Genomic DNA, 64,060 nt, shown 5'->3' on the forward strand with positions numbered 1-64,060 from the left:
GGAGGTGAGACATTTCTGTTCTTAAAATAGCAGTTTCTATTGAAGCTGTTGAATGAGATGGATTTATCCAGGGAGGGGATGTGTGTGTGTGTGTGGGGACACTGCCTCCTTTGAAGATATCTCCCTTAACTGTGACAAAGAATAAAGAAGTTGGCACTGGAAGGATTTCTCCTCTAATCTGAATTTTATGCACCATCTTGACCAGTCTTGCTTAGGCAAAAGTCACTCCGGACTTGAAGCAAATGAGTCTTCCTTCTGCAAGCACTTGGTTAATATCCAGGTCTGGGTGACAGCAGACAGGAACGGTCCCTTAGAGCCTCTCTGGTAATAGGAAAGGCCCCACTACTCTCATCAGTGGGGCTGGAGGTCACAACAGCACTTAGAGGAGCAGCAAGCAGTTTTCTACCCACCTATGAGGAAATACATGCTCTTCTACAGATGGATGTCAGCAGTGATATCTTGCTACTCCCTGCCCAGATCGCTCTTCCTCTCCAGCTGATGTTGTGGACTAGGCCAATGATGTTATTCTCCTAGGATTTCTGGCAGAGTAGGCAGCTCAAACAGAAGATGAACCAAACAGAAGATAGAGCGGAGCGCAAGAGAATGGAAGGTTTTTCTCTGGGAACTGTCTAGAGCAGGCTGCTGGCCCATGCAGGTGTCTGCATCTAAGGTAGTTCTCCAGAGCCCCCTTCAAATCAGCAGAGAGAAATCATCTGTTTACTAGAGATGTCAGAAGTTAGATGAGATGAAGCTCACTTCTTTAGGCTCTCTGTCATTGGCCATGAGTGTGGACTCACTGTAGTAAGTGTCAAGTATAGATCTACATAAAATGACTGAAATACAGGTAATTTTAACCATGTGGACTGGAAACTTAGAATCATGCAGTTTTTGTGAATAAAGAAAGCAACTAGGAATATGGGGAAACGGGTCTCTGCATAGTCCTGGTAAAAAAAAAAAAAAGGATCAATCTGATAGGAATGAAAGAACTGAGTTCAGAGAAGATCATGGAGGTTTGACATCAAATCAGGGGCCGAACTATTTCTAGGGCAAAATATTCATGAACACAAGGTGGCCAGGTGTAGAAGACAGCTATTATATTTATGTTATATGATGATAGTATAATGAAATTGAGAAGCAAAGGAAATACATTATCTTCCATGAGATTTATTAAGTATTTGTGCTTCTTCACTGAGGACTCTTCCCCAGTTCTCATTTTTTGCCACAACAGATCTCTCTCATCTTCCACCAGGGTGTTACTTTATTGTGCACCAGAGGAGGGAGACACATGCTCACAAACCTTCCAAGAAACACATCTACAGGAAATAAAACACACACAAGCAAGTCTTTCTGTCCCACTCTCTGTGTGGAGAGTAAGCCCTTACTCTCTTTCACACCTGTTAAATAGTTTAGCTCGGGATTATACTAGTGCTAACTATTGAAAATGTAGTGGGCTACGTAGTGATCATCACATGGTCTTCACCAGGTGCTGCAATGCATGAGTATTGTCTGAGGAAATCATAGCCCACTGTCATCACAAATGATGATCACTGCTGTTCTAAGGAGTCCATCTTTTTAATTGCTTTGCTGGCAGATGGATTCTGCACAGGGTCTCCTTTTCTCACTGCAGGCTGCCTTTTTTTTCCTCACACTTTCTAATCAGATAATTCAGTACGTTTTACAGAGACATCACACTGCATAGACATGTACGCCACTAAAAAGATCTCATGGTTTTCTTTCTGCAGCGTTGGAGTTGCTCCATACTGGTGACTTAACCCTTCATAACCTAAAACAACTCAATAGAAAAGGAAACATTTTACACAGATAAGGGTTGCCATTTTAGCTTGGAGATAATGGAGCAACTTCCACTTTCTCTCCTTCCTCCTTGCCACGTGAAAGAAATAAAAGGTTGACAGTCAGACTCTCTATTTAGATAAAGGATTCAAGCTTCAGGCTGTCTCCTGAAATATTTTTTAAGTAAGAGCACTTACAAACTTTTTGCAAAATTATTTGCTTTATTCATCAGGGAAAAGATAAGATGATACGACATTTTGGCCTCATATGGGGCTCTTTCAAAGTGTATGGAGAACTCAAAGGCTTTTAAAAGAATCCATGTCCTAAAAACTTAATAGACTATTTAGGTGGCATGCATAGTTCAGCCTTTTAGTGCCTGAATTGGTCTCTGCTTGTACATCTGGTGGCTCAGGAGTTCCTGACTTATTTAAATCACTTTCAGGTACTTGTCTCTGGGGGATAGGGATCCCATATGGATTTGTGTTTTTGTTGCTTCAGAGTATCTCATTCCTTGAAGAGCTTCTGTTTGTCCTTCTTTTCCTTGTTTGTAACAGAAGGTTGTTCTGAATGCGCAGCTGTTCTTTGTGCATCTCACTTTTCACAGTGAGACTTTTCACCTTCTCAGGCCCCAGGCTGTTGACAAGTGGATGGCTAAATTTCTTCTGAGGTTTTGAAGGAACTCTTCTTCATATGGCTGTTCTTTCTGCGTACAGGACTCACCAAGCCACATAAAGAAGGCTCTGCTTCAGGAGCAGAGACCTCAGATTTGAGGGCAAAAGAACAATTAGACAGCCTCTGTGCTTGTATTTTTTTATTAGTCCTTCAAACCAACTTTTGTGTTGTCATACTATTTCCCTACGGAATGAGATTTCTGCTCTAATGTAGAGGTATCTCTTCCTACAGTCAATGTCATCAGTGAAATTCAGTATTTGCTAAACAAATATCAGCACATGCTGATATTGCAAAAAGGGCACAGTACTTGTGGTTTCATTCAGCATCACCGTAACCAATTTCCCTATCCTGTCAGTTAATATTTGCAAGCGCAGCTGGAACCTGGAGGCCAATGGGCTGTAGGTGACGAATTTGTTTTGATCCAAGGAAGGAAGGGGTCCTTTAAAATAAAAGGCATTTGATAATAAAGCATCAGTGTTGAAATCTAAGTAACATGATCCGATTGCCAAGGCTTCCTCGCTGCAGAAGGAGGTTAATTAAACAGCAATCCCTTCTCCTGAGCAGTCTCTGCTTTGAGAGGATGAGTAACAACATGAGCAGGAGTCTACAGAACATAATGCCATTAGGTTTATTACTCCCCTTTTACAGCTTGCAGTAAAGAGGACTGTTGCAATTAATGCATGAAGTGGATACAATGCTACAGTCAAGGTCAGGGTGAGGCATAAAATGCAGAGCCTGGTTCTGTCCAAGTCACATGCTGGCAGGAGAAAGCACCATAGTTTGTCAGGAAAGGAAAATGGGATCAGCTCTTCCTCTCAGTGCAAAGAAATCTCTCCCTCACATGTGTCTGACAGCATCCTACCAAAACTCTCCAGGAATGATACACAGGAGCAGAGAGGAAGTTAATGAAAGTGTCAGTAGCCTGGGAAGAGAGAGACTGTTCAACTGATTAGCCAGAAACTGGAGACACTCCTCTGCAGATTGCTAGCTAGGGCAGGTTATATGTGCTGTTGTGAGGGGCGGGGGGGCGGGGAGGGAAGGCTCCAGTTCCAAATTTCATGCTCTTGCACCAGTGTAAATCCCAGTCACTGACAGTTCCCTGTTGTGTCGCGGAGAGATGTAGAATGTTTTCCTCTTCTCAAGAATTAAACTGGTGCTTGACTAAAAACAAAGCCCCCTAAGCCCAAAAGGCAGTAACAATATATATTCCTTTCTTTTCATTCCTTTTTTCTTGGTTATACACCCAATTTAAAAGCAAACAGCCACACATGCCAATCGCATTACAATTCCTTACGTTTTCTTGTATTCTATTTCCCAGTCAATCAGCTCTCATCTGTTTTGCTTTTACCCTCTCAACTCTTCAGGGCATGGAATATCACTTTTCAGATTTTTCACAGTGTGAAAAATAGATCTTTGATTATTACTGTAGTATAAATGCATATTTGTGATCACAATGATTGCAATTGCAGAAAATGGAACTCATAAAGATTATTTCTCAAAGCTCCTGTTAAAGGCCATGAGATGATTGTTAGCTGATGATAGAAACACATTTATTTCGGGACAAGCTAGTTCATCGTGAAGGCTTAATATCTTCCACTGGAGAAGCTAGGTTTGTTGGAAACAAGACACCATTGCCAGATGGAGCATAGGTCTGTGCATTTATGTTCTGATGCAAAATGCATGTGAAAAGCCTCAAGAGTTCTGGGTCCCCCAGGATGAGGCAAGAAAGTTAGTAAGATCTAGTTTGCAAGAGGGCTGACTGATGCATTCAAATAGCAAGTTTCTTCAGGCATGTTTTTTTCCATGAGAAAGGGCCACACTTTGCCAACCAGAGAACAGGGCAATGAGCAGTCACTGAGCAGCATGGACTATTTGTGAAGGTAGACCTTACATTGAGCAAAGCTGGGGAAATAGAAAAGCATGCTGGCCTAACTGTAAAAGAAACATTATATACTCACAGCACTGACTATATGTGCATGTGTTTACCCCCTCCCAACCATATACACGTTCCCCATGGGGAAAAGCATTTTCAGTATGTTCTAATTTGAGGGGGTGAGATGGGGCGAGAGAACGGTAGAAGAGCTTCCTTCTGCCCTTTGAGAAACTCTCATTTGTCTTCTGGCTTGTGTACATGTGCTTGGAATGCACCCCCAGTACTGTGGTGTTGCAAATCTGTTGCAAGTCAAGCATCAGCAATTCTCTCCCTCGGTAGAACTGCTTCAGAGCAGTGCTGTGCTTGAATACAGTATGAGGGGATTGATTACCTGTGGTTTCTGGGTTGTGACATGAGAGATATCACTTACAGAGCCCTCTGTTGATACTGCTTTCTTGGCTTCCCTTTGATGATGACCCGTGTAGCCATACAAATAAGTGATAAAGTGAAAAATGAGCTCTGGTAAGACCACAGCTCTGATGGCCAGATGTGTTCCAAGTGGTAAGGCCCATCAGAAAGGAAGTGAAAAGTGTGGAAGGAAGGAAACAAGAACATTCATGTGTTTCTGTCCCAGCCTCTGCAACTTTGCACATTTGTTTTTCATACTTTCCCCTCTATGGTTTATAGTGCTGACATTTGCTGAAGAAGGGACAAGTATCTAACACCTTCTAAAGTTATCACTGTAATTTGTACTACAATATGGGGAGCTTGACCAAGATTTGGGGTCACAGGTACTGTACAAAAGTGTAGCGACTAGTAACACATAGCCCAAAGAGCTTGCGGTCTCAGTAAGGAAGATACATAGGAAGTGCCAATGAAAGCTTAGAGACAGTGCTGAGGATAAAGCTTATCTGTCTCTGCTTCTCTGTGTCATCTCTACATTACACTGCTTCTACCATGTCTTTCTGATGACCCCCAGCCCTGCTGATCTTGGCCACCAAATTGTTGAGTTGTAGGAACAGAAGGTGTCTTAGACCAGCTTCTTAGCTACCTGGAGGTTCAAAGAGCTTCAGGGCACCTGCAGGAATAAATGAAGGAATAGACTTCAGTCTGTTCTAGAGAATGGTAGGTATGTTGCAGATTTATACATATAGTAGTATATATTATTTAATGTTTTGGTCAGGCGTGTCTTTATTCATGCTGTACATGAATATGCCTGCAATCTGTGCAATAATAAATTGCAGATTAATTTATTCTTGGTATGCAAAGTAAGTTCCACAGTTTGCAGATGGAATGTACGCTGAGGATGCCCTGTTAATACACTGGCAATTTTCATGAGGAATAAAAAATATGAGTCAGTCTGAACCTCCTGCTCCCATACCAGACACATCACCTTCACTTGCCTCCTTGCTGTGTAATTAGGTATATTCCTGATCTTCCCTGAAGAAGAGTGGAACAGATGATCTTCACGAGGCTCCAGCCTGGTGGCACAGACAAATTCAGACACAGATCTGCCATGCCCCTTTACTTCTTCACTCCCACAGCAGCAGATACTCCATCTCCTTTCTAAATGGACACATGCTTCCCAACCCTGTCTGCTAGTAACCAAAGGTTGTTATCCTCTATTCATAAGTGCTAGGGGACATCTTGGGTTATGGAAAGTCTGTCAGAGGTGGGCAACTCTGACCACAGGAAAACTCATTACAAAAAACCGCAAAGCCTACAAGTGATCAGACAGGAATTAAGTCCTTTGGTTCCTGAGAAGCAGGCAGACCCACGCAGGACACACAGACCCATATGCTGGCAGTTACCTGTGGTGCAAGGTGAGAGAGGTTGGGAGAAATGCACAGACTATGAAAGCAGCCATTGTGCTCTGCAGCTTGTGTCTGGGAAGCCCAGCTGGAAGGTCTGAGCTGTGGCAGAAGTGCAGAAGTGAAACTGCAGCTGTGACCAGACTGGACATTTCCTGGTTCAATCCACTAGTTCCTCTTGTTCCTGTGGAGCAGAGGGTCCTCCACAAGATGCACACACACATGTGGTGTAGTGCAGTGGGTAGAGCTTACAAACGGTGTGAAGAATGGCCCAGTTGTGCTTTCTGCCCTCACAACTGCTGAGCTCCATACATGTACATGAGGACCGTGCCTCTGCTTCCCCCTTCGTTTCTTTTTTTTTCATTTTTAATCTCCTCAAGCAGTGACCAGCACATCACTCCTGTGTGTGTCACATGTAAGTCTGTATATGTCACAAGTACAACTTGTAGCCCAGCATAGTGCCAACCCAAGTGCTTTCCAAATGATACCCTAGCAGAGATGAAGCTGGGAGAGTCCAGGCAGGCTGAACCCAGTGGCTCCAGCGGGGGGAGGAGGGACATGTGAGTGCAAGCCAGCCTTCACAGCGGTGATGAGTCACCCAGGTATGCACAGTAACTACCGTGGTGGCCCTTCCAACACCCGCAACATCCTTTGCACTGTCTCTTGGTTTCCTGTTCCCAGCACAAACACTGTTTGCATTTAGCAAGTTAAACCTGTTGCTTCCCTGTATTTTCCCCCTGCCTTGGATCTTTTAGTATTCTGCTGTGCCTTTGCAGTCTATAAGTGTCTGAGATCCTACACTTGGAGAGATTACAGCGTGAACTCACTCCTAACGGATCTGAGAATGATACTCAGCTGCTAGTGCTCACACCATTCAATGAGAGGCAGCACTGGATTGATCAGTGCCTCAAATTTCACAGGTCTTTGGTTCTGGTATTTTTCTTGTGCTGTTCTCTGGTCAGAAGTGCTAAACATTAGTTTCTTGACCCAGATTGCAACCCAGCATTTACATGAAGGAAGAAGACACTCCCACAGCAAGTTGCACAGATGTGCAACTTCCTCACACAACTAATGATACTAACATCAATTGGATTCCTCCCCTCAGTAAACGGACACAAGAAGTTGTTGTTTGCAAGAACAAGGAATTAATTATTATTGACCAAGCATTCATTATGGCAACTATCGAGAACAAGTGAGTTTAATTTTTGTAAAGAGGTCTGTTTAGTGGGGAAGGTGAATGTCATATTTTGCACTTGGGTGAGATGGATTAGTCAGGTCCTTGGTTTACTTGGGCTGTAGCTGGGGCACAAGAAGAGTGCAACATGCAGTCTTGCTTGGTGGTTAGAACAGCTGTAGCAGAGCCACAGGGAATCCACTCCCTGATCTGCAGTCAAAAAGGGATGGACATCAGTGTTCTCACTGGGCTTAGTGATAAAAGGGAGTCTTATGAATATATCTCAAATCCAGGGCTAGAGCAAATTACAGTAAATTTAGAGGTGGATGAAAGTCTTATTTTTAAATACAGATACTGTGAATTTATAATTTTTCATTTTTCTGATACTTCTCATATCTCAGAGGCTGGTGCATTGACCCAGGCAAGTCAGCACACAGCCAAGTCAAACATCAGTGATCTAGAGATGTCTTAGACTCAACGAGCATACTGTGCGTGATGTGCAATCCAAGACATATGCCTTCTGGTTTTTTTAATTTTATTTTTACGTTTATACATAATGACGGTGACAGAAGACAGAAGCTTGCGTTTGTGTTTGTACAGTTGTTAGCATGTCCATACAGAAAGTATCCCTCAGTAGCTGCAATGTAGGAGATGCCTTTGCTCTAAATCTTTCTTAAAATAGTGATTTCTATGCAATGTATGCAGCGAGCAGTGTTCAGCTGTGTGCAGAGATTCACTTTGTCACAGACACAAACATGCAAGCACAGAAGAACTACATCTTCTACATCTTCTACACAGATGCTAACACTCGTGCCTGGTGACCCAGGGCTTCCAGTTTCTGCTAACACCCCTCAATAGAAGCCCGAACAAAATGTTCTTCTGTAAGTTGATTGCACAGCAGATAGCTTTTCTTGTTGCAAATCCCCACAGTTCAGCAGATGGGAGAAAAGGGGTGGGAAAATCAGACTCCATGCCCTGGGAGCCAGACTATCTTAGTGATTTACAAATGACCTCAGTGATCTGCAATCATTCTGAGCACTTGATATTGCTCAAGTCCCTCTGTCTCCCTGCGTTCCTGTGTGATATGGTCTAGGTAATCCTGCTCCCACAGGGGGACTGGACTAGATGATCTTTCGAGGTCCCTTCCAATCCCTAACATTCTGTGATTCTGTGATTCTCTCTCAGCATAGTAAAGCTAAGGAAATCCAGGAGACTAAATTCAGTGCTGCAGATTAGTTAACGGGAAGGAAACTGGATATGCATGAATTAAACAAGACCATTTGCCTTCTCTGATCTGCAAATGTTTTTCTCTCAGAAATGCAACTTCTTTTTTTGCAGGTGACACCCACACATCTCCTTCACTTACTGGCGATGATAATAAAGGAGATAAACAACTGGAGCTCATGCAGTTAGACTTAATCTTTGTATGTCATCGTCACCAAGAAAAGCCACAGCAATAGGAAAACAGAGCTGTTTTCTGCTGCTTGTTTCTAACTGACATTTCTTCACCAAGTTGCTCCTGTAACCTATGGACTCTTTGAACTTCATTTTGTGCCTGCTGTCTTTCACAGTGTGTGGGTACTGCCATGCACTGCTGAGCTGCAGTACACATATCCTCCGCCTATACCCCAGAACTCATTTTGCCTCTCTGCCTCAGTGGTTTGAAATCAGATTGCAGATCTGTTTTTTACAACAGAAACTTCTTAATAAAAGTAAAAAAAAAAAAAAAAGAGTAACAAGAAAGGAATACTTTGATTTTAAAACCTTATACTGCAGGTTAAATGTAGGATTTGTAAGTAAGTACTCCTTTAGTTCAGAAATGAAAAAAGGCAGAAATAAGGGTATTTTAAAAATCTTTTTTGGTTAAGTGTATATGCATGGTTATTTTGACTTAAATCTCAGGAAATAACCACAGAACCTTCATCCTTCCAAGGGCTGCTTTTATTGGAGGAAATTCGCTGGAGCTGCAGTCCAAGCTAATGCATTTCTCTAGCTGCTGGAGACAAGCCCTGGAGTCGCTTAACTCCACTTTTCCTTCAGTCAGCCATTGATCCATCCTGCCTTTCCAGCCTGCTGTGGTTTTCTTGGCCACTGCCCTTTGAATATAATTTGCTGCTTTCATGTCAAGAGCTTCCTGGGACTCAACAGTGCGCCCAAGTCCGTGCACAGGACCTAACCTGGCTTTCACCATCAATGCAGCTAGTTTCTCATTGATGCATAGCAGCCTACGCAGTAAAAAGTACTTCTCGAGGTAAGAAGGACTAGGGTGTTTTTAATAGTTATTTCTAGTATATGGCCAGGGAGAGGCCGAAGTCTGCTTTGAGTAGTGCATCCTGCAGCTGGTTTGTTCATTTCCATTCCCTGAGGGACTGTTCCAGAGCTTCACTGAAGTGGTTTCAGAGTGGTTTCTCCTTTAACTCCTTTTGCTTCTCCCATCCTTAGTGGTGGATTGCTCCATCACTGGGCTGGACTTGAAAGTAGTGTCAACTTTGTGGGTCTGCAGCAGGGAGAGAGGTTATTCCTTTGCTGTCCAATTCTGTACCTTCATAGTCTTGTACATTTTTGTTGTTAAAATAAAACGTTGCCATTACTCCAGCATTCTGCTAAGGAGAGAGCGAGCTACATGGGATAATGCTCCCAAAGGCAACATTCCGCCCTGGACTTCAGCCTCTGTCCCTGTGCACCAGGAGCTGATGAGCTGTGCAAACAGAGAAACAATTTCCTTTCTCCAGCCAGTTTTGATTTGGCTGGGGAAGGCTGAGAAGCCCAGGAAGAAATGCAAGCAGCCTGCTTCATCATTTTCATGAGAAAAAAAAATCAGCTCTCATCTTGACCACTGGTGTTTGAAGATTAAAGTAGCCCAAGGGCTGTCACAGGCAGCTAGCGTAGCAGGAAAATTAGTTCATTCTGACTCACAACAGAGTGATCTAATTTAACGGGGCACTGACAAGGCTGTCGGGCATTAACTTAGCTATTATCTAAGTTAGCCTGATGGATGGTCGTGTCCTGCTACAGCCCTCCAGATGAGGGGCTTGAGATGTCACTCGGACTCTGTACCTGCAGTGTCGCCAGCTGAGCGCCTGCTCTGACAGTACCTGGAGCCTCTTCCTGCAGCCCTGCGCTTGCTGCAAGGGAGCGGGCCAGCATCTCTAGCAGTGTATGCTCAGGTTAGAAGGCACAGTCCGTGCAGGCAGGGAAAAAAATGCAATTGTAATTAAGGAGCCACTCCGGTCACACGAGGGGGCAGAAGAGAGGCTGGAGAGGAAAGCCTCCTCCTGGTATTTCCTGCCTTTGGTTTCTTAATTTTGCAACCTGATCGCTTTTCTTTTAAGGTACTTTAGTATGTAATTTCTTAAGCTTCTTTATTTTAGAGCAAAAGGATTTTGTAAGCAGGCTATTTGATCCTCCTACCAGATTGAAACCACTATGTTAATTTCCACAGAACAAATTGCTTATTTGCATCTTTGTTTTTGCTGGTTAGGGAGTAATCTTTCCTGACTGAAAAACTAGAGTTGTTCCAGCCCATGAGAACACTTCAACCTGATCCAGAATAGTTCCCTTGAAGGAATAATAAGCCAGTGAGGAAAAGGAATGATGTAGCCACATAATGATATAATGGCTAGGAAAACTGTGACATTTGAAAATTCCTGGTCATTTCAATGGTCAGATGAATGAGACAGAGCCGGATCCCCAAAACTGAAGTCCTCCTGGTAAGTTTATGCGTCCTGAAAATAAAGTTACATTTCTTTTTTATTAACAAAAAAAAAGGAGAAAAAGTAAGAACCAGTGCCTTGATCCTGGAGATCCAGTAAAAAAACAAAACAAAAAACCCACCATGAATTTGAGACCATTCAACTTTTTGTCTCTTTGCAAATGAGTTTGTTTGAAATTGGCAGCCTCCTAATACTTTGTCAGCCAAATTGGCCACATCAGACTATCTGCATGCCCTTGAGGCTGGAATAGTAACATACTGTAATGTGATGCTCTAACAAAAGCACCTAATTGTCAAGAACAATCCATTTGCATCAAGATAAGCAGCTAGTAATGTTTCCCTCTAACAGCCACTTACAGACACTGACTTGGGCTACAAATTACTGCGTAGTGCCATAGTGCCGTAGTGCTGTTTTCATCCTTTCCCACTGTTTATCGGACCTTAACAAAGCTGCTGTTGTACTCATTACCCTAACCTGTTTTCTGGTTAGTGTGAGTGACTAACAAAATTATGACTTGGTCTGTGATTCATCTTGAATAAAGTATTTTCCAGTCACACAGCAAAAGCCTTGCTGAAAGCGGAAAGATTTGATCTTTAGCACTGAAGCCTTTGCTTGTGTGCTCCTAAAACTCAAGCTTTTTGTACCATGTTATTTATTAGTATCAAACATACTGTCAGTACCCAAAGTTGCTTCTGCTGTCAGGACATGTCTACAGGCATGATGAACTTGGCAATAACCAAAAGCCTGCTATGCAGAGGAAATGAAACGTACAGAAATTAAATGCACTATGGGAAGCACGTGGTGTGTAGGATTCCCACGTGGTTGTTTGGCACGACTGAAAATCTGAAGATGATGGGAAAAATCAAAGCGATGAAAGACCCCAAATCCTTCAAACAGAAAACGAGTACCTATCCAATCAGTACATGGCTCCAATCTCCTATGGCAACTCCTTACCCCAAACTGAAGAGGAAGAGGAATGTGGCATACAGGATAGTCTTTGTGAAGCAAACAGCTAGTCAGGGGTACATGTGGAAGGCTGCACAATGGTGTCAGAGATCAAAAAATTGGATGGATTCCTGAACTTCTGAGTCTGGCATAGAAACGAAAGTAAAAGACATGGTATGCAAAGAAGGAAGATGTGATATTGTTTGACAGACATGCAGGGTTCATGTTTATAGCTGCAGAAGAAAGAAAAGGCATTTTGAAAAATTTGATACAGGAGGAGGATATTGGAATTTGGGGGATTCAAGCTAGAAGGAACTTCTGAGACTTTTGGCTTTAGTAAACCTGAGAACCCCAATGGCTAAGGTTCAAGGTACTGCAAAGATAACATAGTCTGCCTCCTCAGCATTCGTCTCCTAGGGGCTTGATTTCTGGAAGCATAGAAGAGCCAGGCTGTTGTTTTGTGCTGTGCTGGAGACGTGCAGAACAGGAATCAGCATGCAGGGGGCTGGAGCTGCACAACCCTTGGTTGACCCCTTGCAACATATGTTGATTGCTGTTAGAGATGATGACTGCAGATGAGATGTTCATTTGACACTGAGATCCAAAAGTGGGAGAAAGGAGGATGAAAAATTAAGTCACTGTTCAGCAGGATTATATTTGCATTTGAATTAAGACCTGCGTGCAAGGCAGAAAACCCTATTGATCTCTTGCTGCCCTCCATGAGGGCCAGTTTCCAAGTTTAGAGCAGCAACAGAGGGAGGTTCCTCTTTACATCATCCCGTAAACAGCATATAGACCCCAAAGGCAGGGCCAGGGAGGGCCAGGGCTGTCCTGGCATGTTATGCATTGCCTGAGACCAGATGGAATAAATTAGTGTTGGTCTGTTTGTCATATATGCTAATCCACATGTGCAGAGCCAGACTCCAGGCTTAACTGGCTTGCTTCTCTGCAAACACTTTCTTTTAGTCCCTTACAGTGGTGGACAAAAGGTATTTACTGGTATCTCATCTCCAACAGTCTGTAAGTCGTGTCCCTACAGTGTTTTAATATAACTGTGATGTCCATTTTAACACAGTGGTGGGGCCTCTCTTGTCCTGGTTCTCCTAATTTTTTTCATTATATGTTTAGGATGTTTCCCCGTATCTCCCTGTCTTTTTGGTCAGTCAAATGAATTAATACTTATTCCAGATGTTCCAGGACTTACTTTCCAGTATCATGTCCTGGGAGCTATCAGTATGTTTTAAATATGGAAATTACAAAAGCGTTAAGGGAAGGAAAGCAAATTATACCAACATTTGCTTTAGAAAGTAATACTTTCCTTTGACTAGCCTCAAGCCCAATGCATTTAGTCAGGATTTAATTTACTGTATCTATTTAATAATTTTAAAAGGAGATTGCAAAAATTATAATAAAACTCTAAGGGATATAGATATAATTAAATAGATACATCTATATCTAAAAATATACATGCAGTTTAAACAAAGAACGTTTACCCTGTTTTATGCTTTTGACACACATTTGCCATCTCACCTTACATTTGCACTAGAAGATGGGATTTTTCACAGCGCATTGTAATCGGAGCACTTGTTAATGTTGTGTTATACAATGACAACACTGGTAGATGGCAAGGAGCATGGGGAGACAGTGCCGTACCCTGACGGAGGACTGTGCCCAGCCTGCTGCTCTCTACCAGGAGTGGTTGGATGCCCCTGGCACAGGGTCATCCACTTCTCCCCTCCAAGTGAGGACGGAGGTGGCAAGGCATTAGCATCCTCCCAGTCAGTGCCAGCAAGGAGGGCCAAGCTGGGACCATGCAGGGTCGGTCATGGGTCTGGCCTCGCTCCCTCCCCTCTGCCCCCTGCACGTGCTCCTTGCTGCCTCAGCTGTAGTACAAAGGCGCAGTAATGGGATTTTCAGGAAAAGAGAGTAAAAAATGGATGTGGAAAAATGTCAGCCTTGGGGGATTTGTGCATGTGGTGAGGTGAAAGGAGAAAAAATAAATAAAAATACTTTGTTTTGAAGTTCTTCAACCGAATCATAAGCTTTTGGGCTTGTTGTACTGACCCAGAGCAAAGCTCTCAGGGCTTGCTGGGTCCAAGGCTGCGGTCTCATGCCAAATATACTGCACTGCCTCATGCCAGTGGGCGCTCGGGCCTCGGTTGCCATTGCCATTGTGTGCTCTTCACCCGGCCCTGGCAGAGCTGTGCCTGGCTGGGGGGACAGCAGGCACCTCCCAACTGCCCAGAGGTGGCACAGTACCCTCCAGGAACATGGTTCAGGGCGATACAACTCAGAATGAATGGTTTGGGGCTCAGTCAGCAAACTCAAATAAAACTTCCAATTTGGAAGTGCCAGAGTTGTATTCTTGGGTTAAGATGATAAAGAAGATTGTTGCCACACTTCCACATCGCTACTTTTGCCATGTCCCCTCAAAGAGAGAAAGAATCTTCTTATCCCAGTTTGGAGGAAAGTAAATGTTGTACAATCCCAATTTTATTTCAAGGTGGGAATATGGATTTGTTTTTCATGTAATTGTTTATTCAGTAGTCCTTATAAAATAAACCTCATTTCTTCAGTATGAAAAGGGATTTTATGCCAAGACAACCCCAATTACAGTTTAGGATGTCTTGTTAATGTAAACATGCTTAATTGAAGGAATGAAGCAAGTTTTGCTGAAGACTTTGCCCTACTCCAGCATGGAGCATTCCTGAAGAACATCTTTAGATTGAAAGGTAACCCCCAGTCAACACAAAGTTCCTCAAAGTGCCCAGAGCAGTCTCTGCAGGTGGCTGAGCACTTGCAGGTCCTATTTACAATGGTGGGAATGAAGGACCCTCTCACACCCCAAAAATTGGGTGCTTATGGGAAAAAAAAATCAAGTGATCTTCAGTTACTCATAACTGGACCCAGATTTTTGAAAGAGCTCTGGTACAACCTAGGTGCCAGAAGATGTGCATGAATTTTCAGGAGGACTCAGCAGAGTGTGTTTTGGATAGAAACAAAAATTCAAAAATGAAAGTAAAGCTCTCCTCAAAATCTGACCTCTGTGTCTTCTAATGCTTCCCATATGACTTTCTGTTCCCTCACTGTAGGAGGCAAACAAAACAGAAATGAGGTTCTTCATGATGACAACAGATCTTTCTTCCTCTCCCACTTGTCTTGATTTTGTCTTCAGGTTGGTTACTTTTTCACTTGGGGTAATTCATGAGTTGGTCATGAGTTCAAATGGCCTTATGACACTAGTTACAAAGTGTCAAACCTAAGGAGTCGCATGTTGAAGGTTTAGTCCTTTTCTGTCATCAGCTTGATTTATTCTGGCAGCCCATTTGTGCCGTAGCCTAACAGCTTGGATGCCTTCAGGCTGACTTTTCGCTCTTTCTTTCAAGCCTGTGTTTCGGACTTCAAACTGTGCCCTGGTCTTATAGGGAAGAAAAGATTATTTTTTTTACATTTTGCCATATTTAACAGCAACAAGGGTTTCTGAGGATTAGACATAGAGGAAAGGAAATGAAGGGTTAAATCTAAGGCAGCAGTTATTGGGAAAGGTCAGAAGTTCTGGTTCTCCCAACAGCTAAGCAAAATCACAAGTGTTAGGAGGAGACCAGCTCTAAGGTCTGATGCCATCTTTCTGTCTTACCCACTGACAACCCTCAACACAAGTTGTATCTCATTTTCAGCCATCATGGAGAACAATCCTTTTTCACTTTTCCCCCCCTTTTTATGTTTGTTTGATTGTTTGTTTTTCTTTTAGTATAATACCAAAGTTTAGCCAATACTTGCTATGGTGTAGGTATCCATGATCAATAACAACAAACATGATGAGAAAATGAGAGGCTGTCTTCCATGTCCAAGAGCAAGTGACTGCCTAGAGGCACACAAGGCTACTGGTGGGTCAGCTGGTGGGTATCACGGCTGCCAGGACCGATATGCAGTGTAGTCTCGTGTTGGTGCATAGGATGGGTAACCCTTGTTCTTCTGGTATGGTGGATGCCGGGGAGTCATGTTCATGTAGTCACTCTGATGGTACGTGTTCTTTTTGGATTTTTGCTGTGGGAGAAGGGGGAAGAGAAGTGTGAAAACATTTCTGCAATTAGTCTGTCCTGCCTGGGGTGAAAATTCAAAAAGGGAGAAGAAAGGGAACAGGGATCCTTTGAGCAGAGGGGTTTTGACTGTTTATAAGACCTGAGAAAAGTTAATAATGGATTTAATTAATTTTCCCCTTCTTTGAGTTATTGAATTGTCTCACCCAACTCGCATATTAACTGCTGACAATTCTGGCCCTAGGTCCTGGTTCAGGGAATCAGGCATATTTATAAGACAGCCTCAGGTTTAAATACATTTACAGAAGAATTAGGACACATGTTCTCATAAAATAATCTATGGAATTTGCCCAACCTGAATGTACGTCTCCAGCTTATCTGCTGAGAGATTTATAGTGTTAGTTCTCCAGGTAAAGGAATGCTGCAAACCAAGGATACAAACTGGTGCCTCTCACCATCTATTCTCAGCTGTGGAATGACTCAGCAGAAGCAACACAGTCTGAACAGTGAAGGCTGTTCTCGTTTATTAGGAGGAAAAAAGAAATTGGCTTAACTCAAACAGAGCAAGAGCAGGAAAAATCAGCCCAGGCTACGCATGTCATGGTTTGGCCTAGTGTTTACAGCAGGAACACACAATGTATTTGTTGTTCTGAGCCTTCCTTCAAGGGGCAAAGAAATCAGAGCTAATGTTAATCTTTTATCTATCTCACTATCTGGGCCTCAAAAATTTCATTTCCACTGTTAAATTCCTGCCTTATAATGCCCCTGTGAGACAAGGGAGGCATCATCTCTTCCAGAAATAAGAGTAGCAGAAGACAGGTGAAATAATTTGCCTATAATTGCAGAGGAAGTTTGTGGCTACAGCAGCATTTGAACCTCTGACTGCTGCAGGCTGTGCACAAGGTTGGTGTTTTTCTGTAGCTTAAGGCTTTATTGATCAGGGGCTAGGTAAAGTGCTTCCATGCTTTTTCCTTAATACTCATCATGCCTTCTTTTGCAATCTCCTTTTTACTGAAATTTTCTTCCTATGTACAGAAATACTTGCATATGCTGCAATATACTTGTGATGCTGTGGAATTGGAGGAGGTTTGCATTAGCAAATCTGATGGCTGAATTGTGCTGTACACGCAGAGTGGGGCAGTTACTAGGAAACATCTTAATCTTTTTTATATTAGTGTTTTATATATGCAAGGTGTTGAATGTAAGTAACATACTGCTTAAGCCATACAATGCAGTGAATGCATGTAAATCATTAGATACAAAAGCTTTACCTGTATGTGTTCATCTCCATAATGCAGGATTTTTAATTCATCTAAGAGGTAATTTTGCGTGAGAGAAAGACATTTTGCTAGCATGAGTGAATGCTGGACTGTTCCAGAATCAAAGACTGCTACTTTTGGAGAGGAAAGCAGCCTTCCTTCAGGGAAGGCAGAACTGTATGAAAATAGACAAATCTTTAGCTGCTTTCAGGAACTCAAGTGAAACAGGCTTGCCATGGCTGTCAAGTATCGTATTTTAGGACTTTTTTTCTATAATTCACAATGTCTTCTAGGCAGCTGTGTTTACAGTCACCAACACTCTAAATACATCCACACTCAGAGTACATATTGCCAGGAGAATACCACCAGCAGCAATAACAGCAGGTAAAAACTGATGCAGCAAACAGCATGCATCGCAATGCAGCCTTGTCGCTCTTGCTGAGGGCAGACATGTTAGTAGCAAACTGTGTAGCTATTAGGTACCAAATGAATACAGTAGAGAGAAAATGGTTCAGATTGTAAATGATGGATTTGAAGCTACACTATCTCATCAGGGCACAGCCCCTGTAGCACAGTGCTGTAACACCAGCAGCTGTTTGCTGTAATCCTCTCAGCTCTCCTAGGAGTCAGCCTCTACAACAAGGCACAAAGAAGGACCACTTAACCTGCCTTTGTGTTTTCCTATGGCAATGCCCCATTTGATTGTTTTCTGTTAGAAACTGCCATATATTGAGCAAGTGTATTTTTATGAAACAAGAGATCTCAAGCTTCAGCTAGCAGTGAGAGTGACTTTCTGTATATACACAACATTTAACTGTCAGGGACTCTGGGCCCTTTATACAGGCTATCTCATAATGTGTTGAAAATTGCTATTTAACAACAAAGATACAGGGAAAAGGCAGAGTGCAAGGAAGAGAGCTCTCTACAGTCATTTCTCAAGTCTTTCCCACGTGGGGTAAGTAGTGTAAATCAGCTCTGGGAGATCACAATCCAAAGACTTGTCTAGCAAGATGTCCTGCTGCTGCCTCTGCGTGATGCCTCACTCTCTCTTTACTCCAGCAGTCAGAACTGGATGTGACCTGGGCCAGCCAACTCTCCAGAGAGATTAGAAAGCAAAAATATTGAGCCATAAGACTGTCTCGGCTTTTTTAGGGTTAATATACAGAGGCAGATGAGGGACTACTGAGATCCTAGTTCTCCTGTTTCCTTGCAGTCAAGCTGCCAGAAATAGTGGGTACTTGAGGGAATTGCTGGATAGGCACAAGACATCAGTGCAGATGGTCTTGGTCCAGCTGAGGGTTCCGTAAAGATTGTTTTACCATAGGTGAGCTCCTTCTGTCAGTATAGTCTCACAGGGCTTTGCCAGGAATGCTTGTAGTGCTATATGTCCCTGACAGGGACAATTGGCAGAGCTAGGAACAGTGTCCTAGTACTGCTGGTGTGCAGGGTACTGCCAACACTATGGCATTACTATTTGCTTTAGGACTCTACTGCAGAGGCCTGACTGCACACCTGGAGAGCATCTGGTGTTTCAACTCTTTCGGGGCATGGCATGCGTGTGCATATATAGCTGGGGTGAAGAAGCACTGTGATCCTGAAATGAGTATCAGTGAGTTTGTGGTAAACATGGCAAATATAGCCTGAGAAATGAACTAGGGACAAAGAGCATATAGAGCAAAGGAAAACAGTAATTTCTTACCCAGTAGTTAATAAAAACTGCGGTTATTAGCATACTGTAGAAAGCAAGAACTCCAGTCACTGCCACCATAATCCACAAAGGAATTGCAGACTGAGGCTCTTGTGTTTGGATGGGTGTCTCTAAGGAAGAGAACAAAGAAAACTTTTAAGTACATGAAAGCAAACACCTCAGTCTCTGCTTATTTACTCCTTGTTCTAATGCGCCATTTGTATTAACCATCATTTTAAGATGTCTTCTTCAGGATATCAGGAGCAGGAATGTAGTTTTACCAGGCAACCCAACTTTTTTTTTTTTTAAAGGAAACAAACTGCCTCAAGCCATCATGTAGGGAGTGTGTATAGGGAGGATACTGGCCTACAGAGATTTCTCAGCTTACCTTTCACGTGAATGACGGTCCCATTGCTCTTCTCATTGTAGACATATGGGGGTGGATACATGGCCTCGATTTTGCAGAAGTAGATGTCAGTTTGGCTGGCGCTCATATTCCAAAGATTGAAGATGACTTTGTCTTTGTCGTGAATCCCCTGGCAGTTGAATTCTTTACTTGAATTACCGCTAATTTTGGTCGTGTTCCACGAAATAAAGCAAACTTCAACTGCACTGTCTGTTCCTTTGTGCAGCGAAGCTCGAAATTCCTTCCCTGTTCCATTGTATGTGTAGTTGCAGACTAGAGTTGCAGTTTTGTTAGCTACAATGAGCAAAGGACGCTGAGCTACTAAAATCTTGTTTTCTGGAAGGGAGGAGAGAAAGTGAGAAAAACACTTGTTTATAAAACACAGTATGAGACTTCAGAACCACACATCCTCCCATGCAACTCTTCTCCATATCTCTTCTGCCCTGCTGACACTACCTACACGGGAGCATGTAACCAAGCTGCAGAAGCAGTTTCTCACAGGAGCTCTTGTTGCAGCAACCCTCCTCTATATAAATAATTACATAGTCACTAGGGGAGACTGTGAGGTTAAGAGGTTTTTTCTTCAGAGTCAGAACACTAGTACAGAAAGTGGCCCATGTGATTAAGATTTAACATCAGGGCTCAGAAGGCTACTCTGTGTGGGTCTGCGTGTGTGTAAGGCCACCTTAGTCTATCCTTTCCTTAGCAAGTAGATTCCCAGGGGACATTATGGAGTGAAAATACTGTGAAATAGATGCTTAGTTTAGCAGTCAGATAAGAGAATATTATTTATACATTTTCTTCTTAATCCAAAGACAGACTTGAAGAGTTTGCAGATGGAATTTGCTGAACCATTTCAAGGGTTTGGACCTTGGACAATGAGCACTAAAAGCATGAACTGCTATCATTTTAATGTAAAATAAGTACTTTCTCTCACTAGCAGCTGCAGTAGATTCTTAATCTCTCAAAGGACTCAGGAGCTGACTAATTTGACACTGCACTGGCTCTTAGCACTTGAATGGCCTGCAAAATACATGTCATGTGAAGGTATAATTCAATTTGAATTGACCGGACTGATACATAAACAGGAAATGTTTTCTGACATGTAGACCTCTGTGCTACCATCTGCCAAACAATGAAACACTGCAAGGACTATGCAGAAAGACTACTTCTTCCAAGAAAAATCATCCTGTACAAATGAGGCACTACTTTTCAAATAATGACCTGTAAGTAAGAGGAAGGGAGTTTTGGCTTTTAAGATAGGAACTCGCCAGAACTAAGGACAGCCCTTTGTGTGTGTATATGACTGTGTAAGTCTTCATGCAAGCTCAACTTGTATGAGGTCTTAGTAGCCTTTTATAGATCCCTGAGAACTGCTATGGTTGTGAAAATGACAGTTGTATCTCTTGTCATCAAAATCTGCTGTGAAACCTGTATTCTTTCTACTTAACCTATGTGACGAGACTTAAAAAAGGCTAGTAAGGGAAATAGAGTGGGAAGGAGGCCAGACCCAGAATGCCCAGAAAACAAGTATTCACCGTGTTTAACAATATTTAGGACCAAATGGCTACATTTAGTGTGTTCACACCTGCACAAGAAGATGGAGTACCCCAACCTCTTGAGTAGGATACTCATTTGGGATGAACATGATCCAAGGAGTAAAGTAAACACATGCATGAGATAGCCAGGACTAGTGGTAGGGTATGGGCAGTAAAAACAACCCACGGCTAGCAGGTTCTCCAGTTACCAGCCCAACCCATGAAACTGCTGAAGTTGCTAATTTTCTCACTGAAAGTCTTGTTTACCAGCCCTTTCTTCTCATGAGAGTGGGAAGACGTGAGACAGGGAATACTCAACTGCCTCATCTTTAGCAAAGAAAGATTGTAGTCCATCCTCCTTGTGCCTCTTTGTTCAACATAGTTAGCATGGGGGGTAGAGCAGAGCTCGTCACAGCTCTGAAATCCTGTGTTTGCAGGGAACACAAACACTGTGAAACTTTTTGTTTAGATGAAGGCTGAGTGTTACCAGGATTTCCAGCAGAAAGAGACACGGATCTTGGAATCCTGGAGCTGAGCGGCAGACTAATAACAGACAAGGCAGGTTTCTACTCGAGGTGCTGCCTGTGGTGAATTTTCATCGAAATGAAGACATTTCAGCAAAACATTTCAGTTTCATCAAATCAGCATTTTCCGACAAAAGCTCTCGCATAGGCTTATAAGGCATTCTAGTAAGGGGTGAGGTTTGGATTCCACCCCTTTAGACAAGGTATTTGATCGTATTTTTGTTGGCCAGAAAACTAATCTTTGGCCTAAGGGGCAACGTGCAAGACTGCGGTAGAATTGTTCTACGTTTAGCACAGCAGAATTCTACACATCTTTCCTGAGACAGAGTTATTCTGATTTGCACTGCAGTAGTGTCCACCACTACAGCCCTGATTGTCACAGGGACTGAATACACCTTCAGAAGAGACTTTTTCTGTTTCGGACTTTACAACCAAAATAGGCATCCTGGAACAGACACTTGCAGAAGCATTACACTTCAGAAAAATCCTTGCCTGTTTTTCACTGCAAGTACTTGCAGAGGACTAATGGATGTTTATTGTTCAGCCTGATCAGATTTTCGCTATGGCCAGAGGAAAGACAAAGAACACTGAAAATCTCATCACTGAGGGACCACATTCAGATGTTATATAGACTCATCTGCAGACCTCAGTGGCTTACCTGCACCTTTTGCTGTTGTCAGCTAATCTGGATTTCTGATGTATAGTACATCATCCCTTGAGCTCCACTATTTAACTACATCTCTGGACTATTTATGTCCTTGCCATGACATTGTGCTAATTGGAAACCACTCTCTTTTGGTACACCCACCGAAAAAAATAAGTTCCTTCAACTTATTTCCACCTCTTGGATTTACGGCCCAGTCTGTTTGTGTCATCATGCAGGCTGGGTGTTGATAACCCAGCCCCGTGCTGCTGATGTTGATGGCTGAGCAGTGGGAAAAAGTTTATTTGTGGATTATTAAACAAAGACTGCTCCTACATGATTTAAGCTAAGCACCCAAATCTGCTTTCACAAGGTGGTTCTACTAGTTCAAATCTCAATTGACTGAGGGAGATCTTGTGTTTTTCGTTTATAGGAATGAATTAGCACCACGTGAATTGGTTGGGCTGCAGTGCCAGGAGGGGCAAGGCAGGCGTTACCCCACCAGCATGTTAGGCCCTGCTGTCATCCTCCTCCAGGCCTGGATTTTTTTTAGATTGAAGAAAGTCAATCATGCCAAAATGGGTATTAGTTTCACAGGGAAAACAGAGTAAGGCCAAATATCCTTTACTTCACTTGTGATTTGAATAGGACTTTATTATATTCTTAGTAGGATCTGGACCATTCTGAGCAAACATGGGCTGAGGCTGCTTTTGCCTTCACTGAGACAGTTTTTCTCGTAAGTGTTGCTTTGGGTTTGTTAAAATGGTGAAACTCTGAAACATTTAGTATGTGTTTCCATTAGTGTATGCTTTCCCCTAAATAGGGTTATGATTGCCATTTCCAGAGCTGTGTTCAGTCATGCTGCATAGTAATGATATCTATATTTTGGCCTTACCCAGCCAAGAAAATGGCAGTTATGAAAAATCATTGTCTACAGTTTCAAAAACTGTGAAGTCTAAAAAAAGTAAAATCATTTGAGTCAGTGTGCACAGGCTGCAAGTTTTTTCAGGATCTTAGGATTTATATGAAATTGTGTGTAAGATCACTAAATGTTTGTTAAGCTTTTTTTATGCCTTATTTGTCATGCTAGACATTTTTTATAATCGCATGTGAGGGTTTTTTGCATCATGAAAAAATATGCCATCCGTATATAATATCCGTAAAACACTGACTCTCTAATCATGGACCCCTGATGCAGGCAAAACTTCACTGATGTTTTTTTTTCTTCCTTTCTTATTTGCCAAGAAAGTGAAATAGAGACGACAAAGTACGGAAAATAACTATTTTGAGGGTTTTTTTCCTGAACTTTTCATGAATCATCATCAGCTATTGGAAAAAATATTCTGCTAAAAATATTTTGTACTCTCCTTTCTTTCTTTTCCATGCTAGTTGACTTCAAGGAGCTATTTGCCAGAGCAACAATCTGGGATAAGCTGGGATTTCTATATGCACAGTAAAGAAATAGCCCACTTAAGTCCCTGTGAGAATAGGGGAAAACCTGAAAGGAGTTTATTTAATCCACAAACAGAAAGACACACAGCTGTGTTATAAACAAAGCTATTCCATTTTTGCTGCTGCTGGTCTGTTGTTCAATTACCTTTACTCTTCTTTCCCAGGTACAAGGGTCTTTCTCTTTTACTTTGCTTTTAGGTCGCCCACCTGTGTGCATAATGTGCAGCTGGAGGGATCTGCCCCTTCTAGCCGTTACAGACTTGCTTTCTGCTAATCTTTCCTACTTTGGGGCGAGTACTGCAGGAAGCATAGTACTACATAAAGCCCAGGTGACACTCTTGCTTTAATCAAACCCAGTGTGAGCACAGGGGGGTTTCTTGTCAGTTTTTTATTTTTTTTTTTTTTTTTTTTTTTAAAAACCAAGAATCTGTTGATGTCATCCTAATCTCAGCTAACCTCGCCTCATACATCTTCTGCATTCTGGTAACCTTAGTGGGTTAGAGGCCGATTTTAACCTCCAGAGACCATAAGCCAGAACGTTATGCAGGTAGTAAAAAGATGAGGTCATTTGTGGTATGCTGCAGTGGGAACCTGCTTATATTACTTATTTCACAAAATACATAGGATGGGCAACTTGATCTAGCTGCCTCTCAGACAGACCATAGCAAGGTAATTATTTAGCCAGCAAAAAGGTGGGGAGGACAACCTTTGTAAACTTTAGTGTTTCTGCAAAAGGGAAATGAACAAACTGTTCCTTTAAGTCCCTTTCCATTATTCAAACTCAACCTGCAGCACTCACTGGTACAGTCTAACAACAGCAGAACAGGACAAATTCTGTTGTCTTCCCCAAAACAAAATACCTGAGGCCTACAATACACTTTGTGGCTTGAGGAAGTCCTGCAGGGGTTTGACCTGCCTTAATATTTTCCAGGTACTAAGGATCAATCATCTCGATCAAAATTAAGAGAAGGGGTGGAGAAAACATATGGGAAAAAGATGAGAGCCCTGAGAAGTGAATAACCTCATGTGCTTCCCTTTAAGCAGTTGAACAGTCTCAGTGAAGCTATTGGAGAAACTCAAGTTCTTCATGCAAAGCAAATGTACAAATGTCTATACAGTCACAGCATAACCCCTGTGTCTGATAACCACGCACTATATTTTATTTTGTTGCAATTCAAGAGGGTTGCTTAAAAGTTGTTCACACCTCATGGAAATGTTTTTAAAACTGTTAACCCACTGCTGATACTTATCCCCTCCTGGAATCAGTGTCTTCTCTGACAACCCAGGGGCCCACTGTGGAAATAATTATGGTATTGCAAACACAGAATTATAAACATGGGAAAAGGATAAGGAAGAAAAAGCCTATGATCTCTTAAAGAAAGGTAGATCATGGTGTCATGCAAATTACAATGCCTTCACTGAGGAAAAGAATTAGAGAAAAATAAGGCAGAAATAAGGAAAAATAGATTCACTTTTATCTCTCATATTAGAAAAAAGCAATTTAAAGATGTTCTATATCTGAAAAGTTTTGTACTGGAAAACAGATTTTTGTTCCTGTCTCTAACTTCCCTGTAAAATACAAAACAGTGATATTTGGAGAAGACCCAATAACAACAGTTCACAGGCCAGCGGTTTGAAAAATTGTCTGTCTCAAGATTATCCCAGCAAAAGCGATCATCCCTTGCCTTGCTTTGCATTTTGATGTACCCTTTGGAAAGACGTGTTAACTCTGAACATACGAATATGCATCAGCAAGACAACACCAAGACAAAATACCCTCAGCCACAACAACTGAAGATTCAGAAAGATTGACTAAGACTCACGATTTCAAAATCACAAATAGGCATTTTTTGTTGTTGAAGGTCTTTTCAGAAAGAAGCTAGGTATTTAGTAAGTATCAATAAACTACTAAACAATGCAAAAATCAGAAACTTGGCAATTCCTGTTCTCCCGTCTTTGAGCTCAGTAAGCAGCTCTGCTTTTGGTCCTTTTATTTGCTAGTTCAGTGAGGATGTAGGTGGGCTCAGCTCTGCAGCCCATCACACTGAGCCGGGCCATAGTGGGACCTGGAGCTTCATGCGGGAGACTTGGGGGTGGGGGAGAGGCTGCCCCAAAAGACGAAGTGGCACCAGGTCTGCTCAGCTGCCCTACACCCCAAGAGAAGGCACTTGAGAGCAAAATTTGTAAAGCCCATGGGGAAGGTGAAATAAACCCCCCTCTATCTATGCATGCAATTTCCAAATGCATCTAAAGAGAAGTCAGATTGAAAGAAGGCTCTTGGGTCTTGTCTTGGAAGGATACTTGTGGCAGGAAAAAAATCAGCCTCTTAGTTATATCAAGTTGATCCATGTGCAGTCTTAGCAGTATGCTCTGTCTCTCCCCTTTCATCTAAACATAGAATAATTTGTGCAAAATTAATTCAAAGCTATACTAGACCTTCTCCCCCCTGATGATCAAAGTGAGGAAAAATAGTGGAAAGGATTGAGATGTGGGGGGCTTTGTTACCTGTTACATCAGCAGTGGGGATGAAGCAGAGCACCACGAGGATCCCCAGGAGCATGGTGCTAATGGTGGGCCCGACGCTTTGTCCCCACCCCCTCCAGGCACTGCCACGTCTCCCAGGGCCCCGCGCCACCAGCCTGCCTTCCCCGTGGGGCCAGGCTGCACCCTCCGTTCCTCACACAACTTCTCTCCTCCTCCCTCCGCAGCACATGATACACAGCCAAGTGAAACCACTTCAATGGCAATGCTTGAACAGGAAGTTAAATTGTTTGATGGCTTTAGCCTTAGGAAGTTGCCTCTGCAAAGCTCAGTGACGCCTAAAAGGTAGTGGAAGCCTGCTTTTCAAAATAGGGACTCTCATCCCTGTATTGCAAGATGTGTGCTTGTGTTTGGGGCTCTGCAGGGCTGCCCCTATCAGGGAGAAATGGACTTCCCTAGAGGCATAACACTGTTTTGTTACCAAGAGTACATACAGACATACGCTGTTCCCGTCATCACGGTAGAAACAAACGTCAGTTTCCAAGTTCCTGATGGCCAAACGTGGCCTCTCAGGAAGTTGCATACTCAGGAAGCTTCATCTCTTCTCACTCTTAGGAGCAGAAACCTTCCTCTCTTGGCCTGCCGGCTTGCTTCTGCCTGCCTTCCCAGCCCCTGGGAACACTAACATATTTTGGCAGTAGATGATCTAGGTTTGCTCATTTTCATTTTTTGGCATCTGCTTGCCGCCTAAATGCAGACCAAACAGTGCAAGAAATGGCGATCTGGTATACCTTCCCTTTTTGAAAAAAAATCCCAAGTTATAAATTAGTCATAGAATCAGAGAATCGTTTTGGTTGGAAAGGACCTTTAAGACCATCAGGTCCAACAGTTAACCTAACACTGCCAAGTCCACCCCTAAACCATGTCCCTCAGCACCACATCTACACGTCTTTTAAATACCTCCAGGGATGGTGACTCCACCACTTCCCTGGGCAGCCTGTTCCAATGCTTGACAACCCTTTCGGTGAAAAAAAAAGAGCACAACTGTAATCCAATTGACATCTAAATAAAGGCAGCATGCAGCAAGCAGACTTCTCAATCGGTGCTTTCACCAGTGGTCTTCTTATTTGAAGTTTTTCTCTTTGACTCATCTGGTAAATGCTCACTCTTCTTTGCCCTGTAGTTCAATGTCATCTCTGCCCTTGAAGCAGCAGGATTGTGAGAGCTAGTTAATGGCATTTATAACTGTGAGGAACTCTGGTTTGTAGCTATTTATTTTTATCCACCAAAGTAGAAATATTTTACCGTATCAATGCCTGCCATTATCTGTGATTTATTTGAGAGAAAAGGGGAGGTGTTTAGCAGGAAGATGTTCAAGAAAATTGGGCTGTTGTAGAAAGGGATGAAGAGCCATGAACTGTTCTTCCTTTTCCCTTAGTATCTGAGGTCTTTAGGCCATGTTTTATCAGAAATTACGTATGCAATCGAAGAGCAGCTTTAGCTGGTATATCCATTTGCAGTCTAGGAATTTTAACAATATTATTTCATTTTGTAATCAGTGTAAATTGCCTGCAATACTGAAAGTTTTGGAATTTCATTGTAATTAAAAAATAAAAGGGAAAAAAAGTCAGATTCTCTCTTTCTTAGCCCACTTTTGTGGTTTCTACATAAATATCCTGAAACCTTTTTTGAGTCATATGAGTGTATCAATTAAATAGTCTCAGCTTAACTTGAAGTGAGAATGCCCCAACAAAGTTACAAAATTCAGAATCTTCATGCTGAACTGCTCTGTCTCAGAGATGAAAACCACTGTTGTCACATCTTCTGTCTCAGGTAACTGAACCTGCACGATGTTTATCAAGCCTGCTGCAGGCTTCTGCATCCTGGCTGTCAGATCCTTTCTGTATTTGGGATACGGACTGGGATATTTGGGATACTGCAAATGCAGAGAGTGTACATTCTCCCCTCATCACAGAATTAGTAGAGTATATTGTGGAGAGCTACTGCCATACATTTCACTGGCATATATTGGCAAAGGCGCACCAGTCAGATGGAAAACTGATTGCAGAAACAGTTGTGTAGGAAGAGACTCTGCTCTAGGAATACCACTAACAAAAACCAAGAGGGAACAGTGTGCACTCTCTTCAGCGTGGCCATGGACCCGTTTATTCCCCTCCATCCCCTATTGTTCCCATGTGCCTCTCCCATGATGGGGGATGAGGACAGACCAAGGCACTGATTGCAAACAGGGACTGGACTGGTGGAATAGAGGAGAGAGAAGAGGGGCCACTGAGAAATTATCCACTGTGGCCCTAGAGACCAAGCTGTGATGTATCATTTCTCTCTGTGCTGATGAACAGCAGTACCAGTATTGCCCTTTCCAGAGCCTGTAGTCCTTCAGTCATGCTTTTAGTTTTGCCTAATGGTTTCCTCTTTGATCCCTGGAGTAAGGAAGGGCATTTTTTTTTTTCCCAAAATAGCTCTTGGCTCATCTGCACTTCTTGGTTTTCTAGGATTTTAAAAGGGCACAAATCATCATTGTGTTCCCGAGGGTATGGCTCCTTTCCTTCTCCAAATTGCAGCTCTTGCTCTCATTTAAACAGTTCATTTCCGATCACTTAGATACTTGACTTTGCCACTTCACACGGATGATGTTTTTCTGTTGCCAAAGTTATCACGAGGGTAGGGGAAGAAAATATTATAGCTTTCAGCAAGCTGTCTTGCACTTAGGACAAACCACATAAAAGTTTATCTAGGAAAAAAAAAACTGAAAATGTCCCCCAATATGCCCTAACTCCTAATTTTTCATTATTCTCCCACCTCTCTAAGTATCTCTCATTCTATACCCTGAGCATTACCTGAGGGTGTTCTGCAGTAGCATCAATTCAGGCACCTTTCACTCATCTCACCCCATTTTCCATTCAGATTTCAGTCTGTTGAGTCTGTCTGTATGCTGGCAAACAGGCTCTGCTTGCTGTCACAGCAATGGAAATCCAAACTAGCATTATACTTTCAGTGGAGCTAGAGCTGTGAGAGCACTGAAAGAGCTAAAACTGCAATTTGGCCGTGTTGGGAAAAAGAAGGTTTCCATCCCATCACAAAATGGCTGAAATTGCGGTCCAAGAGAAGTAAATAAGAGGTTTGTAAATGCATTTTCAGAGTACGTAAGAATCTAGATGATCGGCTTGGGATTTCTACTCATCACAGTATGTAAATAAAATAACAATCCAGGTATTTGATCGTAGATTTTCATGCCTACTGTTAGAAAACCAAGCACTGATGGGAGCTATGACCTGAGTTTTAGAGAAATGCTAATATGATCTAGTATGGTTTCTCAGAGGATTATCTGGATATCTTTAAAAGAGTCCCAAGAAATCCCAAGTAGGCTGCCAGTTTGCCTTTATGTTAAAGAATGAGGAAGTAATGACCCACATATCCTGAGCCAAGTGTTCAGCTGTTAAAGTCAAGAAAGAAATTCCAAATTTGTTATGATTAAACAAGTGGATAGTTTAGAAGCTAAGTTTAAAATAAATGAAGTCTCCCTTCAATCACTGGCAGTTGTATAGTGCCACAGTTTTTCCCAGCACATACTCTTGTTCTCAGGCAAATACAACTGTACATGTATACTAGAAGAGTAAGTAAGTGCAACAATATACTATCATTCAGTTATTCCTGAGGACTCCAGTCTCATGGGAGAACAGTAGGTCACTAAAATTCCCATTTAACTACTATAGGCAGTTAACTTTTGTAAGTCCCTGGACTATTCTGCAACTCCATACAAAGATTAAATTTAACAGTTGTCTGAGAGAACCTTCCTCTTTCTTCCCCACCATGAAGAATCATAACACAGACCTCAAGTGAGTAGTCTGGGTAGGCTTTATTCTGCTTGTTCTTCATGCTTGTATGTTGTCAACTGCTGGAGTAAATTCTTTCTTTCCTACACCTGCAAATCTTAAAACATCTTTATTCTTCCTTTACTGCTGCAAGTAATGATTTGTTATGAATAGTGTTGTGCATACTTGGTACAGATGGAAGGTTGATTCTTTCACATCTTTATTACAAGGAGAATGTGCTTTAACTAGCTGCTGTAGAGATGCAGAAGTGGGGTGACAGAGAGAGTTTAACAAATAGTCATGTTACTTCTAACTAGGGAGACAATGAATGATCTATGTTATTGACCTCCTACTGCATCCAGTAAGCTAACCCTAAAGAGTTACATTGCATTTGTCATCTGAAGCACTTCATAGAGTTACATGTTGTTATTTTCACTTTACAGATGGGGAATGGAATCACATCAAGGTGAAGAGACATGCCCGAGGACATACCTCAGGTTAGTGGCAGAGCTAGGAACCTCTATGAGTAGCCTTGTGCTCTCTAGCTTCCAAGGTCTGATCGGCTTTCTGACAGCCTCTGTTCTATGTTTTTGTTTCCCTTGCACACTCATGAATTGTCACTGTGTTGTGAGTCTTTTCACACTCTTCTTTCTGTGAATTCAGATGTCTTCATACCACAAGTACAACCATCACATTTGGAAGGGAAAATCAATATACTCCTTCAGAGGGAATTTTAAGTTGGTTTTCTGTACCTTAAAATGTTACAACTGATGTCTGGTACGTAGGAACCTTCCAGGGCCAGAGCTTAATATGACATGTCACAGTGGAAGGGGAGCTTGCTTTTTTGGAAAGATGTGAAATTTTTGTTTCCAGCCCTCAAGATAGCAGCCCATAAATGTGTCACTAATATAGGACTAAGCGCTACCATCAAACACATATAAATTTGAGGGAGACCTTGAGGGAAGCCTTCCCTATTTGGGGAAAGAAACATTTATCTGACAGGCTGATTATTTTGCATGCCAATAGCTTGAAGCTGTTTATTAGTGTTTGTTGGGAAAGGGGCAGGAGTTCACACATGTACATTCCTGGCTCTTTTCAAGTTAAAAATCTCATCCAAGTTTCAAAGTTGTAACCGTTTCTTCTGGCTGTACCTATTCCTGGTTTGGACTGTTAGAACAAGTCTCAAAGGAGGTGGATTAACGGGTAGAGAGGGAATGGCTCAAAGCTGCATGATTAACTCTGTCTATCACCTGCCTGTAATATGACATATGGCTGCTGCTTCATTAGAGGTCACATGTTTAGGTAGGAACACCTGAAATAAAGCCCACAGGTGAGTACGTATATGCTAAATGTTCTGTGATAAAAAAAGTTTTCAGATTAAGGTTAGAGGGAGAATAATTGCTGTTAACTGCACTACTTGCTCCTCATTTCTGTCGGGTAGAAAAGGTGCGTGAGACCCCTGCCTATGACCATTGAAGTTGACAAAATTGTTCCAGTTTAGTTCAGCTGAGGACCTGATGCTTGGGACTGGTAGAGCAAAGAGAGCCTGGAAAAATAATCCTTAGCTCTTCCAAGCCTCTGTTTTAGAGCTGCTGCCAGGCAGCTGGAGGGAGCTGGACTAGCTCTTCCATTTCTGCAAGGAATGACAGGCCAGTGATCTTCTGTCCTTCCTAAGGAGAGGGGTATGGGAAAAGTTGGAAAATAGCCGGTAAAGCCATGAAGGATATGGCAACAAAGCAGTGGTGTCCTGTGCGTGAGGGAGTTCAGGATGCCTCATTCTTTAAGAGGGAGAGCATTTCTTTCCCTCTCCTTTATCCTGCTGAAAACACAAGACATGAATGAGCACTGCAGGAACACTACAAGCAATTTTAAATAAGCGGAAGCATCTTCCAAAGAACTTAAGGCCTAGAAATCTTGAGCAGACAAATTTAGAACTCAGCTTTGTGCAAAAATGCAGCTTCCAGACCTGTCTGTCTACAGCTTGTCCAGAGAAGTTACATAGATCCCTAAATATCAACAACAAGATTTCTGACTGCTAGGGCTGTGTTTTCTTATCTGAGGGCAAGGTGGAGTGTCACAGGTCCTGCGAGGTCTGAGGGTCTGTAGAGGGCTGCTGAGGGAGGAAGGCTTTCTGGGGCTGTGCTGAACTGCAGTCGCATAGAGCAGGAGCCAAGCCTGGAAGGTACACATCCAATATGATCTCCCCGGAGTTGGCTGGTCTGCCAACTGTGCCAGCATTTCCTTTTGCAGAGAAATAATTGACCAAAATTATTGCTGCCAAAAGCAGCACTTGAACAGTATGGATAATCAGGAAACCAGAGCCCTGGGGTGAAATAAGAATGAAATCAAGCTGGTGGTGCAGACACTTGAGTCACTTGGCAAACATTACCTGTAGTAAGGCAATGCTGTAACTGGGGTTTCCAGGGAAATGTCTGCATTGCCTTTATTTGTAGAGAACAACCTACATAGCCTGTATTTATGGGTAAATCCTTTGCTAGAGAAAACACTTCCCCCTCCACTGGGTTCAGTGGAACCAGGACAGCCCAGGCTCAGCTCAGAGCGTTAGGTTTTAAGACTACCATGATCAGGCTCATTTTTAAAAGCTTTAGCTCTTTCACTTCCTCATTGTTATGTTACTTTTTGTCTCACCCAAAAGGTACATTTTATAAAGATGGTAGTAGTGCTGTCAGCACTGTACATGTATGGTGAAGCACCATCCATTTACAGTTCTTCCCAGTTACACAAACTTGGAAGGAAGCATTACTCATATTTATGAACAACTGAAACTAGAATAGAGCACTCCATACAATGAGAGCCCCTTGGAGGAAGTGTCAGAGGGGCTGCCCAGTGACCTCGCTTGTACAATGGAGTATATTCTTTGAGATTACTTCATTCTGAGTAGCCCTCACAGGAAATAATTATTTTGGTAGACACTAGTGCACTCTAACTTGTAGGATAAGCATTTCCAAATTACTCCCTTCCCTGAAGACAGGGGCTTCTTTACTCCTAGGCAAACCTAGCTTATGTCCAAATGCAACAACTTTCTGCCTGAGAAGTGCCCTATTCTTAGACTGTGGTGTTGCCAACACCAGCCCACAGAGTTGTTTTCTGCCAAAATACTATGAGAAACAGGCTTTTCATTGTATTTCTGCCACTTCAAAAAAAGTACTGAGTCATAGCACACTGGAAATGTTTGTGCTGGGCTGCATAGGAAAACATCATAAATATATTAGAAAGAGTTTTAAATATTTCCACACAGGAACTAGGGACCAAAATTCCTGATTCTTAACTGTGAAAAGTGCCTAAAGCAGGAGGAAGCCCTTTTCAAATCACAGTAGGAAGAATCTGCTTACTCATTTGGATATGCATGTAATTGTGACAAGTACTCATTAATTTTGTAATGGATTTTTTCTTAGAAAAGAAATCCTGCTTTTATTCAACATGTCAGCATTCCTTTAAAGTATTCCTTTAAACAGGAAATTGAAAATAACCATTTTGCTGTTTACAAAGACCTTGGTGGGTTCAGAGGACAGGAATCCTTGCTGGCTTAAAGGAGAAAAAAGTCATATGATGGTTTATTAGAAGTCACATCCATACAAGAAGCAGAAAAGCTTTCCATGCTTTATTTCAGAGGTGTCCACTCTGTCTACTGGTGCAAGCCATAAAGTCCGTTAGGGAGCCACCTGGGTGCTGAATGTTTAGGTGTCTCCCCTAACGGATCTTAGGATGTGGAGCCAACAAGTATTGGTACCCCAGACATGACAAGGGCACGTAATGGCACAGACTTATCCCTCATCACATGAACCAGCAGGCGTGTGCAGAGCCTGTTAATGTGAACAGGCATTTTGCTGTCCTTTGGCTGGCATATTGTGTGGCTGATGTGCCTGACCACCATTAAAGGGCTCATGGGAGACAGCAGACTGCAGATTGGCTGTATTGTTCTTACAGGCTAAACCTGGCCCTTAAACCAGAGGTTATCCCAAAACTGACTGATAACCAAACACCATGTGCTAGAACTACCTAGCCAGTAGGTAACTATTAGGATTAGAAAGCTAGGTATACATACAGGCTTCCACTTCACATTGCTGCTGTCTCATATACATATGGATTCCTCTATAATAAAACCAGAATAATCTCATCTTTTCCTATACAAGAAGTTTGACCCTGAACATGTCCTGCTACATATTGCTCATTGCAGCTGTCTGGATAATCTTTCAGACGATATTAAAATACAATCAAATTTTATATCTCACTAAGCTTTGGAAGTTATTAAAAGCAACGTAAAAGCTCTGGTTTTGCTGATTTCAGGACAGTCTGAGAGTTTATAAAAATTAAAGTACATTTTTGTAGCCAAGTCTACTAAGGTTTTCTGATAAAATTGGAGCTCATGATTAAATTTCCAAGCTTTTACTTTCATACCTCAGAAACATTAAGTTTTCTGGTGTCATTTTTCCTTGGCTTCAGCAGATTACTGTTGATGACTCCATTAGCCCTAATTCTACCTCTTAAGGTACTTGCACACACTTTTTATTAAGAAATATTCTCAAAAGTCTCTCAAGTGTCCATGTGGCATATCAAAAAGACAATCATTAATTCAATCCTCCTTTCATAATTGGAAGTAATTTTGCAAATGTTTTTTACAAAACAAATTGTTCTGTATCTATATAACATTTTGCTTGTTCAGTCAAATTTCCCTTAGTTAGTATTAGTCAAATTTCCATGATTAGTTGCATGTGGGTTTTGTATTATATGTAATATCCTTGGAGGTTTTCACAGAGTAGCGCTGCAGGATAAAAGACAAATTAGTAAGAGGCAGAGCTTTTGGAACTAGAAGGAAGTGATTTGTGACTATTCTCATGATTAGATCTCACTCCTGGTTTCCAGGGGTCATGGTTATTTAAGCTGTTAGTTTAAGTTTATTTGTGATTCCTAAACATTTTGTAAACAATTTTTAACACAGGCTAATACTAATCTGGAAGATCATCATACAGGGGCATTATTATCTGTTCAGTAACTGATAGGCTTCCCTCATTATTCTCCTATTTTAAAAGTCTTAGTTTCTCTGTCAGAAACAATGGCATGTGAATTAGGCAACCAGCCACATACCCTTGGGGGTAAAAAATAAATTGGGTATTTTCAAAGACTTTGGTCTGCAAACAACTCATCAATTGAAATGTATTTGTATAATCTGTTTGGTGAATATTTACAATTAATCCTACAAACATAGAAGTAAAGATGATGTGATGGTCAAGTCACAAGTAGGAAAAAATGGACTAAATTAAATGAATCACTTATTACCATAAACAATTCATTCAGCTCTGGGTCTGGGAAAATTACATTGCACTAATAAAGCTAGTAGAAGTAGATTCACCTTTTTCTGAATGCCGAGAGGGGATTAACAATGTGAGGGCAGTAAACCTGTATAACGAAGGTAAATATCTGTGATTATATCGGGGAAACTATTTGAAAAAGCACAATCTCTGTAGTCCTGCAATGATGGGAAGGAGAAGAAGCGTTTAGCTCTTTATTTGACCTGTATTGGAGGAAAAGTGCAACCTTCCTTTTCAGTCTTTCCACTTGACTGTTTTGTAAAGAGGTTTAACTGACGACATCACTTTGATATTTCAACATCTGCTCTTGGCTCTTCCTTTTGTCTCTGGGGATAGGTTATGCTAGTTTTCATTTGTTCATTAGCTTAAAATAGTGTGTTGAACCTAAGCTAATGTCAAAGCACTAGAGCCAACATCAGTTCTGGACAGGCAGAAGCCTACAAAGTTGTGAAGAGCAAGAGACAGAACAGGAGCACTTGAATTCTTGCTGCAGCCTGGCTGTAAACACTGGCAGGAAGTGAGAGGAGCACACACCGTACCCAAGTCAGGCATGAACAGGCAGTCTAAGGTGGAGTGTATTGTTCAGCTGTCATCAGCTGAAGTGGTATTGTTTTAAGTTTAAGACAGCAGTATAGATTTCAAAGCAGAAGGAACAACTCCACAGTCAAGACCAAGGGTGCAGCCGTGCTAGGAATGCCTGTTTGTTATTGTCCCATCCACTGAAGGAGAGCAGTGATCGTGGGCTAAGCAGCTGGGAGAGAGCAAACCAGCTGGGGTCCAGGTGCTGCGGCTGCGTATGCGTGAGTTCCAGAAAACCCGACTCATACTCCTCTCTTCCAAACAGCACCAGCCTCTGTTAATCTGCACAACAGGGAAACCTCTTCTGTTGCTCAGTAGCATTTGAGCTCATTGCATCTTGCTGAGAATAACATAACTCTCATGGATCTAGGGAGTCATGGGCTCTCATACCAAAATCTATAGCTCCACAGATCACCCTACATGGCTACTATCTGCTTGTACTGCAGAGTATTCCTTTGTCCATCCTTTCACCTACAGTGGGGACAGTGTCTTCCAGAGCCCATTTTGGCCTAACAGCAAAGTCACCCCATAGATATTTCCTTGCCCAAAAACATTCCAGTTTGTCTGAATATGAATATATTCATGTATGAAATGCTGCATGACATTTGCCGCTTTTTAAAAAAAGGTCAGCATTTGGACACAGTTTGGCCAGACTGAAATCCTGGCCTCAAAAAAATCAATGGGAGTTTTGCCATGGATTTTATTGGGCCAGGATTTCGTACCAGCTCATTATTTGACCTATTGAATTCTGTTAAGCTGGTAAGCCTGGACTGCAGACCATGTGAGAAGACCGTCTCCCCACATTTTGGTTTCTACTATATTCCATCCTGATCAGAAATGTTGTAAAGCTTTTGTGCCTTTTTTTTCCTTGGAATAATTAGCTAATCCTACTTCTAGTTCTGGACAGAACATGAAAGCAATGCAAGAGGTGTATGTGTTCTTCAGTTAATGTAAAGCTGCAAATTTTAGCTTTAGGTCTACATTGTCTAATGTTTGCAGGTGCTCAGGTTTTGTATGAGACATGTAAGCTGTAGGCTGTGGTAGGCTTATGTGATTACATCACATACTAGGAAGTGATGCTGGAAGGATGTAGATTAGCTTGTTGATTTGTTATTTCATTTGTGGTTGTTCCATCAGCATCACTATTGTTCAAGACAGACAGACACGGGCTGAATTTTGATGACTTCCAGGCATATCATCTCACATGTCGTAGGTGTAGGAAGTAGCTGAAAGCCTTGAGATCAGTTTCTAATCCAAATGGTTCAGAACTTGAAAAATATGCTAAGTTTGGCTCTTGAAACCATAAGGCTTAAAGCCTTCTAAGTGTGCCCTCTCACCACAGAGCACACGCACAAGTCTTCTCATTTGTCGTCTAAATTTTCAAAGCCATCTTTGCTATTAGGTAGCAGATGTGTTCAAATGGACTACAGTTTCAGAAAGATACGGCTGTGCTACACTGTGGGCAGTTGGCATTGGTGATTTATAGCTGAGTAAATGCACTTTAACGGGTGTAGCTAAAAACCCATGGAGACAGTTGTATGTTTCCCAGCAAGACCAAATGTGTCTGGGGGTGACATAATCAGCTGTCTCTGTAGCATTTGTGAAAACCCTGATGATATGAGACTGTTTTCTCCTGATGGGGACTAGAAGCACAAGAGACTTTAGCAGCTGGAGATGCTGCCAATTTCTGAAAACTTTCACAAAGCACTCTGTGCACCTTGCACCAGATACCACGCGCAGATAAGCTTGAGAGACATCCGCACTGTAATGCAGTCTGGCAGAAAATGTCTCTACAATAATGCTGAAGAAACAGGAGGCCTAGAGCTCTTCTTGTTGTACATTTAAAATGCTGGCCTTGTGATCAAAATAATAAAAACACAGTTGTAGTCTTATTTTCAGAGGAGCTAATTCCTTCCAGCTCCATGGCCTTCCTTTGGAAACTGAAGGAGAAGGAAGACAGCAAAATAAAGAGTATAGACCTCAAGAAGGCATATTTTAAAACATTTGGAGATCCGGTTAGGAAGATCCTGCCCTGGGCAGATGTCAGGGAAAGGCTGCTAAGAAAGGGAAGATAGGTATTAAGAAACTAGAGGATTACTGAGGATGAGTATACAAGCATGACACTAGCATATAGGATTGAAACACAAAAGCAAGAGCACAAAATGAGGTAACATGAGCGAATTCCCTAAAGGGTAACACTCCTGCAGGTACGCTCAGAGTAAAACAAATCCCTGGGAAATGGCTAGTTACTGAATAGAGAGGGGAAATGTTGCTGAGAAAGCCATGTGCTATTTTTGTCTTGGGGGCTTCAGGAGCCAGCCGCAGGCAGGTAACAACACAACTGACACCACAGCAAAGCAGTATGATCTGCACCTAGGTTAAGGAGAGAATGGGTTCGAAAGGGCATGAAGAAGCCAACTATATTCAAATTAACTGGGCTTGATGAATTATAGCCCAGAATACTTAGAGAATTACCTGATGTAATTTCAGAACCATTTGTGGTTATCTCAAGAAAGGTGAGATATCAAAGAAGGGAAGAAGGCAAATGTAATACTTCTCTTTACAAAAGGGAGAAAGAAGAGTCAGTGCATTATAGAGAGATCAGCTTATTTCAGTTCCTGCAAAAATACTGGAAGAATTACTTTTTACCTAGAGGAAAAAAACATGGCTTTCTGAAGAACAGACTGTGTCAAACCATCTAATTTCATCATTTGATGAGGTAATCCTTACCATGCTGACAGGGAGAAGGAGTAAATGCCATATATCTAGATTTTCATAAGGCTTTTGGCAGAGCTTTATGTAAGCAAGGTAGAGAAATATGGCCAGATGAAAAGTGAATATCAAACTGATTGGAAACAAGGCTCAGTAGTTACAGACAATTTGCTGTCAAGATAGAAAGATAAACTGAGGTCCTCAGTTCTGAGTTCCCCAGGAGTCTGATCTAGCCTGGCACTGATCATTACTTTCATGAATAACTTGGATGATGAATAGAGTCTGCTTTTTAAATCTCCGCACAGCCCTGGGTGGGAGGGACTGCGGGCATGCTGGGGGATAGGATTCAAACTGTAAAAACTGAACAAACTGTAGAACTGGTCTTACACAAAAACCATAAAGTACAAGGTTCACTAGCCATGCAGGAGCAGTCTGCATCACGGGTATGTGGTGAGGAACAACAGGTGAGATAGCAGCTCTGCAGAAGAAAAAAAAAAAATCTGTGAGGACCCATTCATGGATCACAGGCTAAACACGAATCACTAATATCATGAAAAGGCAAACACTACACTGCACAAACACAGAGACTGCACTGAAAGTTATATGAAGTCGTCCTTCACCTTGGTACTGCATCAGTAGTGCCTTAGCTAGAGTGGCACGTGGTGGTTGGGGCACTGTATAGCCAGAAAGCTGTGCCCACCTGGAAGGAGGTGAGAGGAGTGCAGTAAGATCAGTCAGAAGTCTGGAAAGGAATGAAGGGTGTGTGTTCACTCAGAGAAGAGGGGGCTGAGTGGAGGATAGCGGTTGTTAAATACACAAAAGTCTGCTGCAAAGAGGAAGGAAATCACGTGTCCTCCATGTCTGTCGTAGGCAAGTTAAGCAGTGATGGGATAGCACTGTAGCCAGCAAGACTTCAGCATTAGGAAAAGCTTTCTAAAGGCAAGAGTACCCAAGCAGAGCAGCAGACTGACCACAGGTTTCCATCTCTAGTGCTGGAGGCTTTTAACTGGTTAGACATCCATCTCGAGCAGTTTAGGTTGTATACAAATCCTGCTTAGGATCACGATCCCCTCATGGCCCTTTTTTTATAGCCATTGAAAAGTCTGTAACGCATCACAGTGAGCAGATACGGCACTTGTAAAGCTTTGTGAATCTTTTGTAGGTGAGGTCTTTTCGCCTTACTGTAAGATCATAAATGTAGGGAGAATATTTGCGCACAGCATCCTGCCACCTGTGGAACAAATGACCTGGTTTTCTTTGAAATACTTCACGTAAAAAGAGGTTCCTTGACTGTCTGGTTAAATTAACATACTAAGCATCACACGTAGTTTTGAGCATCGTAGCACTTGCTCATTGGCTTGTCAAACCCATGAAAGTTTTTAGTAAGGACTGTTCTCAGCCTTGGAATTTTTTGTTCAAGAACAATCTATCCAGGGAAGGAAACCCTGCTAAAATATGTGGTCAGGTTGATGGTGGCCCTCCAATGAAATTATACACCCTTCTACCACCAAATCATGCATTAACGTTCTCATGAATTATTGTGGTATTCAGCAATTTATTACATATTATAAATCAAGTGGCAAGTGGCAGATATAAAAAGGGCAAGCTTACTAGCCAAACATTGCTTGTTCACAAACACTCAGGGCTCATGCATCTGGAAGTTTGTTTTATGGGAAAAAACTTTATTTGAAGAATTCCAGTAGTCCTGGGTTTCAGTTCCATAAAATCCGACAAAACAGCTGCTGTTGTGGTATTTTGGGTTACTCCTGCTTGCAGCCTCAGCTGAGACTGGGATGTGTACATAACAGTGCAAGAATGAGAGCACACAGATGCAAGGCATCTGACACTGCTGCATTCAGCCAAGTCACCCAGGAGAGGAGGTTGGCCAATGGTCCCATCGTCACTGTGATCACTGGGTGTCCCTTCCGAACAGCACTTCTTCCTGGAAAGGGAGGCACTACTTGAAGCAATATATGTCTTATTCTATGTAGTGCTTATTCAGAAAAAAAATGCCCATCCCCACCCAAAAGTCTGACAAACTCTAACACGACCCGTGACAGGAAGCTTTAGGAATAGAAATAAGAATAGCCTTGGGAAAGTCAGACACCTCCAGCTATTCATTATTTAATGTTCTAGCAGGGTTCACTCTGCTTCTTTCTGCCCCCAGTGGTTTCCTAAGTGAACTCCTAATTTTGCCCAGACTGCAGATAGTATCTTCAGCATACAGCTCTATGGTCGCTGCTTCTCTTGCAGCTGGTAATGTCTTCCTGGAGAACCTGCCCTTCTCCAAGACCACAGGCCTGGAAGCCTTCCAAGAGGTTCCCTGGGGAGATGCCTGTGATTGTGTGATCACATATGGTACAAAAGGGACTGCAGTTGTCATCTGCACTATAATATGCATCCCACTCGTCTCTGTGGAACAGAGAGCACCCCTCTCTCTGGTCTCCTCCATTCACCTCTTTGTTTTCTATTCCCTTCTACCTTTCTGCACTGCACAGGATTCCCCACCATGGGACACTTTTTTCCAGCCACTCCTCTGTCTCTCTCCTTTTCTGGACATAGACCTTATTTGCCTCATACCCTTTCCTCTAGACTCTGCAGAGGCCCTTAGAAAAGGGGTGCGTCTCTACCAGTTTCTGTGGTTCTTTTGCAAAGGACAGCCTGTCCCCAAGTCCAGCCAGCTCCTCGCAGATATTTATTCAAACTGCCAAACTTTCAGAGGTTTGCCCGCTTAACTTCTAGCTAGTGTGCGGGAGTTGTTTGCAGAATGCCGTGGTAGCAGAGGAAAACACTGCTGTGTCGTTTCACGGTAAGGAAAAGTCTGAGGAGCTGGGCCTGAAAGCCTCAGTGGTCTTCTTCACTCTCTCTTCTTCCATTTCTCACAACACTTCAGGCAAGGATGTTTCTGTGTCAAGAGCTGGCCAGCCCAGAGGAACACAATCTGTGCCAGGTCACCTAGACATAATTGCAATACAAGTAATAGGACACATCAAGATAATCATAGGTAGCGGATGTATTTTAGCTATTCTGCAACTTCTGGAAACGATATGGAAACAATATTGCCCAATGGCAATATTGAGGAAGATTTTTCTGGGTGACTAATGTCATGAAAATGATTGTTAAATCTGCAAGGCATAAATGAGATATCATTCACTGACTTTTACCTACAAAGTTAATTAATCAGATGTCTTTAAAAAGAATGGCATTGTGCTATTAAGGTGAAAAATAAAAATCCCACAGGAGATGATCCCTGTTCTTCCTGTCTTTTTGGTACTACACCAAACCACAGCAATAACTTTAACAGAGGAATGAATGCTTGTCAGAGCGCTGTTGTGTTCCACGTACTTACTCAGCCCTCCTCTGCTGAGTGCAGCGGGGATCTTCAAGGTACTATTTTCTACCAGTTTTGAATCAGATACAGTGTGACCTTTTCTCACTATTCGATGCTGCCTCTGAGTATACTGATGTGTCACACTACAATGTCATCATTCTCTTGGTGCAAGTGCAGACCCATGCAGCAAGAGAGTCCCTTTGGCTTTTCAGCACCTTAGTGATTTGAGTCACAGCAACACAACAGCAAAAAACATATCCTTTAATGCTGTGAACATAGACCAGTCTTTGTATGTCTTTAGTCTCTTTCTCATTGTCAGTTCAGGTTTGTGAAATTCTAGTCCATTTTGGAGCCACAGAATTTTATCTATAAGACAGAGACAAATACACACAGTTTAGAAAACCTGCCCTGTACTGTGTTTTCCCTAATTAAAAAAAAAAAGGATAACATATGACAAAAAGCTTCTTTCAGGTTTGCAATGAGTTTTGTACAAAGATTCAACTCCATGTTTATTTTATCTGGGGAGATTACTTCTCTGTACAAATTACCTCTGTCAGTTTCCTGTAACATCCCATTAGTAAATCCAGTAATTCATATTGCCATTAGATTGCAAGGGATCCTAGCTTAGAGGTTCACCTGCTTGCAGGACGATAATGAGCATCAAGCTTGAAGGTATGAATGACTCTGGGCAGCAAAAAGGCACTATTTTCTAACCTGCAGCCTACAGAATAAGCACAACTAGGGTACAGCCCTCAAATCACACAGTGTAGTGTCAGGATGGGGCTTTGGAAAAGGACAAAATTTCAGAAGTCAGTGATGCATGAGCCTTCATTTTGTTGGCTGCTACATGAATGTATCTGACTGTGCATTTTCTCTTCAATATAAATTATCCTCAACTGCCTGTCTGCCTAGCATAGATTAGTTCTGATATGAAAATGAATCTAACCCTTCTCCCAGAAAATCCTGAGTCATTGTGTTCCTGTGCAACTGGAAACCCCCAATGAAGCAATATAAACTCAGTAATAGTAACAAGTAACGGCCACAGCTTAATGACAGGTGGCAATTCTGCTCTGGGGAGATGTCTAATGGATGTGGCTGTTCTGGTAGCTTGGTCTTGTGCTGATTCTCTTCCCTTCACATTTGTTGGTCCATATCTTGTTGCATATATGTATAGACAAAACCAGGAACTGCTTCAGTGTGGGGAGGAAGGCTGGCATCCAGATGATATTCTTGGACTGGACTCCCACGCCAGCCCAGCCGCAGCTCTGCTTTCCTTTGGAACAAGGCAAAAAGCAGATCTGTCTTTACCCCTGTATGAAGAGCAGTTCTTCCATGTCCAAGGACCTGCCCAGAAATTACCTTTTTTCTGCATATCTCTGAGGCAGAGCACTGCTTTTGAAGTACTGGTGTCGTGTGTAATTTGGTGTTTCAATTGCTGAGTGCAATAGGCTGCTCACTAAGGGAGCTGGACAATTAAAAGGAATCTATTATGTATTTTTTAAAGTATCACTGTAAAACAGTGAGGGTAGAAATCAGGACCCAGGACATACATGCATCCAGACAAACAGGCCTTAAATACCAGTGCTAGAAAACAAACAAAACCAAAAAGAAAAGCAAGAGGTCTCTCCTTTTTCTCTTCCTTTTAATTTGCTGTTAGTAGTCCTCACCCAAGACCAACCACTTAGGGGAAGCAAATGTTTTCTGTCTGTCCCTGGTTTTGAGACTAATGCCTTCCGACCAAACTAACAGTACTGGAGATGTAGCTGTGTCTTGGAATTCAAAGATATCTCAGTAAAGAGCACATACCAGTCTCTGTGAAGGACCTTGTTTCAGACCAAAAGTAAATAGCCAGCGTCACAAACCTGCACAGTGACTGAACATGGGAAAACATGATTGGATTTTTTTTTTCCTTAGTCATGAAAGAAGGTTAGACTTGTCTGAAATTGCCTCCTTTGTATGATGCTTTAAGCTGGTGAGTTGAACCCAGCAGACACATTTTAAGCATTAACCAGTGAAAACACAAAGCAACTTTTCATTTTAGAAATCTGTCTTGAGAGTAGTCTTTCCTGTTTAACACTGAAGAATTACACTTCAGAAATAGGTGATTTTTGCTGCCATGCCTCCATTCAAATATGATAAGCAACAATCTTTCCAGGCTTATTTGTTGTTTCTTTCTGTTAGAATTTAACATCTTTTTTTAAACCCTGTAGAAGCTTTTACTACAGATAAAAAAGCTCATCCTTTGCTCCTGCATTCTCCTTGTAGTGTCATCTTTATCAGAGCACAAAACACTTATGCATATTTATTTATTTTTCTTGTAAATATCTCATTGATTGAAGTAAGAAAGGTCCAGGTCAACAAACATGCACTAACCGTCCTCTCCCAGCTCCATTTCCTGAAATCCTTTCCCAGCTGGGAACAAGAATGAACTCAGGGAGTCCTACTCCAGCAGTACACCAAGGAAGAAAACAAATTTGCCATTTATACTACGCTTTCTATGTAATGCCCCAGGTAATTATCTTTTCCTGTCTATGCATATACTCTTTTAGGTATATACTTACAAAATCTAAGGCAAGCATCGCTCAGATCTTTGACTTGTTGATGCTGCGTGGCTTTCAACTTCTTGAATATTTAAGGGAAGAAGGATGAGTTTGTGGTTAAAGTACAAGTCTAGGAGTCAAGAAGTCTGGATTCTATTTCTGTGCTGTGCCACAGACTTCCTGTACGCCCTTGAACCACTCACGTGACCTCTTTGCGTTTTATACCCATCTACTAAATGGGGAATAATCGTTGCTTCATACACGCTGCTGCTGTGAGGCTTAGTTCATGCTTCTCTGAAAGTGTTTCGGGTTCCTCAGAAGAAAAGCACTTCAGAAATAAAGCCTCATCTCAGTTTTAATATTGCCTGAGCTGTCTAGCTTAAATGTAGCCTCACCCACAGGGAATGGTATTTGTAAATGTCATCCTTATAATGAAAATTCTGTTCTCCTTTTTCTGCCCCCCATGCCTTCTCCACTTCCTCCTCTTCATTCTCTTCCAACAAGCTGCAGCATTGTTAAAATACCTCCTCATCCCCTGGGACACCCAACTGATTGCAGACCTGGGTGTGGGGTTTGTTTTATGTGGAGATGCGCATGCACTTATGTTGCAACATTCTTTTCTCTGTCTCTGAGCAGGCAAATGGCTCTGCAGAAAGAATAAAGCATATCTGTATTTGATTTAAACAGGCATTCAGAACAAGCTGGGCATTTCAGGGAAAAGATTGGTCTTTAGTTTCATTTAAAACAAAGGGATTCCCAGACTCTGACATTTCTGAGGGCTTGTGGCTTTTTAATAATCTCTTGAGGATTTCTGAAGGTGCAGAGATGAGAATCTATGCTGCTGTTGGACATGAGTGTTTCAGTTAATGAATGATTACCAAATGATCCATTACTGAATCAGCATAATACAAAAATTACAGTGTTTGCATGTGCAGAGGAGAAGAGAGTGTTTTGTGGGAGCTGGATGTGTTGTCTAGGCCTGATGACTAACAAAAAGGTTTTATTATTTGTATAACTTTAAGTAGTGCCATCTCTGTGCTAAGGCCAGCTCAGTCAAAGTGTAACCCTGCTGAAAAGCTCCATCAGCTTTAAGGCTGGGCAAGGACTGCAGAGACTCACGTGAGTTGTGAAATCCAGACCCTGACTCTGAGTGTGGTGGCTTGTGTGTGCTGCATGTCCCAAGGACAGAGGTCTGTCACCCTCACAGCGACTACCTGGACTAACCTGGTGGAATAAGACTGGTGGTGAACAGGGTGATCCTGGTGGTCTGTTGCACAGCCCCCAGGGTACAAGAATAGCATCAGGAGTGCATGGGAGAGGAAGGCCTTTGTACACAGAACAAAATGCACCCTAATTACTCTGGAGTACTTGAGTAGCCCAGAGGACCCATAACAGTGGTACATTGGTGAAGTCACTGTATAATTGCTCACTTGTTCCCCTGAAGCCCCATTGTGCATGGCTCAGTAGGTGGATCCTTGCATTTAATACAGAGGTCTTCAAAAAGCCCATCAGTTCCCTGAGCTGTGTGAGATAACCACTGACTTTTCAAACTTCTAAGAGCCTTCCGCAAAATAACAGAATGAGTGCTGAGACACTTGTATTTGAGGGGAGCAGCATTGCTGTAAATGCTTTGTGAGAGGGAGTGTGTCAAGCAGAATAAGCATAAAGAAGAGGTAGGAGTTTGGCATGTGAAGAAGAGAGGAGCAAGTTGCTACTGCGAGGTGTAAACACCAGTGCTAAAAAAGACTGGACATTGTTTGAGAGACCTGGAGAAGCTTTCATCAGGAATGAGAAAGGGAAAACAGAGAGGTGAGGTTTGAAACATTCAGAGCCATGAAAACCAGGAGAGGAAGTTGGAGGTGGCTGCAGAGGGGAGAGGAGGCAGGAAGCCAGGATTAAGAGAGGACACAAATTTATGTGGGGGTGACAAGGTGTGACAAGTTCAGGGTCCCATATTCCCCTGCATCAGATGACAAGTATCAGCTATCAATGGTTTATGTGAGGGTAGGCCAGTTATCAGATGAGGAACCTTTACGTACTGCCCATCTCCTCCTTTTCTCTGTCAATTAGCACCAGGAGGTGGTGAGGCACTTAGATCGTGCATGCTGTGGATATGAGCTGTCAGAGCTGCAGCCCTCTCACCATTCAGTGTTTTCAGGGAATGCAGGGCTCCTTTATCAGTAACTTTAGGAAGTTGCGTTAATCAGTGGGGAATTTATTACAAGGCCAAATGGACAAATTTGTGGTATTTGGCCTGCCATAAATTATCTCACACCGAACCTTTTCGTTTTGCAGTCGGTGTTCTCCTGAGAGTTAAAACATAGCTCTCAAAACGAGAGACTCAGGAGAGCCTGGGAAAGCAGCGATATTGCGAAAACTATGTGTCCCTCCTACACCTTCAGTACATTCTCCTCATTACCACAAGCTGTCCCCAGGAACACTTGATCTGAATTAACTACAAGCTCTGCAATATTTTAAAGATCTCTCCAGGCCATTTCCTGCCCTCTCCATGCTCCCTTACTTGGGCAGATATCCCAGTGAAGGTCCATGGGAGTTTTGCTTGAGACATCTGTTCAGATTTCCATTTCTGCTTTCTTCTTTTCAGCCAGTGTTTTGCTCCTTTCCTCTGAGTCCTTGGTATTCCTCCCTTACTGCTTAGTGCAAAGTGAGGAGACGAAATGACTAGATGATACAAAGAGAGGAGAAAAAGAAACCTGTCAGAAAGGAGCAATAAGGGCCAGGAGCAATGGGAAAGACTGGAAACCTGGTCAAAATTTGTTTCCTAATACCTCCCAGCAGTGCTGGACACAGACAGTTTGGTGGGTACACTTTGAGTTCAGCTATCCAATTTTTGTCCCACAAAACACATCCCTTTTGCTTGTAGATGTAATTACCAGGTCAAAGCTAGCTTAATTAAGTGTGATGGAAAAGGCAATCTAAAGATTGCCTTTGGCAGCTGCCCCTTGTATTATTTGAGGTCTGAGAAGTGTTGGTATTAAAACAACGCTAGGTAGGAATTAGATTTTTGTAGGTCTGAGCTACCTCTTCAGTGTCCCCTCACAAGGCGCCTGTGCCTTTGCATATTACCAACTGACTGCATCAATTCAGCAAGTTAAGAAGTCACTCAAAAAGAAATGGCAGACAAAATGAAAATACAGTTCATTCTTCTTGATGGTTTGAACCATGCAGAGAAACATGCTTTCCTCATCAGAAAAGACACGTCAGACCACTTCAGCCAGGAAGCAGGTGAAAGTCACAGGTGTAGCTATGCCTATTTCTTTTCCTGTGATGAGCTGACATGTCCTTGTGTAGGCATGAAAGTGGCTGTGCACATTTTTTCCTTATTTAAACACATCTAGCAGCCACCCTGAGATGGGTTTTAGTTTATTTTCTTTTTCAATTTCAACATGAGAAATTCCAACCTGGTTTCTTGTTGCAAATATTCTACTTCATGTTTGTCCTGCAGAGTAAGTGTTGCTTAAATATTTTAGGGATTCAATTACTTCACTTAAGAATTTCTGTCTCCATGACAACCCTTCTATGCTTTGTAATATCTTTGGCGAATACGGTGGAACTGACTATGATTTATTTCAAACTGTATAACATTTAGCAGTGGAGATGCAAAGGGAAATGGAATCAAAAGAAAAATACCAGAATTTGCACCATTTTCTTTAGAAATATTTTTCAAAATGACCACAGAATTTTTTTTTTTCCAAGCATCCAAATCAACTCCCACACTGCAAAAGCCAGAACTCTGTTCTTGCCCAGGATGATGGATGATCATCTGCCACATGATGAAAGGTGTGGCAGGGTCACACAGCTCTTGTAAATCTTAAAAAAGATCCTGTACTTCCATCATTTGGAAACTGGAGTTAAGCAAATAATATCCTGTATATGGAATTTCAGTTCTCTGATCTATAGCTAGGTTGGCTTTCTAATAAAAAAATACCACTTAAAATAATTTCACTAGGTATTTTCTGCTCCATTCTCAGACACACTCCTACATTTGTTCCTTTCTTCCAGATGCTGTCCTGTATCTACCTCAATTTTCTAGTTCATACCTGCTTCATATATGGAGTAGCTAACCTGCACATCTGTTTGCTGCCATTGTGCTCTTCCAGGTGTCAGGCTTCTGGCAGTTGTGCTTTGCATGAGCTCTTTGTAAATAAAGCTCCTGGTGAGGATGTTTTTTGAATAGCGGCTTGATTTCTGGATCCATCTGTAGATGCATGAAAACAAGGTCTTATTTTCACGTAATGTTAAATGCCAGGGTCTTTTTATATTCGACCATGCAAAAGTGGTTGAAGTTGGTCACACCATATCACCAGTCCCTGTTGAGGGGTTTGCTGTGTAACATCCTAGTGCTTCCATACCTCTGGAGAGCAGAAATAACAGTCAAATGCTGTCCGTCTTCTCTGCTCCTGTGTCATACTGGAACCTTCTCAGAGAAATAAGGAGCCAGGAACTACGTGTGATACAGGCATTTTGATAAGATATCCATACAGCAGTGTTGTTTGGTATTAAAGATAACATATATCTGAGAAACCTTTCCCTTTTTTTCCTCCTCTGTTTTGAAAAGGAAGGCACATTTAGAGCCTAAAACTTCATGCTGAGTTCATAAAGCATAAACACTACCCATGCTGATGTTTTCTGCTGTCTAAGCCACCCTCTTAATACATAATGTTTCATAAAACCCACTGAGATGCAGCCCCACAAGTCTCCTATGCTCTTCTGGTTCCTTCTGTCTTGATTTCTGAAGCCACTCAGCTCTGCCTCCTCCTGTTCATCAAGCACTGTAGCACTCTGTCATGAGAGAACCTCTATAATTTATAGTGTTAATGACTCCAGGTGGTGCTACCTTGAATATAAAAGCAATCTAATTAGGCCACCTTCTGGCTGAATCTGATTTGGTCTTTGACTCAGGAGAGACAGGGAAGATGAGTGTGTGCACGTAAAAGTGACTGTTGTAAAGAGCAGATGTTGCTGAACACATTTTTTTAAGTTCTACTGCTTCCTTTCTCCTTTGTTTTTGTTGTTACCTGGTTGTACTTGGAGCATCTACAGAAAACCTTGGTGTAATATGATATAGCACTTAGGACAAGCGGGATGATTATAAATGGCTCTTGCCTCACTTCTGGACCCTACAGATCTTGCTACATGAGATTTGGTTCTTCCTGATTCTATAATTTGATTTTAATGGCTAGATACCATTGGAGCATGCAAGTCTTACAGACAATAGTGTCCTTTTACATCCAGAAACATCTGTTAGCTAAGTGCTGTTGTACAGCCTGAACTCTAAATGAGCAGATCTGTGTTTGAACACCAGCATTTTATACCAATCTGGCAGACAGCATTCTCAGGAGAAACAAAGTCTAATATGTCTCTTCTCATTTGGTAGAGCTCTTTTCTTTCCCCTGTCCCTCATGTTTCTCTTTATTTCATCTGCTTCTTTTAGGGATATGAAGTTTGAGAGACTTTTCTAAGGGCTTAATGCAGCCTGGGAACCAAATGTGTAATTCAAATAATGATGCTTTGCTGTTCCCTTGAAGTGCAGGATAGAACTGGCGCCACTCAGAGTAATATTTTGGGCTGTCACTATTTGATCAAAGAACTTGGACTGGATCTGCCAGTGTAATGCTTTTAGGATGGATGACTCCTTTGCATTAAAAGGGGTTTCCAGTAACCGAGGGCAACACATAACATCTTTGAAATGTCTGTATTTACAGAGTAGTGAACTCTCCATGGTAGTGCACTTCAGGCACCCTCCAGGGAAGAAACAGGTTACAGAGCTCATTGGCACATCCCTCCTTTTCCTCTTCTAATTTGTGCTCCTTCCAGTTTGGTCTTGTTTCTGTAGATTTCTATAGCTTTCCATAGCACTCAGCTTGGGGAACAAGCCTGAACTCAAACCCAGCTAACAAAGACAGTTTACTTGTAGCCATAGGCTGTAAAGAATAAGTTTTAAAGATGCTTGAGTTCTTTGGGGTTGAAACCACAGTACTCTTGTGTCAGCTGAGTAGGTTTTATACCTCAAGTGCTGTACAATAAGTGGTCTTCATAAAACAGTGTATCCCATGTACTATTAATGCCTGCAGATTAAAACAGCTGCCAGGCAGCAAAACTGTTGCATGCAGAAAAATCAGGTGGACATTCAAATTTGGAGCTTAAATTAATTCTCTGTTAGGGAGCTGCAAATCTTAAGGCAATTTCAAACAAAGAATCTTACAGAGGTTTGAAAATGAAATTCACAGCAATTGTTCTCAGCCTGTGTTTAGCTTTGAGGGCAACTGCTTTTATTCTAGACTTGAAGAAAACTTGCTTGGTTTTCCAATTATGTTGGTCTAATAGAAGTCATTACTGCTCCTTAAAAACACTGCCTCACATAGTGTGTAGTTAGGTCATCACAAAGCTACTACCATGTGTGTTTGGAACACAGCCATTTAACACTTTGTTCTTTGTATTCAGAGTATCTCGCTGCAAAACAGCAACAGTTACAGCTTTCAGAGGAAGTTAGCAAGCACTGGAGAAGGCTCATTTGTTTCTGATAAACCAGCCAGCTGCCCACTTACTTTTCAAGTAAATCACCACATTCAGTTACCAGATTTCAAGCCTGTTTAGATTATATAAAGAGAAAAATTGGACTTACTAACTTTATTGTTTATCTTTTTAACCATTAATTATTGTAAATTGAACTAACTGAAATTTAGGTTTCAAACAGAAGTATATGTTCACTGGAGCTAATTCTGAAAGCCCTATGTGAAAGTTCGTACAAAGATTCAACAAATTTAACTTCCCTGCCATTATGCTCAGAATCCTTTCTTAATATCACCTGCTCTCTGTATTGAAAAAAAAATATTACTTCTCACTGGGCAATAGGTAGGTACATGATTCTGTGATTCTGTGATTTGGCAAACAAAACACACAATGAGCTCCAGAAAGTATAAAATACAGGAAAAAAAAAAAAAAAAAAAGAGAGTGGGATTCTCCAGAAGAACAAGCCTCTTTGCAAAACTTCATTTCCATTTATGTCACATAAGAACTTTTAAACAGAGCTTTGTGTGTGTTGCCACTGCACGTTGTTTTCCCTCTGACTCTCACTGTCATTTTGTCCATAGACAGTTCCCAAAGTATCAATATTCAGTGTTTCTTCCCTGCTTCTCAACAGATTAAATCAATCTGCTCCCATTTGCCTTCCTGAGACAAAAGTTATTTCATCCATGGCTGTCATACATTTCCCAGATAACATTTTAATGTAGTCCCACCAGTCACGACTTTCATAAACTTGATTTACTGTCTGGTTTATTGACCTCACTCTGCAAGGCTTTGCCTCCCTTCATAACAGCTGTGAACACGTTGCCCTAACAGGAGTTTGCCTTCTGTACACCAGCAATTTGCCCTTTCATGTTCTGAAATCTCCAGGGAAACCCTGGTGGGGTTAATCTTTAATTCCTGGGAACCTACCTCATACTCAAGACACTCTGAGCATCTTAATAAAAATGTAACTAAGGAAATAATTTAGGGTAACTGAGCAATGTTCACTAAACCACCAAGACTACAAAGGATATTTTCCAAGCAAAATGTTTATTGAGAGCAATATCCTTGGTCTCCAAATGAGTAGGAATTTAAAATAGACATGAGAGTACATTTGGGGTCATACAGGGCATGCATGGTGTCACCTTTGACTAGTTTGCTCATGCCAATCTAGACCTTCATATTCTCCCATGTCAATAGGTTTCTATTCCACATGACCATTGGAATGATGAGAGACTGAGATCTCTACACCTGAACAGCCACTCAAGAGCTGATGGGATCAATACGTACGTTTGTAACCTCCCACTGTATATGTGGAAATGGCAATAGGAGCCTACTGCATATGCAGGGATCTAGGGAGCTGGCAGGCAGGGAATGAAGGGAAATGGGATTGCAAGGGGCAGGAGGAAATGAGTAAGAACTGTAGCAGAGGTGAGATCATACTAGTCCACAGGCTGAGCAGCAGAAGCACAGAAAGGCAAATATAAATGTGTAGAGGATGTGGGAATAGAAGGAGAAGTCCATGGGAGGTACAGAAGCAGAAGGTAGAGAAAATTCTCGTGGCTTAAATAGCTGTTTTTATTGAAAAGCATTTCTACTTGTTGAAAGTTTTCGGCAAAGAAAGCTGAGGCAAAGATGCAAAAATACATAAAGGAAAAAAATGCACGGGAAATAGTCACTTGGGATGCCAATAGAGAGTGCAATTAAGTAGCTTCTGTATAAACAAGGAAGATAAGAACTGGGTATTGGGGACAAATTCCCACCTCCAGTAGTGTCTCTGGCAAAGGCCTCCCTTTCTGAAGGAAGGCTGTGATTTTGTCCAAGATGACCAAAATTAATCAAAACAAGGCAAAAGACAGACATTAGTATTCTGTGGGAATCAACAGGAAGAAGCTTGCAAACAAAGGTTTAGTGCCAGACACAGTGGAAGAGAGGTTGAACGGTTAGGGGCAGAGCGAGGGGCAGCGGTGACCTAGGCAGCAGCCTCACTAACTGCAGTTTCCTGCTCGCTCCATTCACCAGCGCACTGAGCAGCCCTTCAGCAGAAGTTCCCAAACTTCTTTTCTGTTGCTTCTTTATCAGCATTTTGATAAGCTGGCTTGTTGGCACTCCTGAACTGAGGAGTGTTGCCATGAAGTGCCTCTTTCTTTGTTACTAAAAGTTATAGCCTTCCCCTACTGTGGAATTAGCAGATGAACTTTTGGAGGCCAATTATAAGAAATATCTTGGAACCATATGAGAGCCACTTGTTCTTATCCAAGCTCTTAGCCCAGCCCTGCTGTCCTGTCATGTGTGCATAGCGGGACTACTTGTGCAGAGTGGGATGTCTCCTGGTTTGGTTTGCAGGGTAATGCATTCTAGGATGATAATATTTGACTGGGTCATGGCAAGAGGTTTGTGGTTGAAAAAAAATCTTAAATTATTCATATTCTGTCAGGGGAAAAAAAAAGCCATATAATATTGGATTATGCATATTTTATTATCAAGTTGTATAAGTGAGCTATTAAACTGCATACAATTCTTGCAAGTCTTCATTTTATAGATTAGTTTTACAAAGCATTTTGTGTTCCTGCTGAACATAAACAGCCTCTCATATCTCCACCTACTACACGAAGTATTCTCCTGATTAATTCATGAAGTCTATAATATTCAAAAGAAACCAGGGAGAAGAAATTTGGTTTTAAGCACTCTCCTAGCTTTGGCAGAACAAACTATCTGTGTTCAAGTCAGGAAAGCAGATTCCTTGATTGTTTTCATTCAACACAGCATGTGTTGTTCTTTCATTAGCATCATGTCTGGTCCTCTGTCTTTGCAAGGAACACACAGTAGTTATGCAGCTACACAGTGGACATGGTGGTGGCTCTCAGATGTTATCATCCTCAAGGCTAATACTAGAAATGGAGAAGGCACCAGGACAAAATCAGCCTCACTTGAATCTTCATCCACAACTACGTGAAATCCCAAACCTCAGCTCTTCCCAGCTGGGGGGACACTGGCAGCCCTCGGTACTCTGGTTCCCAAGAACCAGCCAGGGCACCGCACAGAGGCAAGTTCTGTAGGCTTTCCTGGACGCTACTGCAGTCACCCACAGCCACACCATGGCAGAGGGGAAGGACAGGCATTCAGTGGGGAGATCTATGGCCTCCCCTGAGCAGGTGAGTAGAGCAACATGGCAGGCTGAGCTCCCTGGGTGCTCATCCCTCTGGCCTCTGTTGGGCTTTTACCTGAGAGTCCCTCCACCTCAGAGCATGTTGGGTGGCTGTAGGCTAATGCCCAGGCATAGAAATTAGCCCTGAGACTTCAAGGATGGGATGGCAAAAACAGAAAACTTCCCCAGGAGCAAGGACAGCTGCTTCACAGCCACTTTATGACCAAATATAACATCATCTCAAACAGGTGTTCTCTTATCCATGAATGTCCTCCAGGGCCCAGAGCAAGGGATGCTCCATGCGTAGTACATTGTTTTCACTTTCACAAAACAGATTATCACAGGCTGAGCCTGGCTGGCCACAGGCATGCACAGAGCCAGAAGAGTAATCCCAGTATTTCTGACTGACCCACTTAAGGGAAGCACCAGCAGAAACGAGGGGAAAGCCCAGCCTCCTGAGGCTTTGCAGGCTCCAAATTGCTGGCTGGCTCATAAAAGGCTGAGTATTGTGCTCAGCCAAACACTCACTCATTGGAATTTCATTGCTTAGTAGTTGACAGTGCTTAGAAAACCTCCCATCTGAAGAAGAAGATGGAAAAACTGCCCCCAAAACAGATTTGTGTGTGTGCCTCATTCTGTATGTCTGTTTTTCTGATAGGCTGTGTGCATAATGCAGCAGCAGGGCATTAGGGTGAGCAGTATTGCTTTGGGAAGTATCAGGGGAACAAGGTTTTGATGTCTTTCTATTATCTATAATTTGGTAGGAATGATGGGGAGATAAGGAAAGGTTGGTTCAAGGTGCTTAGCTGTTGTGCCCTCGCCTATGCCGTGATTTCTGTAATGAACTAGGTATCTGTCCTCTTGCACTGATGATGAGCTAGGCTTATTGAATGTTTTCAGAGCTCAGTTTAAAGCAGATGTCATTCTGCTAAATTAAGGAGGCATTTAAAAAGAAATCGCATGATGGTATTATTAGTATTGTTATCCTTTCCCCCCAGAGGTTCCACGTACTTTTAATTCTCAGTGGAGTGCTAAATACTCAATTCCTTCAGAAATAATCTGACAAAGGTTAAGTAGGTTCAACTCACAATTTTTGGCAATGTCCCTTTAACTCAGGTGTCACCTGGAGGGGTTCTTGCCACTGTGTCTTCTGTTCTCTTAAAATCCCACTAGGTACCATAGCAACAGCTGGATCACATGCTCCTCTGGTGTGCTCCCTATAAGCAGATGTGAACAATGCTGGCTAATAAAGTCTCAGCAAGTTCTGGACAGGAAAAGGACTGAATTCAGTCCCTACATTTTTTTTGGAATAACTGCCAGCAAAGGCTTTCCGTCATTTCTTATGACACAGGTAAATCCAGATCTGCAGGCAAAACAGATTCAGGTTACTTCCTCGCTTAACAAAAAGTCTGTCAAGGTAGCTGACATTTTCCAGCTTTTTTCTCCCCATCCTATGTAAACGTTTCTTGGAAGCCTGAGGCTGAAATATGTTTCCATATTCAAGTGTGTTTGCGGTGCCTGAATGAATACTATCTCTGCTTTGTTGAGGGGTTAGTCCTGCTGTTAAATTGATTGCACTCTTTGGTATTTTTTGAAACTTTACCCCAAAAAGGAAATCAGATCTATTCATACGTCAACTGAATGCTCCATATTCAATTGTGCTCTAATTATTTTTCGTGCATGTGGCAAACATTTAAAGTAACACAGGTCAGTTTGGCCTAATAACTGTGTCATTGTTTTTTAAATCACAGAATAAAGCTTTTCACATGTCAACTGAACATTTAATAATGCCATCACTTAGAGGAAGTGTTCATAATCCTTTTCCTCAACTAATGCGGAAAATCTATGTACAGCCTTATTTATGTTCATATTTAGGCAAGCAAAAAATAATAATTCTCTCTTTTAATCTGATTTCTGCTTCCAAGTATCTCCCATAAATTCCTCCCATATAACACTAAACCATATGCAGTCTCAGCTGTGTCATACTCCCTAGGTTCAAAACCGACTTGCAATGCATAGAGTCTGCAGCTATGTCAGACATTGTGTAATCAATCTGTACTTTAATTATGGGTTCTTACAAGGACAAATAAATCATGCCTCCATGCGGCATGATGGAAGGACTAAAACCCAAAACAGGGAAAGAGAATATTAAATTTATTCCCTTATGCAACTAGATGGAAGTTTAGTAAGAAATCAATGCTAATACTTCTGATGAAAATCCAGAGTAGATTCTGTGATTTGTAAAATCTGAAGTGGCTCTGAAATTGCAGATGCCTGTGGAGTTCTTAGACTAACACTTGTTTATAGTGTCTGCATCAATTTAGATGCAAAAACTAAGGGATCTAATTATTTTCCTTCTGTTTTATGATGTCTCTTTTCATTACATACCATCAAGTTAGAAATCCAGGGAGGAAATCTTTAGTAGTAATGTCTGCTGATGATTTTAGCTCTCTTTTCTTTCTGAAGACTAATGAATACATGTGTGTGTTCCTCACAAAGGGTCTGCTTCTGCCACCCATTTGGTAGTGCTACAAGAAATTTTTGGTGATTACTGGAAATGCTCACTGGTAAGGTCAGAGTAAGGGAAAGAGCCTCCCGTCAAGTAAAACGACAGCCCCTACTCCAAAGCATGAGATCATCACATAGCAAGCTGCCTGACAGGCACTTGCGTGCACGGCTTCCATAGGTCTGGAGCAGGCTCTGAGCTGTGTAAAACGGCACTGGTGCTTAAACAGGGTGGGCATGAAGAGTGGAAGGAACACAAGATATAAATAGCATCGTGATGTTTACTTGGTGGGGCAGGCGCAGGTTTGGATGAGACAGTATCTGGCATTCGCAGGGTCTACGTCCAAGCCTCTCCCACATATGTCTCTGGGAGAACGGGACATAAACGGAAGAGAGCATCCTGGCAGGCAAAGAGGAGACACTGAAGGCATGGAGTATCCCGATGCTCAGAGCAGCTCAAGTGTGCTGCCGGTCTTCTCCTGGACTGCCGGTCACTGCCGTAGGCTGTGGCTAGCTCCTCACGACCAAATAGCCTAGAGGGTGGCCCACACTGGCTGGCCTCAGGACAAACCCTCCAGGCCAGGTGGGCCAAGGGTTCTTGTCGTGCTGCTGCCTCTCGTGCACAAGTCTGTGGTCCCCAGATTGGTGGTTCAGCATTTCTCATGGGAACAGCAGATGAGGTTGAAACAATGACAATGCTCTATGAAGAGCTAGACCAGTTCAGGCTAGGAAGGTGAGGTGTTCTGTACAAGCTGGAGTGGCTGTTTGCCCCTGCCCTGCCACCACGGACACGTCTTCCCTGCCAAACCATCCAGCCCAAGGAGAGAAGCAGGCACAGGCCTGTAAATTGATATTGCACTTAAATGATTACAGGTTCTTCACCTTCAGCCTGATTGCAGCTGACTTGAGGAAAAACGAGTCCAGAAATCTAGTTCTGTCTGTCTAAGGGTTGCTGAACAACTGGGCTAGTTAAACCAGGCTAAATTAGAAATTAACAGGCATTGCCCTGGGGGTGGTCTTATAAGCCATGAGTGAAGGAAATAGGCAAGTAATCATCAGCAGCTCCTAGGAGGATGAATTGCATGTAGGAAGACAGATTTAAAGTCAGGAATAACAATTGTGCTTAAAAGTGGAAACAATTTACTTTATTGTTTTATTTGTAGTCATTGTGCACAAGCATTTTTGTTCAAAACCCCTAGGCAGACCACGTATGTTATGTTTGTGGAAGGACAAAATCATTCTTAAAGCATAACCATAATCACAAAGAGATTGTTCCATCTCAGATCTGTTTACTGACCTTTCACCACCAGAAAATGCTTTTTTATTGCAGTCTGTGGCAAGAGAAATTTCAGAGAATTGTAACGTGTGCAATTAACAGAGGGTCAGCATTGCAGCTAGTGTAAATCAGGGTAGCTACAACTTGGAGATATACTTACTTACATCAACTGAGTGTCTGGCCCCAAGAATGTAAAATAAGATCTGCTCTGCAGAATGAGACTACTGTTACCGAGGATCCCATGACTAGCCTTTGTATGGTGAGAAAATGCAGAGTTAATAGGATTTTGCTATTAGTGAATTTGATCTGATACTGTGCTTTATTTTATTCAAGAGCAGCCTGGCAGATATTTAGCATCAACAAAGCAAAAACTGTAAGAGCATTTCTTACTTATTGTGAACATTTTCCTAAGCATACCATTGCTCCCCAGGAAGCGGGAGCTCCGGGCACAGGAGCCTGCGAGTGGCCGGGCTGCGGGCAGCACCGCAGGGCAGCCCCGGGCAGCCTCACCCTGTACCGGGTGCCCTGGAGTTGAGGCTGCCAGTTCAGCTCTGGCACCATCACTGTGACACTCCTCACAAATGTTGAAATGCAAACCAGAAAAAACAAGCTGCACCTCTTTATTTCTTGACGAGTACTTAAAATAGAAATACTCTGACCTATTTTTTTTAAGCTACTTCTGTCTTGATATTCCCATGTAGAAAAAAGCTGCGTGTCACTCTTCATAGCAGCCCTGTTCTCAAAGATTTAGGGCTGGATTCAGCCCAGCAGCCCTACACTAGGGAATATCCACCCAGCCACACTGAAAGCAGGGGTCATTTGACAATGGCTCAGAGCAACCCTTTTCAAGCCTTGAACAGCACAACAACTCAAATAATACCCACTGCCTGCTTTGCTCTTTTCATGCTCTCTCCTAGCTTGGCACTGCAATAATAAAAAGCCTCTCTAGAAGATAATGCACACTCTGTGTCACTCACCCTTCCTGTAATTTACAGGAGCTAAGGACACTAGTAAGGTCCAAGAATAACAGGCATTTCTGCTGCATTCGAAGATACCTTGGCAAAGACTTCTGATAGATTAGAAGAAAAAGTAAACAGTTTAATGCGATCCCCAGGCAGCATCGCCCACGTCTGGCTTTGAATGTAGATGAGGCCAATCTTGAAGAGGGCTTTTTTGCCTGTACAGCGGCTGGTGCCTCTGTGCCTCCAGGCAGCTGAGCAGAGAAGGGAAACCCTGTGGGGGAAAATGCCTGAGCCCTGCGCAGGCTGGAGGAAGGGTCAGTGCTCAGCTGGGCAAGAGCCTGTCCCAGGAGCACCCTCGATGCTGGCTGTGAGTGAGCCCAACTTTCTCCTCACGTAACTGGCTGAGGACTGGGTACAGCGTCCAGCAGAGCAGAGCATCTCCCATGTTTTACAAAGCTTCTGTTCTCATTCCCACCAGCTGCTGCATCCCTTCACATGCAGTGCTTTCCTTGTTCCTCTGAAGCAAGGACAAGCCTTTCCTGCTGCCTCCTCTCACTAATGGTGGAATGGGAGCTTTCCTCCTGACTGAACTTTACATCTGTCTCTGAGGTGTTTAGAGATTCATGAGAGGAGAGCTGCCTTTTCCTGATACCTTCTCTGATGATGTGACAACCTGGACTGTCATCACAGGGCAGATGTTTTCAGCAGCAGCTGGGCAAAAATAATTAGTACAACAGAGGTATAAGCAATCCTGCACTGTCTGTTCCTCAACAACAGAGGCCTTAGGCTTTAGCTGCCTGAGCAGCAACATGCAAAAGTGGTGTAGTCCGAGGGATCTATTACACTAACCTGAATTTAGCTTGCAGCAGAGTTTGATCATTCAGCTCATTCAGAACACCCATCTTTGACCTCACTTGCTTCTCAGTTAATGCCTTCTGCTCCTTCTCGGTACCAGCATGGGTAAAATAGAGGCCTTCTGGTGGAGAAAACAGAGGTTATCAATCTGCTGTGCAGACTGTAGTAGCTGGACTCATAGGGGAAGCTCCTTGCCAGAGTGGATTTTGGTTTGCTCTTCATGGGTTACAGCTGTTCCTGAGCAAACTTTTCTCTCCTTCTCTTATTTGTATAGCAGATTGCAAACTTCTCAGGCTACTTCAAATGGCAGTCTGGTTGAACATTAAATCCTTGCCACCAAGTCTGTCATTTGGCAGATAAATAACATCATTGCTAAAATATTAAAAGAAATAATAAATCTTCCACCCTCTGTGTCTTACAGCTATCCTGGGTCTGTGGAGCTCACAGCTGTTTTTCAGAAAGGAGACAGATTTATGTAGAGAACTAATGTGCATGTAAATCTCTTCCCCATACATGCTGCCTCCTCCTGTGTTGAATCTTGGCCTTGCTAAGAACTGTCATAACATCCAAAACTTTTTAGCATTGATTGAAGAGACTATCTGCTGTGAAGCCACTCCTCTGTTGGGTCTCTCTGAATTGAGGAAGGAATACAAACTAATTCAGAGATAGTGTTACAGTCAGTAACAGATTCATACTGATGAGATTCAGAAACATTCATACTGAAAGCCTGCAGTCTGTTCCCCTCTCTGTGAAACTCCTATTAGATATATTGACAGAAGAGAAGCACTTCTGTATCTGTGTGGGATCTTCCAAACAGAGGTACTTACAATTCTGACAGACTCTCATTTCACCTATTTGAATATTGCCCCCTGTCTTGAGAAGAAGCATAAATCTGACATTACTGTAAGGACTTACTCCTACCCCATAGAGAATATTCATTACATGTGATACAGCTGCTGCTCCAAGTTTACGCTCAGGGTTTCAGGTTTCAGAACAGACTATAAGTGCTAAGAGGAGGAAGTTCATGATGGAACACAGCTCTAGCAAAAAATGGGAAGATTACTGAGCCACATAAGAGTATATAAATGCAGAGACTGCCAGGCAAGCTGTCTTAATCTGGTGATTACCTTCAGCCTGGATGTGGTCCTGGATGGTATCACCCTGCCCACCAGGTTTGTCTCAGAGGGGCTACCCCTCCCTGCTTCTGTAAAAGCAGAGAGGGGAAGGACTGGCCCTGTCTCCTACTGCCCATACAGAGCCCAGCTTCTCAAACCAGGGGCTGCCCCCACTGCAGCAGAGCTCATGAGCAGAAGCCAAATATACACTGACCATGAAAGAGGATGCACCTGGAAGCATGGGCATCTTCCAGGAAGACCATGGAAATCTAGGATTGCTCAGTGGCTTTTGTCTTGGGTGTTCAGGAAGGATGACAAAAGGTGAGAAATGTAGTGCAATGCGGCTGCAATTCCTTTAACTCCAGACACACAGAAGTTGTCCATTCACAGAAGGGCAACATTCCTCCCTCATGCACGCCAATTCAGGGGATGAAATTTCTTTCGGTACAACAGGACCTGTTGCCTAACTATCTACTTTGCCAGAGAGATTCCTTCTGTGCTGAATGAATCCAAATGCAGAGCTCACCCAGACCAAAACCTTGAATGCAAGCCTCATTTCATTTTCAAGAAAGGGTCAAACACTTGATGTGTTCTCTTATAAGCCATCACCATAGGCAGCCTATTTTCCAGTATCAGCACATCCCAAGAATGGCAAAAACCTGCAGCTGGCTCACCAGCCTCTAGCACTGTCAAATCAGAAACTATGCCCGACTTTAAATCCACCACAAATTAGTCTGCATCTGAGACCAAGCACTGTACCCTGTCTCAAGCACCAAAGGAAGAGGGGGGCTCCATCCTCCAGAAACAATTCAGCCCGGTATGACCTGCATACTGAAAAGCATCCATTAGTATTAGCATGCAGATTTAAACATGGCAAGGCAAAGAAGCTGGCAATGAAAATTCAGATGCATAGGGCATGGAAGAGTCCTGTTCAGCTTCTTGATCATATTGTGCCAAAAAAAGAGAGGGAGGAGAGATGCCTTTTGTCCTTTTTTTTTTTAAAAAAAACACAGTGATATATAGAAAAAACTAATCCCTTTCATTTAGCAAATCCATTTTGTTTCTTAGAGGGTTAAATCCTGCTTGCCTCAAACAAATGAGTAATCCAATTGGCTTTAATGTGACAACTCCCAAAAGGCAAACAGGATTTGACTCCCTCCAGAATGTAGTACACAGATTTTGTGAATGAGCTATTTGAAACGCTGGATACTTTGTGTGCTAGCTTTGGTGCTGCCCTGTAAACCCATGATGACTGTGTCAGCCAGTTTTTCTTGTGCTGAAGGTTGAAATGGCTTCCTATGGCTCTAAATTTAAACTAGGGCTTCACACTACAAATCATAAATTTGGCCATGTTGGTTTTGTAAGATGGAGAGAAAAGGGAGGAGAAGGAAGCACTCTCTCTGAAAGCAGTAGTTAGGGCCAATTTACTTTTACTGGATGTTTTAATTTCTTGAGAACCACGTAATCTCCAAGGACTCTTGCAAAACTGTAAGCTCTGTATCTCTAATAGGAGAGAGCAAGAGTGATTGAGCCACATTGTATAAACTTTCCCAGTTTGCTGGCACCAGGGGCTTTCTCATCTCCTCACTGACTGAATTTCTATGTATGTTCTTACTAAGCCCTCTCACAAGAAAGCAGACATTTGAGCTTGCAGCGTGTCTCACATTTGCTACTGACAGTGCAGGCCGTTTTCAGAGAAGCCTGAATTTCTTTTCTATGACAACTCTGGTTACTTCACAGAAGACACTTAATTAGACACCTCCCAGCACCCACCTACAACGCTTGCACCACTACAGGAGGGAGCTCCCTTCACAAAAATGTTCACGCTGGCAGGAAACCAGATCAAGAAGGTAGTCAACAGTCCATATGGATGAAACCCATCCAAGGAAAATAGCTTCAGTGATCTAACTTCGAGAGCTGAAGAAAACAGTCAGATGCGTAGAGGCACTGAGTCCAAATAGCAAGAAAGAGAAGGGAAAATTGCAACAAATAATGTGCCAAACACATTGTATGTTGACTTAACTATGCCCAAAGTCAGATTTAGTGCCATCAAACAGAACGTACATGTCTTTAGGTCCTCTGTACTTGCCCTGATTGCTCAAATTGCAGTCTCCCATTGCCACATATCCCCTAACAGGTAGCAAGGCTTAGGCAACTTGCATTTTTAGAAGAATATTTGCAGCCTCCTTTTTTTGTGAAAGTAAAGCCTACAGAAGGAGAGGGGGAGTGGAGAAAGTTGTTATATAAGCAGTGAGGATAGAGAGTTCTGATCAGGCTGCTACTCTGGGCTGCAAAATAAATAATCAAAGAAAATGAAGATGCAGGTACTTACACCAGCATTGAATAGGGCTCAAGGTTTTGTTTCCTGGGCACTTCTTCCCTGATAATACAGATATTGTCATGGGACTCACCTGTGCTACGGTTATCAAGCTATATAATGCCACTGCATGCAGGACGTCTCACCGGGAGGGAGTGTATTGGAAAGTGGCCTAGTCATTTTTAACGTGTTGCTCATTACTAAATTTAAGCAGAATATTTTAAAGAAAAGTCTTTGTATTCAGAACGGGCCGCAAACCAAAATGCTGCATGTGAATACCTCCTGTCTGCTGCACCAGGTTTCATGGAGGATCACTTTGGAGCAAGGGACTCTGTATTCCATTGCTCCACCTAGATGGCGAGGGTGACAGCGACCTCAGCCCTCTGGCAGGAGAGGGACACTGCGGCCAATCTTGTGTCCTGCCCTTGGCAGAATAAAATGCTGGAAATTTAGGGCAAGTTGGCAGGCTGTGCCATTCTCTCCAGAGAAATTTCACAGGCAGGACCATGTAATCCATGACTGTTTGAAGAAGAAAACGGTTGCACACCTTCTTAAATTACTTACAAGGACTTTGATTTCAGTAATATTATAGCTTTTATTTTGGTAAACATGAAACAGACTCCCAAGCCTTGAAAGAGCAGATATCATTGGAAAAGAAGACAGAAGTAGCCCATGAGCTAATTTGCTCTTTTGCCAGCTAAGTTGAGATAGTTCCCTGGAGTCTATTTTCCTAAGATTTTTTTTTTCTCCAGTCTAGTCAAATGTCCTAATTAATAGATCTCAGTAAGAAAAACCACAAAATCAAAATAATCCAAAGCTCATGGTATGATCTGAAGTGCTTTCCAGTTCCACTGTGTGAAATTCGCCTCCCAACAGCATGTGGGAAGCCCTGAGAGCTTGGCTTTGGCAGGGGCTGTGTTGGCATGGAGGTGGGCTGTGAGAAGATGAAGCTATATGAAGCTGTACAAACCTCATCCATGTGAGTCTCCCAGATTTGGGGGGTTTTCTGCGTCACAC

General features: G+C 42.4%; 1 protein-coding gene across 1 annotated transcript; it reads right to left on the bottom strand.

Annotated features, from left to right (window-relative positions):
- Nucleotides 1-15,885: 15,885 nt before the first annotated feature.
- Nucleotides 15,886-26,156, bottom strand: CD28 (CD28 molecule). Its single transcript, XM_068408185.1, has 4 exons — nucleotides 26,034-26,156; nucleotides 19,354-19,707; nucleotides 18,978-19,096; nucleotides 15,886-16,026 (listed from the first exon to the last, which is right to left on the bottom strand). Exons 1-4 carry the CDS (start codon nucleotides 26,086-26,088, stop codon nucleotides 15,886-15,888), a joined length of 669 nt encoding a protein of 222 aa, XP_068264286.1. The 5' UTR covers nucleotides 26,089-26,156.
- Between the last annotated feature and the right edge of the window lie 37,904 nt (nucleotides 26,157-64,060).

This window comes from Nyctibius grandis, chromosome 9 (genome assembly GCF_013368605.1).
Source record: "Nyctibius grandis isolate bNycGra1 chromosome 9, bNycGra1.pri, whole genome shotgun sequence".
NCBI classification, from domain to species: domain Eukaryota; kingdom Metazoa; phylum Chordata; class Aves; order Nyctibiiformes; family Nyctibiidae; genus Nyctibius; species Nyctibius grandis.

Excerpts from the sequence above, each read along its gene's own strand:
- CD28 (XM_068408185.1), bottom strand. The coding sequence starts at position 26,088 with ATGCTCCTGGGGATCCTCGTGGTGCTCTGCTTCATCCCCACTGCTGAT. Across the intron at positions 19,708-26,033 it reads CCCCACTGCTGATGTAACAG|AAAACAAGATTTTAGTAGCT; the intron begins GTAACAAAGCCC and ends CCTCCCTTCCAG. Across the intron at positions 16,027-18,977 it reads CAGTTTTTATTAACTACTGG|CAAAAATCCAAAAAGAACAC; the intron begins GTAAGAAATTAC and ends CTTCTCCCACAG.